This window comes from Varroa jacobsoni, unplaced genomic scaffold (genome assembly GCF_002532875.2).
Source record: "Varroa jacobsoni isolate VJ856 unplaced genomic scaffold, vjacob_1.0 scaffold_773, whole genome shotgun sequence".
Lineage (NCBI taxonomy): Eukaryota > Metazoa > Arthropoda > Arachnida > Mesostigmata > Varroidae > Varroa > Varroa jacobsoni.
The window spans coordinates 23,484-95,572 of NW_019213675.1; the positions used below are offsets into that span (position 1 = coordinate 23,484).

Here is a 72,089-nt window from a genome sequence, read left to right on the forward strand (position 1 = left end):
TTCCAATAATATACGTATTTGACGTGCCGGTCAATCAATCAAACCTAATCGGGTTCCCTAAAATTAACACGGAGTCATAAGACATTTCTCATTTATAGCTGACGACTAAAAAAATATAAATGTTACGCTCAACATTTCGACTAATCATAAACCTACAACAGCCTGCTACAGTAGCTCCTAAGGTTGATATACGAATAATCAAAGCTACGCTTTCAGCAGACTGTTTTTTGCTCAAATTCTGTGTCAGGCTGCAGGTTCGTACAAATTTCCTTCGTCTGTATTTTTAGCTTGCCGTCCTCTTGTAAGCCTGTGAAGTTATTTGGTTACTGGAGAAGTTGTTGCAGGAGTTCCTGTCAACTTATTTACGGCGCAAGCTGATCTCAACTGGGTGTTGCAGTAAGCAATAGAAACAGCTCCATAAACTGTTACGTGTTTAGAGGTTATCATCGCGTCAAGGTAGCGACCGTAATCTCAGCTTACGTCATCTTACATAGATTGTTGTCTTCTCAGACAGGATATCACAGTTTCGCAATAGTACATAGGGCTGAATCGCTATGAGCCTTCTTGGCTGGCCAGCCATCAGTCGGCCAAACTATTCGTCCTCGAAGCAACTGCCCCGTTCCCATTGCAGTCGCTATTAATATTACTGCAACAACTGTAGTCGTAGTATCGTTTGATCTCTATCTTTCACCAGCCGACTCTTGTTCACACGCGTCAACGTGGACGCTTCCATCCACGCGTTAGTCTGGCTACTTTACGTTTTTCCCAGAACTTTTATGTATTATGTTACGTCTTGACGCCAACCTTTAATGCATAGGAATTTGAGAAACGATCGGCGAAATGACGAAACCCCATCGACATAATGCTAACCACTTTTACATAGAATTATCTCGTTAGATAATGACTAGGTTTATCGTGAATATTTTTATGTGCGCTTGCATGAACAGCACAACGTTATCCGTAAACTACTGTCACCGCGTGCAGCAATACGTCGCGCGGCGGATGACCGCTAGGTGGACGTTTCCTATATTTACTTACGACGACCTGTTGTGATAAGAATTATTGAGTAAGCTCATCATCTACTGTTTTTTCTGCTCTTTTCCAGCATCCATGTATATACCACACTGTCCGGCTTCGGTTCCTGCTTCTTTCGAACAAACTGGATATTACATTATTTTTCTTCTATATCCACCTCATATCGTTTGCTGTAATATTCAGTATATTTTTGTATGAATCTGAAGAAAGTCCTGCCCTTGTTAGGCTTGACAAAAGCCACTATGACTAAAACGGGACTTGAATCAAACCTTACATAGGTAGTATCGATTCGAGCACGCTCGTCAACTTCTGCGTCCGTTAGAAATGACCATCCAGATCATTCCTCTCTCCTTGGCACGTTTGTGTTTCTTTCTGCTTTATCAGAATCGTCTTCGTACTCCGAGGCTAGCAACGACGTTCATCGCCGGGGCTTGTCTGACGCAAAGTGACTAGCTGATGCTCACCGTCATTTCGAATACGAACCACCCGTATCCATGCACCTTGCTGAGTCTGCGGTTGAGTTCCACGACGAGCTGTTTCCCAGATGACAAAGGTAGCATATGATTACGGACTCACTACCTAAGACAATGCGCCAGTGTTCGTGCTAGTACATATATTTAACCTAAATGCAACTCATTAGGCATTATTTTTATAGATAATGTAAATCTAGGAAACCTTAAAAATATGTTGAGTTATCTAGAGCTATTGAGCGAGTTAAAAAATTTGAATAGCTTTCAAACCATATGTTGGACTTACTCCCCTTTATCGTCTGAACGTGAACTCCAGCGCTCTGCGAATTTCTCAATAGATTCTCAGCATTTATAATTTGCATTATCATACCTACTCTCGCCATCGATGGTTTGTTTGAGAGAATAAATGGTAGCGTACGCTGCGTAAAATACGGAAGCCATTGAAATCTCACGAAACTAAATCTGAAGGCTATGGCAATGCAGTTTTATCGCTTGACACTTCTTTGACAGGCGACACAGACTGATCTACTTCTCATCTTCGATTATGGTGTGCCCCAGACGAATTTTTTTGTGAGTAACAGTTGAACAGACTGTCCCTAGGTTATATCCGACGTTTTTAGAGATAGCCAGAGAGAGGCCTTAGGTAAATGTGTACTGAATTTGATTCGCTGCTTGTGTGTAGCCTAAAACGTTATTACTGCTAAATAGTTCCGGAAATAGAGTGTAATGTTTAAGGTGTAACCTTGAAAATTAGCCAGGATGGACTCTAATCATTTTCAGCAGGTCAGCCTGGCCTGACGCAACGACTGGGTCTTGTGACCCTTACGCGAAGCAATATTTTCACGTTTAGCGATACAAAAGACTATAAAGATCTAGCTAAATTTGTCATCATTTCGAATTTGTTCGGATACTAATAATGGCAGCCATACACTTGATGACGAGAGTTATGATTTTATGACATGACAATTTTTATGGTTATGCTTATCACTCGTATTATTAACATTACAATGTGGATGGTGAAAGTATGATATAGAATACTCGCTTCCAATTAAAACCGCTTTACAAGAGGAATCCTCGTTTGAATCTAATTGGCCAGTGGACTTTATGCTTCGTACAGTATGAGATACTAGTGTTTCTATATATGTGACATTTAACCACGACAAATGACACACCGCTACATAGAACTTCAACGGCGATTGTTGACGTCTCGCGAACGGAGTCGCCGCGCCAATAACGCCTAATCTATCTGTTCGAAGGAGATCCGCGAAATTCGTGGAAGCCCGCTAGCGTCATCCGTTCTAGCGTTTTCGGCGAACGGTCGTATCGGTCGACCGGTCTTTTAGTCTTTTGATCCAAAAGGGTAGCGTGTTGCTAAGGGCCGTTAGCCTGAACGTCTACGCCACTAACCTTCTGGTCCTGTGAACTGCGGCTAAAATGGTCATGACAATCATAGCGGGTCGGGCACGACTTTGCGCTTCGATGCGGAATTTCCACCGGATATGCTATAGCAGCGAGCTGAGTACGGCCCCATCCGCGACCAGCAGGATGGTAAGTACACAAGAATAAGGGCATGCTGCCCTTGTGGTTAATGACCGAATCAGTACTATTAATTTATTATTGATAATTAACATTCTTGAATAAGAAGCGTTTCTTCGCACGGCTGGTTTTGTTGACGTCTTACCATAAAAAAAGAATATATATTTACGTGCGCTGGAAACTAAATAGTTATCTTAACGGATACGGCAGCATATCAGTGAGTCGCGCAGAACGAATGCGCGGAAGATAGAAATATCTGTAATATGGAGCGCGTTCTGCTTTTCAGCTGCTTCAATGTACTCGCTTCTCCTGATTAAAAGGAACTATGCATCCCTTGGCAGTAAGCTCCAAGCGGTCAACGGACGACTGCACATAGATCCAGTGCCTCTCCACAAGTTGACGATAGGTAGAATGCAATCATTCAAGATAAAGTACAATTGCTGCACAAGCAATCTGTTGCAAATGGCTCTATCCACATTTGTTTACGTAGTGTAAAAAATAGTAAAGTTTGACGGATTGAAATGCCACCGTACTATTCTACCTGTTGAGGAGAGTTAGGGGTTCGATTACCTACAAGTTAAAATGTCCCGTATCGTCATGAGATATATTTCTGAATACACTTATAGAAGAGGTACAGCTGCAAGTTCAGAGCTCTATTGGATCTCGTATGTAAAACAAAAACTAGGCTAACCTGAGTTTAGTAGAAAGGAAAAGTCGACCTAATGATCTTGAGGGATTGTCACAGATTTATGTTCTGCAAAGCCTTGTGTGAACCCGAGGGGTGGCAACCGTGATCTCGGACACAAGCAAATCAACAGATGAGCTAGAGCGAGAGAAGCGACGCCTACAATAATGACCTTTATCATACCGATAGACCCATCTCCTCTACGTGAAATGGGGACTGTGCTTGCATAGGCGAACGTCACCCGGACGGAAAAACGTAAGAATTGGAGGAGGAAGAGAAAGGGAGGAGATTCATGTTATTGTAAGGCGAAGCTTTCAAATTTGTTCTGTATGTTATCGTGGAACCTACGATTGCACCATCCACAACCTATTAGGTAATCTACCTGTTTACAAAATAGAGCGTAACTAGAACTACTCTTCTAGGTTAACGTCACTAGTACGGATCAGCTGGCCCTTGTTGCTCTAAGTATTATCGTTTGATCCGCCGAACGATTTTCACTCGGAAAAGTAACATCCACTTTTCTCAGGCTCTTCAACGTGGCTTTAAAGTCTATTCTGTGATTAAGACTTCGCCATTGGTATTTCAGATGATAGCGTCGGACATTTAACACTGTAGTAAAGATAGTAAATATAATAGTTAGCATTGACTGAGGTCTGCTATATATATTTACATATAACGAATGTATGGTCGAACATGGCTGCAGCTGTAGTTAGGTGCAATGGCACCTGTAGACCGGTGGATAGTAGGATCGGGATGCCACGAAAAACACGGCATTTCAGAGCTCTCAGAATGGCGCTCATGACTCAAGTACGATTGATGGAGATCTTCATTAATCGTACTTGCTGACCAGAAGGTGACGCCAGGCCACCGTGGAAAGTTAGGGCAAGTTAGACAGGTTCAAATAGAACCCATCATGCGTTTTATTTTTCGTTCGATAGATGCATATTCGAACACTGGTGTGTACTTAAACATAAAAACGAAGCGAAGTAATACAGAAAAATATATCGTTTGGTTAAAATTTGGATGATTGGTGCAATGACAATAGAATCTTGACGTCCATCTAAAATCGTCCCTTCTCGATTTTTTTCCTTTTTTCATACTCCTTACGGACCCAAGGAATAAAATGAAAAATAGAAACACACTTATCTTTCAAACCATCAAACTCTATTCTCCGTAGGCCGAATAGTTCAAAATCCAAAGAAGATTGTTGCGATGTAATACTGATAAACGGCAGGAAACATCATCACCTTTTATGTTGTGTCCTTATCAGCATGTGCATAAAGTTTTAATCGTAACATTTTGTATGTATTAGGCTGTCTGTAAAGGGTGTCGCAATAATAATAGCTGCTTAAGGACGACCTGAATAATATTGGTTCCGAAGTACGCCACATTTAAATAATAATGTATTTGTGAACTTCGTCTATTTCCAATAACTGTTCTAAAAACTCTTCTGCGACTTTATCATAGTAACTTGTTATTATATTTTAAACATCTTAAGGTTGAGATACGCTTTTACCTGTTGAAAATATCACTGAATACATGGAAACATTTATCTAAAACGAATACAATATGTGTAAAGACTTGAGACATGTTAAAATAAATCGAAACGCATTGGGAGAAGGGGTTCGATGTGTCGTAAAGAACACATCTTGAATAGCCTGATGCTTAATCCGGTATTTCCTAGAGGCCTAATTATAGGCGCGCCGCTCGCCACACACTCCCCTCATGACAGTCTTATATAAGCGTGATCCGGCAGTTCGTCTGTCATTATGCTAGCAGTTAAAATTACGGCGACGAACGGCTCAAGATCACATCGGTTGATACACAGACACCCCTAGGCAACGATGCATATATGGTCCATCGCTTCACGCCGTCTCTGATAGCAAACTTAAGCTTACCTATTGCCATTATTGAACCTATAGAAAAATCTGTTGGGTATCTCAAGGTATTATTCAACCTCGACCTAAAGTCGAGCTAAACACAGACGCATACGGACGTTTTCTTCTCGGTTTAGAAAACAGAAACCGCTGTGCGTATTGCTAATTTTTCTTTCTAGACCTGTTGATTAAGGCGTTGATGATTCTTAAACGACAATCTAGGTCTGCTGACATCGGCACCCTGTCTGATCCTGTGCCAGCTTGTCCGTCCTGCCCAGCTGTTCGCGTTTTCCGTTGCAACAGAGTTAAAAGGTATGAGAAACTCCCTAGATTCGCCAATCTGAACGCGTGAGCGGCAAATAGTCATAGGAAAGAGCTACGGACACAAAGCGGAGAGAAAGTGTGTGGTGCGGCCAAGAGCAGTAACGAAGGTGGACCTGACCGCGTAATGGTGGAACCTCCAAGCAACAAAATGAGTCCAAGGACTCCAGCTCCACTGAGGCCAGAATGTAACAAGTGTTATGGACGAGAGCGACAACAGCATCAGCTGTCGCTCCTGCAGATATTTGAGCTCGGATGGCTTGCACAGATTAACCACAACGACGATGACAGCATCAATGACTGTCCGCTGTTACCTACATAGAATAGAAAAGCCATAACTGCCAATATCACTGTAGTTTCTACTGAGCAAACCTGATTCGGGAGTCGCCGAGTATCGTCATTAAATAGCCTATCTCGAACAAGAGCTATCGTTGCCATAAATATCTGTAGTCAGGCGGCTTTAAAATATTTAGCGAAAGCTAGAGCCTTTAGTATAATGGACGTATACCGCTTATTGAACCTAGTCAATACTATTTCGTAGCAGCTGGAGGTTTACCGATAGGACTACCAATAGGACTTAGATGATAATCAATAGTGTTGATGGCCGACAGATTATTGATTCACTGCGTGTATGTAATGTAGGTTATAAACGACAGAACGAAGCCTGAAGCAACGAGTCTGATGTACCGCACTTCTATTCAACACTAGCAAACGAAATACAGCGTGTCTTGTAGCGTTTATAAGACAACAGCAGATTCACATAAAACTAGCATATACTTGTCATTAATAGGTATTCGAGAGTATATATTATACTTCATCTTCGCACCGGGCAGGCAATGCACGAGGTGTTAAATCTTCAATTCCGATGATTAACTCGCTAGGATTTCCATTCCACACCACCCTGTTGTTGTTGTTGTTGTTATCGTTGTTTAATATCAATGGCATTGCTTCTACCTTCGAAGCAAAAAGTTGTACCAAAGACAACAATCTTAACAACAACGGCTGTGTTTATTGAAACTTATGAAAACATCGGATATACGGGAATATTGAATTTCTCCAAGTGATGACCTTAACTCGGCCTCTTAAGCTCTAGACGCTTCTAAACGGGGCCATTTGCAATGTACTCTGAGTAAAGCCACTCGGCCTTATCGCACGACGCCCGATGATGGCGATAGATCAAATGGGGATACTCTGATGCCGTACCCGACATTGTTCAGAGTCGGTAGACGCGGTCAAGGTAATATAAATGTCACTATCGATCGTCAGCTAGGGATGAGTTGTAGTTACTAAGCAAATAACTGCTAGCCATACAAGGCTATTTGCTTACGGAATACTTCGTAGAAAGGTTCGTTTCTTTCTTCCCTAATCGATAAGTAGGGTAAGCTTATGGGCACCGTCTCTTGCCACGTTTCTATACAGTTAAACCATGATTAGATACGCGAGCGTGTTTCTAGACAAGTAGTTTTTTTTGGCTTTCATTGGGTCGATCCTGTAGAGTATGATTCGGATCCTTTGTGGAGGCGCAAGCTAGATTGACACACAGTTCGTACAACAATCGTGACTGACTTATTGAACTGGGCTACATCATCTCATTATCTACCTTACATTAAAGCCAGCATTTTTGGGTTCCTCGGAATATAATAATCATTTGAAAAGGGCTAGATAATTTCGCTTTTATGGATGTATAAACATAAGCGGCACCAAAGTTGTTCAGCGTATTTTTGCTCGTCAATGGCTAAGTCCGATGAAAAAAATTGTTTCTCATTTCAGAGAATGAACTGTCTGCTCCGTCCCACCAGCTATATCTATGCTATGTAAGTTCAATAGTTAGCTAAATATCGGTTCATCGTCAAGCCATGTTGTCGGACGCATATGACTAGGGGATCGTAGATTGAAACAGACAATTTTAAGCCACTGTAAATTATTTATTCATGTTCAGTGTTCAATGCAATTAGCGCTAAAAGGTTGAGTCTGTCTGGGCCTAGTTTCAGGCTTCATTGACTGTTATCTCTCTAGATGAGACTGTGTTGCATTCAAAATGGCAGCTAGATTGTATCTGTTTGTGTAGGCCTTGGAGCGATGGTCTACTTCGGTGTAAATTCCGTATATCCACTTCGGCTTCAACGGCGAAATCCGAATATTAGAGCTGAAACGCGAAAATAATACTCGATTTTGTGACGTTGATCGTTTTTTTCTTTACCAAAAATAATTTCCCCATAATTGAGCCACCTATAAAGTCAGAATGTAATATTTTGACAAGCGAAAGTATAAATCATATATGTCTTGCTATCTTTATTTGTCCTTAACGAGAACATGTCGTAAGGGCAAAAATACGACGTTCGAGAGCGCACTCTTCAAGAGCGTCGCAAGTACTATTACTACGACATGAAATCAACAGATCTTCATCACCGAACAACAGTTTAGCATTTCGTCGGACCAGCAGTAAGGGGCAGATGGTGGGCAAACCCTTTGTACTCTCTTTTAATGAATCATTTGGAAAGACCTCATTTACGTGTTTACAGGATTATACACTTCGATTCCTGTTAGGCCAACCGCGCCTTGCATCTTCTACAACTGCGGGATTTTCTACTATGCGTTATCATGAGTATATCGTACATATACGAACGGTCGTTTAACGCCTATTTACCTTTACATGCTTGCGAGGAATATGCGCCAAATCTCTAATCCAGTTATCTTTATGAAACTAGATTCAATATAACGTAAGTTATCTCATAGTCAAAGTAACTAACATGTTTAATTCTTAATTACTTTCGTCCTGTATTACTCTGTAACTGATGGTCTTATTTGTTGTGTGTGTGTGTGTGTGTGTGTGTGTGTGTAATGTTTTTATTAACTTTGCTTGTAAATTGTATCCAGTGGCACAAGACGCTACAACTGAGCTCATCAGCAACCTACGCCTGCCGAATTTCCTCAGATAATTCTAATACTAGAGCAATGTCAGCTTGTTTATATTCCCTCTTTTTATCCGGTATCCTAATTGTTTCCATTTTTTTATTAATTAAATCGCAGATTTTTTAGCTTAATACCGGAGTAGGTAAAGTGACAGAATCTGTAGCATAGCAGGCGTACATCGACGACTTTTTCTCACTGTGTGAGTGAGTATAAGTATCGATTACACACGTTTTTACAAATACAGCTTCAATTTGTGTGCCTTCAATTGTGCTGCAAGGTGATCGAGATGACGATGGTGAGCTGCTGTACACGATGACTTACGAAATGCTATTGTTGCATAGGTAAACAAACGATACTTTTGATGAGTAGTCTAATTAATTTGATGATAATCTAGTTTTGAAACTTGTCCTTGCTGACTATGGTAAAAAGCTCGGTCCTAAACACAACGACCTGATATCTGGACAGTGAAATCTATCTGAACAGACTGGTTGAAGACAGAAGAAAGACAAAACAAAAGGAATCGTCGTATACCGTCAAACAACTATTCTCTGTGTATATTTATTTACCTGTATTCGGAGGTGAGGAAAAGGCTTAGGAAATCAAACATTGGTAAAGGCCACTTATAGTTGATAACCGAAAAATTGAACTGACGTTAATGAATAATTAAACGTTTGCCGTGTATGACACACGGTTGTTAATGAAACATAAGGGCTGGGACCGCAGATCTTCCCCCTACAATTTGCGACAAAAGTCCTACAAACTCTTCCGTGAGCTGCAGAGCTTTTTAACGTCGGGCCTTATACGTAAGTTAGGTATATGGACTGCCAGACAGTTCGATTTAAACAAATAGAATACGGCTACCAGCGCCTGAGCTTCCTTAAAAAACTTGCGTTATCCTTCAAGTGTGCCTTTGATACGCGTATGGTCATATGGTCACCAGATAACAGGAAATGTAAGAATTTAGCTCTTAATATCTACTTAATGTGTACCACGCTTGGTACATAACACGACTGAAATGCTATGCTTTTATCAAGCTTAATTATTTTTCTGTTTGTCGTAACGAGCTGACGACCTTGCGACATCGTTCTTCCTCATCCGTTCAGAAGCTTTCTTTTCAACGTCATGGCGCCGTAGTAAACATAATACTTAATGAAGTTTTTTGCAGGATGAGATGATTATAAAGGTGACTATTATTGATTTTATTTTTATTATTCCTATTTGTTTATAACAAACTTATGTTGTCGTTCATACATATACAGTACATACGTTGTCGTTTCGTAACGACAACATATGTACTGTTGTATGCTTCGACAACGATAAAACTAGGACCTAAGGCAAACGCGCACGTGTCCTTCGTTTTTTTCAGGTGCTTTTTTCAGGCCTTCAGCGTGTTCCTTCACTGGCTTGTTGCCTTGTCGTGTGCGTAGTTTCATTATCGCTGATTACTGTCAGTTTGGGTGCAAGGCGGCTTATCACAGACTTTTTTCCTCCTTTCCTTTTATAGTTCGCTTATAAATCAAGACATTTTTGCAAAGTTGCCTACCCATTGCGACTGAGGAAATCATTTTAAATAGTTGGCACCCAGGTTTGTGCTACAGAAGAAAACAACAACAACAACAACAACAAGGGAAGCCAATTTTTCGACTCTCGACAATGCGTTTACTTTTTTTTTTACTTGTTTCAACGCCCTTAGCTATCCTCATTGTGTGAACGGGTCTGTAAGATCATTCCCCTGCAACAGCGTCCCTTGCCAAAATTTCTAACCGGGCGGGTTTTGCTGGACCTATGTATGGGGGGCTTTCTTTGAAGAAATTATGAAACTATATGGTAACTACCAGTCCTAGTAACCATTACCCAACGTTAAACTTTGAACCAACGATAGCCGCATGTTTATGGCGCTCAACGCACTTCACAGTCAGATTTGTATAGGACTGATCGAATGCTGCAATGAGGAATCTCTTACGAACTTTGAAAATGAGTGCATTCTCCATGATTGGTTTTCCATTCTTCTTCGTGCCGTCCTTCTGACTGCAGCCTGCCTAACGATTCTGATGATTTTTCGTTTCCTTTGTCGTCGTCACCGACTTATTATTATCTATATAATATATTATCACTGTATCTATGTTCCTCATCATTTATTCACTGCATATAGTGGCACGATATTGTCACCGAATTGACACCCACCCTTTAAGTGCAATAACCGTTGTAGCTTAACCGTAACGAAGAATAGTGATTCGATGGTAGTTTCCCTAGCAGAGCTATGTATCTATATCTCTGTGTGTCTCTATGAGAACACAACGTTGCCCGCCCGTTGGTCGGCCCGTCAAATGAGCTGATACTGGGTTCACGCAAGGCAGAACCGTCTCTGTCGAAAACGGTCTGCGTGGACATAGTCCGACGGACAGATGGCACCGTCGAACGAACAAACTCGTAGGCTAAGCGACAAACAGGTTAAGAGTTACTGGCAGAGCGTAGGCACAATAAGAGGGAGAGTAATACCGACGGTGAGAAAGCCATGATAACCTTGACTGAGCGGACCACTGCCGCTGCTGCTGTAGTTACAGTCGCTGTGGAAGGAAACAGCGAGCGAACGCGACGGCAGTGGCACTTCGGCAACCTCGACGGTTGCAACGACTACCGTGAAGCGGCTCCCGCCCCGAATAACGCCAAGGCCACAGGACGCTGTTTCCGCCGCTATCGCTGCTGATGCCGCAACAACGGCGGTAGTACCCTCGTACGTACTTAAGAGCAGTGATTACGACTAACAACAGTTTAGCATCGACCTGCACCGCGCCAGTCACTAAGCGTTATCATCATTTGAACTCACGTTCGCGTGCACACAATAGCCCCTTATGAAACTGTCTCCTCCAGCTTTCACGACAACTATTTCATTCGACTTTTCCTGAAAACGGGAGATCGCTTCCCCCTTCGATCAAATATAACGCTGTAAATGCGACAGCAGTGAGCGTGCTCCAGGCAGCCTTAAAAGCATGCTCCATGAGGAACATTCTGATCATCACAATAGCTTTCATCGTCATGCTATTGCTGGAAGAACACATACTATGCAAGAATACGTAATACATGACGATGCAAACTATGCAGATAACGGCTTTTAACGGTATGTCTTGACCTGATACAGGCAGTTGAAATAGTATTGATGTCTTCACCAAGCAGTCGGCCAGCGCCCATGGGTTTGTGGGGGTCAAGTGAAAGGGGGTCGTCAAGATTAAGCTAATGAAGTTGCGATCAGCTGGATCGTTCGTACGACAACAGTGCCTTCCATCCTGTTCGAAATCGCACCGCCAGCATCGATCATCCGACACAGGAATTTTTGTTTTTATTACGAACGAATTTTTACCCCATAAACCAAGTCACCTCCCGGAGGACATAATTAATAATTTATCGTAACTAATCAAATGTCTGTTTAATACGTATTATGTGCTACCTATGCGGTCACCGTCAACTTCCCCTTGATATGGTTTAGGTTGTGAGAAACACTGCGGTTCTCGCTTTCTAATTTTTCATAATCGGAATGTAACACAAATAACCGACAACGCTGCTACTGCTAACGCGTCACGCACCTACTCGTGACTAATCGACCAACGTCTATTGGTGCGTAGGAAAAAGAAATAGCTGTTATGATCCAACTTTGCCCCGCCTACCCCAACGGCAGATACCCTCTCACTTCCAGCATTCTCTGTGCCCGGAAAGGTAGAACTCCGTTCTTTGAGAATATGTATATATATATATATAGTGAACTCGATAGGAGTTGATAATACGCAAAGTATGCAGAAATAATGCACCATTTACAGGACTGCTGCCTAACCGGCGGTCTATGCCTCTTGATATTTTTTAGCATTCATAATAATACGCCCCAAAAAAAATAACAACCCTCAAGTGACTAGCACAAACATGGGACTATGTTCCCAAAAACATAGTAATTATAACATTTGTTTTATAGCTTATTCGTTCATCAATGCCAGTATTGTCGTCAATGGATACTGATGGCTAGCGGCAAGAGATCACAACAAACAGCCATCTTAAATTTTCGAAAAGATATTCGCCATAGGTAACCCAATTTACGTTGTGACTGAAACGAAGATATATATACAGCTTTTCAAGTACTTACAAACAACGACGGGGGACAGAGAGAACATACGCTGCTATATGAGACGGCTAACGAGAACGTGAAGAACTGACATGCCGTATGCGCGTGTACACAACGTATAAACGTTCCACCGTATTTTTCTAAATCACCCGGCAATAACTATCTTCACTAATCAATATTCAACTTGTGCCTATTCATCAGGTAATATATCAACTGGACTTGATATCGGCCGACGCGTCGTTGGTTAGCACGTAACAATGCCTCATCAACACCGGAAGATACATGTGTGTATAGGGTGGTTACATACACTGAACGCTAATAGGTTCTATATAACCGTGATTCGGTTTGATAATCCGATGACCGGCATACGGAGATGAGCTTGATTGTACCAACTCGACCTTTCGCCGAACCGAGCGATTAATGGTCAGAGTCTGTAATTCAGTAAACTGACGACAAAAGTGTCGTCTAGATTTCGTCAAGGGTACATAGATGTATGTACTCACGTACGTCAGTAAATATATCCCGATTGCAACTTTGCTATTATGAACCCGTACATCAAATATCGTCTTTGTCCACTCTACATACGTATGTCATTTGTTCGAAGGACTCCTTTCGGATTTTTACAAGCGGCTAGGGAAGTGGCATGCGACGAAAGCAGCTTACGGAACTTATCGGTAAGAAGCGCTATGGCCACGAACTGCTATATACTAACAGCCGATTATTATGACCATGATTAGCGGTAATAGCTGAAGTGAAAGTAGTTCTACCAGTGAGCTGGCTATACGCTCGTTGCCTACGCAAGGTCGAGCTAGATTCTGTTTGAAGGCGGCGCAAAAGGTGGTCCGTTACCACAGTTGGCGACAGACACGGTAGCAACGGCAGTGGCAGCCAGATGTCATGCAACTTGTGGGTTACAGCGATTCGCGAAAGGGAAATGATGGGAAGGATCCAAGGTCGGGTACGTTTTTCCGCTGCTATTCTATGTGCCTGACATTGATCGGTGACGGCAACAACGATGACAACAGCAAATGCTAGTTAAAAAGATGTGAACGAGCAAGATCAAAGGGGTGAACGAGCAATCAATTGGGACTCGTCTAAGGTATGGCGATCTGCAACTGATTGAAGCGACGAGAACTACCGCTATCACCTGAAGCAGCGGACACGGAATAGAATAATCGGACATGTATTCTACCTACATGGCCATCTAGCGAAAAGGATACCAATCAGCAAAACAATTGTTCAAGTTACCACAAAATACTAACAATCGTCTGGTCAAAGATCTCCCTAGCGTCTGCCTACGGCTAAGAAGGTACAGGATTCACAGAATATCAGCTACCGCCGCAACAATACTGATAAGGCAATAGAACAGCAGCAGCGAGAGACCGACGCGTCAAACGTTGGGGAGTGAATGACGTTAATTGAAATAAGCTGTTACATGAAACACACGTAATTATCAGAGAGAGCAGCTTGCATTGAAGAGCTTTACAGCTGTTGAAAGGGTGGCGATCGGAAGCGTGGCTACCTTAACGGGTGACCCAGTAATCAACAGAAAAGTACACACACAAGTTCAAGTTCAGAATTTTTGTTACACTTTATTTCTACGCAATGAACTTTAATAAAGACAGCACAGTTAACTCTAGCCTTAGCGCATAGATTTACATTCGTATACATGGAGTGATAGGCTTTATGCGAGAATTTTTCGACTGGTCGTAAGCGGTGTCGCGAATACGAATTTATGCGAAATCGCTACTGGCAAAAGGATGTAGATAAGTTGAGGCGACGATGACAAAAAAGAGCGTGCTTTTATCGGAAATATTAGCCCTAATCTCATTTTTTCACGCGTGGGGAACTTTCCTTGTGCAACTCAAAACGACGGTCTACGTTACTGCAAGTTCCAATAAAATTCCGAAGGATGCGTCGACGTTTTAACGAGGTTTAGATTCAAAGGGCTCCAGACGCTTTATCTGTTGGAACTTGGTTGCACATTTTGAATTTGAACTGCTATCAGCCCAAAAAAATGGCTGCGTTGCTTTCCGCATGTCTGAGCGATACTTCAGCGAGGCCAGTATCGCCTGGGTCATGGTCAGTATTAAAAAAGTGTTAGCGAACTCAAGAAGAATTATTTTTAGGGTGAGCAGTAAGCAGCTCAGGCTCAAGATGTATTGAAGATGAATAGAAGTTATTTTTGTAGGCATGGTAGACACTCTCTTCGTACGTTTAACATGCGCAAAAAGTTTTTATCGAGACATTTGTTTTTGTCTAGACACAGTCTTAGAAAGATCAAAAACACTTTTAGATAGATAGATAGAGTGTGAACGTAAACGTAATGGCTCGTATATCGTTACGTAACACTTAACGACACACTAATTATAATCATAAAATAGGACGTATATGAAATTACCTATAGGACCATCTTCCTTACCCAGCAGTGCAGTATGCAGCATCCTTCCAACTCCATAAATAGTGACGATTAAACGTACGTCGCATCACGAGCGCTAGAAATAAATGTCTATATTTGTTTACCAGCTTTGTAGGACAAATATACTTGTAATAATGATCAAGTTACTTCTGGAGGCATCGAACTTTACAGAACTAAATACAGTCGAAGTGAAGACCGTTCTTATGAAAACATTGTAACTATGATGCCAGCTTTAAAAATCATGCAATTTAACTAACAGACTTTAAAATTGTAACGTTGTAACGCTACAAACAAGGCCAATAAACAATGAGTCTAGTGCAATGCTATTGGCGTAGCTAGAGATGTCATGGTTAAATCTTGTTGGCATTTGAAACACTGTTTGAGGTAATGTTTGAGGTAATTTAGGCTACGCGGGTCATGGACCTCGACCGTACGATTTCCTTTAGTTCTCGTTTGACTCACCAGCAAACGTTCTAAAAGCAATGCTCGAACCAATCACATCAGGGCGCAGTCGAAGCTTGACATCGATGTAGAAGTTAGATGTAGTAAATTTTGTATTGTCTAGGCACTCAGGCATAAACTTCTCGGATCATAATATGTCATGCGCAGGGTCCACTAGGTCCTTCTGTTGATGTACCCTTAAGTGAATCTACATAATATCAAAGTAATGATACACGCATCGAAATGAGATTCGAGGACTGCTTGAAAATGTTCTCCTCAACATCTTTTACTCGAATTAAGCCATATGCCTATTAAAGGCCTGAGCATTCATTCGCTCGTAACAAAGGCTCCAAAAAAAACTCAGAGAACGAATTATTACTTGCACAGTATTGTCAAATAAAAAAGCATCGATCATCACGCTTCTTACTTTTAGTTTGACTCTGCTTTCGTACTTGTTTGACATTTTCTATTCGTCTCTATTATATATTATTCTCTAGTAACTAGTTGCAGACTTGTTAGTCCAATAATTTTTCAATTATAATGGAAATTAAATTTTCACGGCGCCATATAACTTCGGAGAATAATCTATGAGCCAGAACAATATGGAAGGAGAAGCCGTGCAGAGCGCGTGTTTTCAAAGTAGATCCTCTGCTGGCATCCGGTACAATGGTTTAACCCAAATACGATTCACCGATCACTCATTGATTATTCATGGCTATGAGAAAAGGGGCTGTTCGATATTGAATTGCCCCTGAACCTGACACCGAGCTTTGTCATTGTTGTAGCCGACAATGCGACAAACCCTCCAAGCAAATGACCACTGAAATTGCTATAGCCGCCTCTAGGCTGAAGGTATACGTTTTAAGGAAGACGAGGTAACAAGCCTACCCATAGGATCTGCGGGGAGAAGCGTCGAAGAAAAACACATTTCTCGATGTCGGACTTGCGTCGTCAGAAGACAGCCCGAAATCTAAGGTGTTATATATATAGATTATAAGCTGGCAGCCCACTTCTATCGTAATAAAAATCCAGATTTTTTTTTCATTTCAAATAACTAACTAAGTTTATAGTAACACACTACATTTATTTAGACGAAGTGTGCAATAGCCTTAGACAGCTTAATGTGTCACGGATATAACACAACTGATCAATTCCTATGCAGTACTAATGCTATCAAAGTTAAAAGAAAACTTGAAAATACCCTAGTCGTTCTATAATAGCCGTAGATACGATCTGGTTTCCAGCAACTGCCTGTTTAATAAGGCCGGTTTAACCAATAATAAAGATTCTACCGCTATATCGCACTGCAACAAACCTTAAACGCAAATGCGCTCCCATATCGCAATTTCTTATATTAAATAAACCAACGAATGACGCTGAAAAGGTTCACAGAAACTTCTACAGGGGGCGTAAAATGTAGCTACGAAAATGGGACATTTATCCAAGCTTTACGCCCTAAAATGAGCCCTAGTACTCTTCTGACAAAGAAACAATACTAGTGAATAAACTGAACTAGATGAACAATTTTTATAAAAGATGAACAGTTATAGCCAAACGTCGGACGTAGGTCGTAGAAGACAAAGCTAGTCTAAGAAAAAAATTAATGATATGAGCAATGTTTACGGGACAAAACCTAACTTGTAGCCGACTGGCTGAGCCAACAGACAAAAACCTTGTCAGGAGTTGTGTGTGTGTGTGTGTTTGTCTTATTATAGGATTATAGGATCTGCAAAAGGTTCGTCGGCTAATTCGAATAAAGACGGTTTTCACACTGCCTTTAAATCTTCTTTGTGTTTATTTCTTCTACGGATCAAATCATATCTTTCCCAAGCTATACATTCAAGTTTCGACTACATTCATTTTGTCCTGTTATTTCTATACGTTCTTGATGCAGGTAGTCGTTCGGCAATGGTCCAATGCAATTACACAGCTTTTGCATGCGGAATGTGCAACGAAGTTTTACTTCGTATTTCTATCAACGCACACGTATTTGTTCGTCCTTATTTCTGTCTTCGTTGAAGCCGTCGTCTTGCTGTTGCCATTTCTAGTAGCCCTCCCTTTCCCCTCGACTGTTTGTCAACATGTTTCGATACGTAGAAACATCGCTGAGGAAATTGTTGACACACAACTCTCAACAAAAGGGGGGTGATGCGAGAGCTTGCGACGGTGGAGGCAGCAGCGTCTGTCGTCTTGTCTGCCAAGGTCATATTGACAAAGGTAAGCTCCTATGTACTTTAGCGGAAGACGCAGGCTGCCGTCAAATAGAGCCATTTTAAAGCCATCGCGTGGACAGACGCTTTTGGCCACCCCTCTCTTCCGACGGCCGCTTGCCACGTTTCAGCAAACGCTGTACCCCAACCGGAATCCGTCTCACCCTATTTCTTTCTGTCCGAGCGTACCCTATTTCTTTCTGCCCGAGCGTTTCCTATTTCGCTTTCTCCTCAGTATGCCCTGATAGCTGTATCCAAGACCCGCACGGCGCCGCAGGCAACGCACACGTCAAGGTCGTCCAAGGTCACCCCTCCCTCTCAAAACCGAGGGAAGTCTCCGACGCTTCCAGACTTCCAGACGGTAAATTTGCTATACTCCACCATCGCCGTTGCTGCCGGTAAGGGCGAAGGCAGTCAAACTAGCGGTCGTTCCATTATGACCGTCACATTAAAACCACCGGTCCTTCGGGAGTCCTGCACTTCTGAACTCTGGTGACAAAAGCAGTGCTAATGTACTCGTTGCGTCTTTCCAGTGCGTTGATACGGTATTTACCACACTTGTCGTCTATGTTCCGCCACTGCTTACGTCGCCGCGTTCCTACAATGCGTGCATGAAATCGAGGCGCTTCAGGCAATGGCAACCAAAACTGGGTCGTCAGCGAAAGTCGGGACAGTAGCAAGGTATAATTATCTTTAGTGCAAACAGTCGAGTCTATGCCAGCTGATTTCTCGTGGCACGCTAACTGCAAGCAAAATTAATCATATACGACAATACGCAATGAATTAGTAGTTGTTAGCTATCGCCTTGTCGAAATATATGTTGACAACGGTGTTATCTATAACATGCAATCAATTAGGGACATCTTGCAGTGATACTTAGGATTTCATTTTACTGAAGAAACAAATAAGCATTGCACCCACGTTATTCACAAAACGGTTTGGCGTAACGTTTTTCCGCTTCGCAGAACATTGAACATAGCAAATAAATAAAGTATATGAGCAAACTGTATATACAGCAGCCTGTAAGTGGAACGTAAAAACACAAATAAACGCGTCTGAAACTGATCTATTCAGTCCAAAACTTGCCGGTAAATCAACCATTATTCTTGCTGATAACAACGTTTTGTGTTTACTAAACTACATGTAGAGAATTTTCGCTTCTGTATCTACTACGACCTTACAATGTTTCTACAACATATTGCAATCTGCACGTACCCTAAATTCACCGTCGCGTCCAGCAGTTAAGCTGAGCTCTATTTAAATAATTAGATTGAGTTTGACATGTTTTCAAAATATGCGCGATATTACAATTTGCAAATACAAGTTACTGCTTAACAACATTTATTATAAGATAATTCCGATGGCGTATAATTACCATTGCCTTCGCTCTATCGGCTGGGGCTGCTAGGGCTTAGAACTCAGGTCAATATTTCTTTGACGAAAACACAGACGACACATATATGAACGTAAACGAGGCGCAGAAGAGAGAGAAGTCTATATCTTATTCTGTTAGAAGAAAGAAAGGCGTGTCCTAGTTTTACTGCCGGTGTATCAGAGCGATGCAGGCTGTATGTCTAATCTGTTCATTTAAAGCAGTATGCCTAAATGAACATTGCTTAATAGGTTATTACGGGTGACCTAGGAAGAAACGCAGTTTCTCATGCCCGTGTCTGTGTGCACAGATGTATAAAACTTGACGAATCGGCCGTGCCGGTTGGGTTCCTAAATGTTAATGCACATACTATGCCACTGACGAAGGTTGTCGCATCCTGCAAGAGCTTTATTGAAGCCAACATTTAATTTCCGTCGACGATGAAGAAAAGGACTTTGATCGGTATCAAGGGATGAATCTCGTGTGACTCTAGAATAAGCTCCAAAGTAGAGCTACTATTATCTTGTAATTGCCGCCAACAAAAATGGTATCCATAGCGGTTTTAATAAAAAAACATGTGTTGCGGTAAAGAATTTGCCACTTTGTTTATATCGTACAATGTCAGATTTGAAGATATTTTGTTGTCTCCCATCTGCAAAAGTGACGAAATTATATTCGCTATTGAAACTATTTACAAAGGCACCTCTGAATCACAAATTATGAAACTGCAAGCAGGAGTTATATGGGTTGTGAAATTTTAGCTTAACTGAAAGTTATTAATTGAAATTAGTGAAAGCAGGCTTTTCTGTAAGCTGTATTTGTCTAACATGACGAAGTAGTTGAAGCGTTCATTCTAGCAAGAGAACATTAGGATCTCGATACCGCATGGAACGATCTCTCAAGTGAGTTACATACATTCATGTTGACATTATATTATATTATCATGTTATTGATCACAAATCAACACGGCAGACTTTGAAATTGAATGACTGTCTGAACTGTGATAAAAAGATAAAATTTCTCTAGTAAATACAACAGGCAACTTGTGAATGATAACCGGTTGAATTTGGTCACCTTTTTTTTTTTCCTCGAACGCCACAGCGCTGCGGATATTCATCAGGACAAGGCCTCGAGCGAAAGCATAATACGTGAATGGTGCAAATCTTATGAGAAGGGAGCTCGAAGTGTAAGAAAAATGAAGAGTCGACCAGATATCAGGATTCGAAAAGCAGGAACGCATCAAGGGACATTTCTACTAATAAAAATTCTACTAAACTAAAGCTCAAAGTTCCATAGGACAAAATTGCCATTTTACATATAGCGCCTCATAGAATCATAACCTAAATAGTGAAAATGCGCAGACTGAATATATAGAAATAGGTTTTTCGTATGATGTATTCGGTATGCAATTTACAAAACTTCAGCCTGGAGCATACGCTTACCTTGGGCGAGACATTGTGTAATTTCTGCCGCCAACCGGAAACAAATCACACTGCGAAAAATCGATTTCGGTAGCAACGTCGAGCAGGTTCGGACGTAAGGGAACGGTAGCAGCTGCTATGGACATTACAAGCACCTGCTACTATGAAATACTCATAGAAAAAGCCTTCTCCGTCGGCTCAAGGACCGTTGTCACGGAAGTACAGTCTGGTTACCTACTGACAATGCTAGATTTCATCCCTGTGCCTCTCTAACTTCCTGAATCGGGCCAAGGTGCGTCCAGCATTAGCTTCAACCAGCCTATTTATCTGATCCGAGTTCGTGTGATCGGACAACTTTCAACAGCTAAAAAAGGTCGACTTGACAGCAAACATAGCCCGCAAACGAAACCCCGCAAAAGCCATAGAGAAATTCCACCTAACTGTTACAGATTATAATTACACTGTGGCTATCTGTGTGTTTGGATGAGCGTGGCCGTCTTTGGTCATATTTAATATTGACAGCAACGTAACGCTAGATGTGAGACGGGCGGAAAGATGCAGGCAGAAACAGTAGCTGCAAGGAGATGAACTCTGCGACCTCAAATTGTTTGACATCCTCCCGCTGCCCCTATTTGCTGCCCAAGCTTCTGTGTATCTTCTATTTGGTTTCCGGTTTCTGCGGTCGATCCTTGGGCAGCCTGACTAATCTGCAACGTAAATAGATCCGTTTGCAGGAGCTTGTCGATGAGCGTACCCACGTATGTGAATGAGTCGAAAGGAAGAGAACGGTCAGATCGAAACGAGACAATGAGAGCTGTAAAAGAGGACAGCATAGCCTTTTAACGAATTTCTTGCGAAACTTTTTGGTGCTTGGCCGTCTGTTAGCTTCGAGATACGATTACATTTTCCTATATACGTAGCTAAATATGCGTGAACGGACAGCCGTACACGCAACACGAAAGCGGCGCACAGTTAGATACATACTGATAGCGAATACGCCTTCTCTCTATGAGCCTCTATCTATGTTATGTAGACTTTTCCAATAATAGAAATGTTTTTTCTAGTCAGTTCCTCTGAAACCGTCGCCTACCGCCACGCAAAAAAGCCCTGTTTGGCTTCAAAATCTAAGGCTAAATCTGGATGATATGTAATCTTTGTTTAGCTCGGCTCCATTCAGTATCGGCCAATCCTAGATACTCCCTTATTTCTGCGCTGTTGAATAGATAAACGAGATAATGGTAGCTGACGAACGAAGAAGCCAGCAGGTAGGAATGGCTCTGTAATTTAGCTGATGATCGTGTTGGTTGTAAAATGAAAGTTTACAATGGTAAACCGCTTGATTTAAGTGTTATCTTGTATCCCGTTATGAACCTGTAATTAAAATTTTTTGGTGATCGCGATTTCTCTAGACAAGCAATAAATGTACTCTATTCCTGTAATAAAGGAACGCTCAATCAACTCTTCCAGTTCGGTGAGCCTGTCTTAACGATAAAGGACCCTCTAGACAAACTAACCGACTTAAAGAAGTATGAACAATAACGGTTTGCAAAGCGCATTTAACCTAACCTTCATTTAACAACTATTCGTTAACACTGTGCACTAAGGCGCCCCTTTTCAATAACTTCAATGTCTGTCCTGCCGGAGCGGCCAGTGGTGAACGTCAGCGATATTTCAAACCTGAATTCTGGTACCACGAAACTCTAGACGCATTACAAACTATATACAGATCAACAGAAACGTTGACCAAACGAGTACGACATCTTTGTTTTTCCAGGTTCGCCAAATACTGATTGTAACATTTCGGCAGTTCGGACGAAGTTTTCCATTGAGCCGGACCACATAAAGTGCTAATTTCCGTTCTGAAATTTTTGCCTCATTTACAGTGTATTTGTGGATGAAGTACCACCTATAGATTTGTGTTAAATTCAAGTTTAAGTTTTCATGCGCGTATAGAATACAGAAATAACCTGATTCCAATATGTCGAACTATGATTTTATCAGTACTAATGGCGGTCAACTGTGATATGATGCTTGCTGCTCCCTGCCAGTGCTACAACTGGCGAAAGTTTTCCCTGCCACACCAGATACATGCAGAGTTTTACGTCCGGCATCAGATGGCTGGCTCCCGGCACGAAACGGAGTCCGTCTGTCTGTGCCCGGGTTTGAACCTAGATTACAATGTGCCCCTAAGATTAGAAGCAGCCGCAAGGGACCCATAAATGTATGTATACTAATCAAACACGAAAACTATCGATGGTCGAACAGCGTATGGCAGCCAGTTAGTATTTCTAAAGTATCAGTATCGAAGAAACATGGTTTTACGTTTATACGAAATAAAATTTATTTGGTTTGAAATCTCTTGAGGCTCTTTAGCTCAACCGACATTTATTATGTATTGAATCATGAAAAATTTCTTTCTTTCCTGACTAAACATAAACACCATGTTGAAATAAATGCTCGTAAAGAAGCAAATGGGTAGTTGACGCAATGAATGCCTTAATCGTAAATATGTACATAGCAAAATCTGGTAATCTCTCAAGTGCACTTGAAATTTCGAACGAGCTTGGTTCTAGCTTCAGAAATGTTCGCATGGCCTTTTTTTTATTGCCTAATAACAAGGGGCGCAAAACAAGCCTATGTTGAGGACAAACTATTACCGAGGGCCTAGACTATTATGCAGTAAAAGCCAGTCGAGCAGACAAAGAAATTTAATTAAGTAAGATTTTATTTCATAAATGATACTGCTAGACGTGCAGGGTAGTCGTGGCGCATATCTAGCATTAAAGTAAGCTAAGTAAATTAGGAATTGGCCAAATTCAGTGTGAACTTAATTAGAAAGATCTTTCTTTTGGAGAGTATAGGAAGCACGTTCTATGGCACAGGTGTGTAAATCCAGAATTTTCCTTTTAGATTCTCATTCGTTACCCTCTATGTATAGAGTGAACTTTAATACCCTGAAACAGTCCAAAGGATGTGTATGTGCCTTGAAAAGATTTTTATTCAAAATTTAAAATCTGTTTGTGAAAAGAACGAAGTAAAACCGTGCGATGTGACCAGCTGCTATGCTTCAACTGTGAACGCAACAGCTGGATCGGGTGGGCTCTTTATCCAAAAAGCTTGGCAACCTGCTTCAAATGGGAAACAGCAGTACTGACAGAAGGCCATATTCCGTCTTGGTTTTCCGCAGCTGCAGCTGAAAACATATATCAATTATACAACGAGCTGCTTACATCAGCTAAGGGACCAACCTTAGGCTGAACAGAAAATACAGATACCCTAACTGAAACTATGGACGGCTACTTGGGAGTAAACGGTAGAGTTTGAGATTCGATCGCGGCTCAATAACCATTTCTATCCTGGTGAATTGAAAGAATCAACCGACTGTGACAAACTTATTGGTTTCGGCACTAATTTATTCTGTGACAACATTAACGAAACTAAGGATTTTTACTTCTTCCTTGCAGGTGAACTTCGTTGTATTTAACCTAGGACACCTAAAACTGGGTTTCAATAGGCTACCTTCTCGGCAAATACTTTAAGAGATATCTAAACAGTCCTACCTTTTTGCCCGTGCCGTTACTGGCCCTCAGACAGAATAAGCGTTATGCCTTAGCAGTAGCTGTCTGCCTGACGGCGGTACAGCGAGCAAAACTCGAGGCATTTTATTTTTTCATTAATAATAGCTGTTTATGATAGCGGGCATGCGACCATCTACCATTCTAGAAATAGAACAACAAAGCCGTCGGTTACGGGAAAGGCGTTTTTTAACCCCCGCAAATATAAACTATTCTTATTACGCCTTTTCGTCGTCGACCCACCTATATTTCGATGAACTCATACTAAGGCCAAAAGCTTTTTCCACCCAAAATTGACAAATTACGTTACTGCCAGATTTCATACAGCCCTAAAAAACACCAAAAAATAGTTATTTTGGAAAAATTTTGGTTTGAAAGTGCGTGAGAGGCATTTGTTACCGACCAAATTTTATTTTTACTTAGATACATATATGCATGACACACTGAGACCATTTACCATGACACATATGTGTAAATATGTAATATATAAAATTAAAAAAAAAGCATACGGACCATCAATGCTCAAATCTTACGTCACATTTGTTTTTCTCCATTTTTATTGCTGTATGTGGGACATAACCAAAATCGCAACGGAACAGCAAGGAGACCACCTAAGCTAACAGTGAGTTAACGATGCTATAATAATAAACTATTATGCAAATGAAGATTACGAAAATAACGTTTTTGACAATGTAGGTAGCCTTTTAAAGGTTCACAATCAGGAGAACCTAAACTACTGAACAAATGAGCTAAATAAAAAAAAGAACAAAAAAACTAAATAAAAGAAGTGAAAAATATATGGTTACGAAAGTTGTTAAGAAAAGAAAGACAAGTGTTCTAGGATTTGCTAAACTCTTTGCGAGAAACCAAGTGCACAGCTCATAGACATAACGCCAAGTGTTTTCACTAGTTCCAGGCCTGTCGGCCATTGTACCAAATATTGGGTAAATCTAGAAAAGCGACAAAAGCGGCCACGGTTTGCAGTCTTACATAAAAATAAACTTCGGGATTTTTGGTCGTACAGATACATAGAAGCGCGAATTGGATTATTAAGGACCTATGAAGCCACGTAATAGAAGCTTATTGTATATACATGCACCAGTCGCTTTAAAAGGAGGTTAAAGGTCAAAATTTCCAAACGTCTGCAGACCGGCTTGTTCGAACAAAGCCTACAGACACTGAAATGAAAAAACCATTCTCCGTATCCGTTCCACGATCGCGCTCCTGCAGCTCCTCTCCGATTTCTATCGAATCACAAGGTCATAATCTGCTATGCGAAGAACGTGTTCTCCTTCCTGTTGCCTTCTACACATCGTATACATCAGGCCAGAATGTGTAACAGAATTGTGCGTCCATGAGACACTGATCATTAGAGGATCCCAATCAATATTTCCACATTCGCTAAGCTTTACTATTATAACATGGCTCTGCGACTATAATTTTTGTTGTATTTGTCTTTTGCTTGTAGACACTTGTTTTTGCATACTCCAGGATGCATTCTCTTCTATTCGGCACTCTCCTGTGCCTCTGCTTTTAGTCGGACACCTTCCTAGCGATCGCACGCTGTAGCCATAGTCTTCCAGCAATCATGTCGGCTCGCATTGTCGTCTGTTTTCCCAGTACGTACTCGGCGCCTCCCTTGGTCGAGTTTCGATGGCCAGGATTTGGGGGTCTCGTCGGGCGTAATGTATTATTTATTCTTTAAGAAGATCCTCTACTCGTACTCTTACTGCTTTAAAAAATTAGACATGGCCACGTTATTTTTCATCATTCTCTGAAATGACTCCTCGGTAGACTTCTATTTCCTCCTCTAAATGCAGATCAAGGGAGCATTCAGGCGACTGTTTGTTGCCACCTATACGCTAGATATTACGGTAACAAATCGTGGTATATAGATGAAAGAGAGGCTCGTATTGTATGGCCGAAACTTCCTCAGCGCTACTATTGAAAACAACCGACGACACGGGACCCAGTGTAGTAAATATTCGCTTATCATGGTGTGAGCCTATTTAGCTCACTATTATTAGAGCAATTAGATTACATCTATGTCGTTGGCCCATAAACGGGGGCTTATATGGGCCACTGATTTCATGCAAAGAATTTATTCATAAAAATAGCTGTAATTATGGCTAGAAATGACGCTTTGTAATTATTTACTACCTTTAGACAGGCTAAGGGTCATTCGCCTACTATAGGTCTGCATCAATTTCTTTCTTAAGTTACTCAAGTTCTGACGCGTTCAAACGTTACAGTTTATATGAGCGATGAGCGGACCAGTAACACGGTTCTCCAAAGCGAACTTTATCACGTCGCGTAACTGGTTCTGATATAAACAATCATAAATTACTCTATTCCTCGAAAACACGGTGCGTGTGTCGACCATATTGCTTATTTGTCTCATTGAACCGAACGGATTTCCCAAATTTATTTCGAAAGCAACCACATTTGGTGCAGTGAGCACGAACGTACGATGCCTTGTATACATATATTTATCGTATTTAATTATTTTATTTATTTTTTTCAGTAAAATTAGCTTTTCCGGTTTTACTATCTTCGAAATGCAGTGGGCCACATAGCCCTAACTTTTGTATTTTGGTCGAAAGGTAGCAAATTTCTACCTCATGTGTATTTTAAATTTGTAGCTTTAATAATATTAATTTTTTTTTTTACGCAAAAATCCCCCTAGTAGAAATAGTAGAACGCTCTAGATGAGCTTACCCTCTTTTATGGTCGTATAATATGAGCGCACTATGGCATGATCTCAGTACTTCAGTATTCCGCTCTAAGCTGTTTACGTATAAGATGCATCTTTTTGAGATAGTCGCATAGCAATATTCGTGGAACAGCTGAGCTGGTAAGGCTATCTTCTTGTTTGAATAACAATCCGCTTAATTGAACCTACGCGACGGAAGCGCGCTTGCCAAGTCTATTTTGAGCTATTTAATTATTCAGCATGTGCAAGCTGGCATAACGTTGTCACGTGGTAAATGTCACAGTTTTGTAATCAAGGTCTCAAGCGTCTTTACAGTCTTCCGGATCCCCAACTTAAACACTGAAGAAGTCCCCTCAAATAAAGGCTTCATGAATCGTAATCAGAAAGGAAGCTATGGGTTTCGCTGCAACATGGATTTCCACCACAATATGGCACAAAAAAAGCTTGGAAAGAGTCTTCCGAGATAAATAACATAAACGTATTTACTGTGCTTAACTTTGTTCTTCCGCTAAACGGCAGAGGAAATCGATCTACACAGGTGTCGTGTGTGTCGACGACTGACATCCTCCGATGGTTCATCATTTGTTAGAACGTCACATCAACTGCTTGAGAAAGGCTAACGCTACCGCGTCAGCTGCTCTACTCCATTGTCTTTGATTTACTCCGTGACCTCATTTAAGGCTCCTGACCCAGTTCTTCCAGGAAGGCGCTCGCCTACTGGCCACTTCCTTGACTCCCTGTAGTTCGCAGTCATAGTACTGATAGTTAAGCGGGTCAACCAGGGGGACCGCTGGTCCAGCAGCCCTGCGTCCCAGGACCAGCGTTCGAATCGAGGTCGCCCGTCCGTCAGTGGTTCAAAAATCTTATATGCGGATGTCTATCTGTGTCTGTATTTTATGTTAGAGGCCATAGAAAGCGGAACTATATCCTACTGCTGGGGACTCGTGCTTTTCAGCACACAGAATATATGCTATACTATACACCAAACGTAGAGTAGAGTCGAGTCGACTTCTGCATTTGGCGGTGCGGGGAAAAGTCGCTCTAGCGGGTTAATCACAGCAGTGGTTGACAGCTGAAATAGCTACGGCCACGCGTAAAAATGGCCAAACGAAGAGGACCTCCTGATCCGCTTACTACTGTAATAGGTAGCTTTTCAGTTATTAGACGAGAAAGTTAGAAGACTTAATAACATTATATTTAAATCCATTAAGCGCGTACTTCTGTAAGCAGATGTAAGAGAAAGGACTATTTAGATTTCTAACGACAAGTGAGGAGATTATTAAAATCAATACCAGCCGACCCTATTCCCGTTGCAACATGTGTTAAAACATCCTAGCTGTTAGACATGTTCCGATTAACGTATCTGGGACCTTAGGTAAACAAGCTAGTGACATATACAGATATTCCTTAAAAAGGAACTATCTTTCGTGAAGTGGTTGAATAGTTGTTTCATCTTGGTGTTTAGAACTTACCTATGAAAGTTCGATAATCTAGAACCTACTATCTACGCTAAAAGTATACCGCTTTTATTAACAAAAGCAAGATATTAAGGAATGCTACTACTTACTTGTTTATTCTATTTCATTGGCAGCTTTACTGAAAAGCATTTTTTCAGTAACATCAAGTGTGCCATTATTTAATTAGTATTGCCATCTGTTTATGTAGGATTTCTCTAGTAAGTGATAATTGGTTACAGCTTCAGACATCGCTATGTAGTTAATTGTTAGTTAATAGTTAACCTATACTGCTCAAAACAGATTGCTTCCACCTGCTGCATGTGATGCTCTTTGTTTGTTAACTCAAAAGGGATTTTATTTACGGAAGAATTCTCCATATAGCGTACAATGTGAGTAGCTTTTTGTGACGACGCTCGCGTGGTCACCCACTTTGTGCGACCCACTTTTACTATACCGGTGACCGCTGACGGGGGGCGAATATAGAATAATTCCGCCAAGTGGTCTTCCCCGACCCTCGACCTCGACCCCACGCTGCTTACTCAGCGGGAATCGACACTCATATTGCTGAGGCAACGTGCACAGTCACCGTACTCCAAGGTCATTTGCCTGCTTTGTTTGAAGTCATGGAACGATATTTAAGGCTTGTCACAGCAAGATTCATGCGAGCAGGACTTCACCGACCTGTTGCATGGTAGCAAGGGTTGTCGAAGCGTACAGACGAAACAACTCACCACTGTAGCCCTCACCATATGCCTATGCATATACACTGCGGGTTCGAACAAATCGCTGACAACTAGATCGGCGGTTTCCGAGGATCCGTTATGTCATGCAATCCCGGCAAAAATACTGTTTATAAACAAGCGCCAAAAGGTGTCGGAATGCCCGCAGGCCGGCGGCTCGGCAGGATTCATGCACGGCCTCACTTTAGAGAGGCAATGGCAACCTCCATGTTTTCCGAGCAGCGGCCACGATTTCGATATCACAAAAGTTCTTGTCGTCCGCTTTCGTGAGGACCGCCTACGGCATGATAATGCTATAGAGGCACTCAGAGAGGAACTTGCCTTAAAATCGCATAAGGAATTTTTTTTTCAATTAGGATCTCTGGCAAGTGCAATCTTACGCGCTGCTGTATTAAGAAAGACGAAGCAAGCCTTTTATCGTCTAGTTCCTTTAAAATAAGATGCAGAGGCTAATGCTAATATAGGTACCGTCCATGTGGCGCCACCAACGTACCATTGTGTCGGTCCGTGTCAGCGGAAATCATTCGCAGAAAACGGCGATCTGGCTCCTGAGCTGTCCATCCAGTAACGAACGATTCGTATATAAAAGGGCACATGGAATATAACCAGAAATCGGCGAAGCGGTCTCTTTAGCCGTTCTACCGCTTTCAAACCGCTTGGTTGTCCTTTTCTTGTTTCTTAGCTTTGTTGTACGATTGCATTGTCTCTCTTCAGTCGATTTCGTTATCATCGCCCAGTGCTCGATGGTGGAGTTGATGTGGCTGCTCATTGTGATTGTCGTTGTCCCTACGACCGCAGCAGCAAAGCCCTTGAAGCTTCTCCAAAATTAACTCGACAAGTTAATGCGGCCGGCATGCGAACTGCCATAAGGCTTTCCGGCTGCTTAGTGAAATTTTTGAGATAAACGGTCTCCATCAAGGTCGCTTATTGGCCGAGGTCTGTTTGGCCTAGCGCAGTCAAGCCTACGTTGTTCGGCGTCTGAGCTACGTTTTCATCATTTTAAAAGGTCGTGCTGTTTCACCCTGTTCCTGGGCGGCTTGTCGCTAAGAAATGGCAATACTTAGGAAGCCTGGGGCGGGGCTAACTAAACGCTGCACAGCCGCTTAATCGACGACCCTTCTATCTACATACTAGAACACATAAAAAGCAAACCGGCCATATGAGTAGTAACACCATCAGCACCAGTGCTAGCAATAACAGTCATAAGATGCGTCCAGCGCAACCAACCGTTTCTCTCTAGGGGTTGCCTTTTTGTCGGCTCGAGCTCAAAGTCCAGCAAAGAATCACGACCATTGTCCTGCAAAGGTAAAAAATAGACGGGGAAGCAAACTGGGGATCGCTATGCCACAACCAGGTTATCATTACGTTCAGTATAGGCCAGACATCTGTGGTGCGGGTCGTTCAATGCATGACGATGCCTTAAAAATAGATGCCTTGACCGTCCAATGGTGGAGGATAAATGGGAAATCCTGGTCCTGCCTGTCCAACATTATATTCTTTCATAATAACTAATATCTATTTGACCGTAACTAAACGGGTAACAAATTTAATAACAATGCTAAATACATATATGTGTTTGTTTACGCGCTAGCAGCTCATCTAGTTAGAATCTATCAATAATAAGCGATCTGCAAACTATAGATGCAATCTAAATCGCGGTGAGGTGCATATTGCTATAGACAAGAAGACTTCATTGAGTACACCAAAAGAGAATAGAGCATTGACAGAGCTCTGATTCGAGAAACTCCTCTAAGCTATTTAAAGCATTTTAAAGGTTATTACTATTAACATACGGCGACTAGCTTTGTCCTATTTTCCTCCGACATCATGGCCAACTTCCATATGTCTATACTGGAACAGGCGAGCTATTGGTGATTTATGTCGCAATGGCTCCCTTCGGTCTGCCGCTTGTCGACTAAATCGCCATTTTATTTGTTAGTGTTTCATCAGTCATTATGGATTTAGCCGTGTTTGTTATTACCATCGCTAGCCATAGTGGATATATGTGACGCACTACTCTATCGACAGACACCAAGTCGCGGTGCGATCGTTATACACGATTTAAAAACAAGTTGAAAAATGAACATGTTGAAATGTTCACTTACATTGTTGAATAATTATTCCGTCTCTGCGTTTCTAAAGGCACCTTCCCATAGAAACAACGATCTTTATATTGAATCTGATCTATTGTGACATTACCTTCATCGAGTCGTATGGAACGTTTTTCCATCTTTCATTATGATATCTAGTAAGCCAAATAAATACATTGTAAATAGTCATATAGATAAAGGTAATGCATACGTAGTTACGTATGATATATTTACAATAGCAAAACAGACAAGCTATACATGAATCTGCTCACTTGTTGGACGATTATACCCAAAATGGCTTACAATACTGATTGACCTTATTTTGCCTGTGCGACCTGATAGCTGTTATCAACAGTAAGGCCTTTATACTGAATCGTACTGGTTTGTATTCAAGTGATATCCTAACAATTGAAGGGAATTCTGAAGTCAATTAAAGAGAATTCCTAAATTATGAAGGACACTACATCCAATTTCGAATGTGCTTTGTGCAAATCTTTTGCCAGATCGTATGTATATCATTTATGACTCTACACGGGTATAATAGAATTTGGGAAATAAAGCTCTGGTATTCCATTCGTCTTCAGCTCTTCTGCTTTGTTCTACTCTAAACCTATATAAGAGTAAAACTGTTAGTGACTAATAACAACTATAATAAAAAGGTCATCGAAAGTATTTTTTAGAAGGGAGTTAAACAGAGTAGTACATTTTTTTTACCGACTTTGGCGCACCTGCAACCCTATGGGCCACGTATTTTCTTAGGTGTCCCTTTTCGTTATTCTTTTGTCGGAACGAACCTTTCTGTATCCAGAACTTCTCGATAATGGGGAGATGAACCTGTGACTTCAGCTTTTCGCGGAATAGATTAAGGACGGTTGTTGATTTGGCCTTGTCTGTATAGCATATACTACCTATATACAGGCATGTGCAAGAATAGATGTTATTTATATACTAAAATGCGGAAGTAATTTCCTAAATCATGAACTGCATATATAATCGACCGTTGCGTTGCTTCTATTTCCTAACAGAGGCAAGTTAATAGAAAGAATGCGCTAAACTTGTTAATGGAATATTTTCAGATGTTTTGCCCACCAGATTACTCCAGGGCAAAGAACTTCGAACATATGGCGCTAGATATTGAAGTAAGTTTTTTGTCGTTCATGTTTTTCCCTAGATATAAAGAACAGGTCCAAGCCCATCTGATTATACGTTATAAATATATATATATATATATAAAAAAAAAAAAATCAACATACACGATCGGTTGTTTTAAATTTTGTATAGCAACGAATAACACGGAATTTAAGGCAACCGCGATACAAGTCGACGTAGTTGTCTACCTGTCGATTTATCTACGTGAGATGAAGTACAGATAAGAGGAAACCAATTAGGTTAGCATAAACGATAAAGCACTTCACGACTAAACATACGCTTCAATCCCGGTAGGCACATAATTAGCATTCGTTTTAGTATCCCGTTGCTGACATGATCAAGTATCTTTCTATCGAGATTTTGCATAAGTATATAGACTGCGTTGCCCGTCACTGCGTTCCGTAATCTGGATCAAGGCGTCGCGGCTACCCGTGAACACGCCAGCATCCGTGATACCCTAGCGGCCAACGTAGTTGTACGTTGCTCTTGGGGGCGCGTTGTTGTCTAGGTTCGAGCCCGGCCATAGACAGACGTGGTTTCTCTTTAGGAGCCATCCGTCTACAATTCGAAACCTAGAGGAGGTGAAAAATGGAAAGCCATTGATGTTACTGGCGCATAAATTCCACAGAGGCCAATGCAGCCGCTAGAAATTGCAAATACGGTTACAGAGGGCGGTGAGCACATAGTACAGCAGTAGATGTCACAGTAGCAACGTCACGGCGCTCTTTCCTTCTAAATGCAAATTTGTCACCCCCAGTCGTAGCTCAAGTATGCCGAAGTATGTGTAATCTTACGAAAAAAAATCACTCACCACGTAACTTGTCCGCTTTAAGTAAGCAAAAGCGTGTGTGCGCACTCTTAATCCCTTCGAATACGTTACAGTTATCTGAAGATTTACCACAACCGCAATGTACGAACAATTCTATGAGCTGAGATCGGGGCACATGGTGAGACTTCAAACGTGTCAAAAGTTTTGACAGCTACTTTGGAAACACTTTGTATTAAAAACTTTACGTTTTAACTATGACACGATCGATTTCAAGCTACATGTTCAATACTGGACAATTTTTCTCTACTTAGTCTTTCGAAATCCATTTGTTTCCTGCTTCCACCGTTTCAGATTTACGACAGTGTTTAACGGCAGCACAAAATGCCCAATTTGAAAAAAAATTAGATTACCCAAGCATCATCTAAAGGTGTAGATGATACGATCTTAAGTTGTACAGCCGACGAATTCGCGCACTTACTTTGCTCAAATTAAACTTGAGTAGATGTTTCGTCATACCTGTACAGGTTTCCAAAGGAGTTTACCACCTTCCCTACTGTTATAATTAACCGAAGGAGGTTCCTATTAATGACTTGGTACATCTTGTTTCTTCAGCAAGAAAAAATGGCTGAAGAGTGAGGCTTTTCACAATAACAAGCCTTCGTTGAGTATAATATAGATAGTATTATTTGTCATCTGTCACAATACTAATAACGTATTCCCAATAAAAAAAAAAAGTAACCAATCCGTTTTCTGTAAAAAGTTTCAACGCGTTGCGATTAGCGTCACTAAATTTAACTATAAGGTCTTATGGTACAACTGGGCCACTCTCTTTTTTGTATGAAATTGGTAAACGGATTGTTGCTACGGGATCTTAGAATTAGTTCCATTTCAGCCTCGCTGCCTTGGTTGTTTTGCTAGTCAACCTTGGACTACCTAAGTTGTGATACTCTGTCGTATCATTCAGGTTGTCGTAAAATTTCGAGATTTAGATAAATCGAAACAGAAGACCGAGGCCTCTTTATACCGAAACGCTTCACACACATCATAACATGTATGCGGTATTCCCACATAAAGCCGTTGGACTACTGATATAATTAGGACAAAGTACAACATAATCCTTGATCACAGAAATTCATATACTATTATTATAGAACGATTATCGTTGGCCGATTACATAGCAGTAGTGACCGTAGACATATTCACCTCACTGACGGCAACGTAATCTCTTATCTACACATCCGTGAAGGTTGTAAAAGTCCTTTTAGTTTGCCGCCTTGACTATTATTCGGTGCATCTCTAGTCTTTGTCCAGTGTCCTTGAGTCATCTTGCCTTTTTCATTTTCCTCTTACGTTAGCTATGACACGTGCGGGCGGACGGCCTGCGAGTGAGTAGTGACAGAAATAGCTAAATCCAGAGTTTATTCGGCCTAGGTTATAAGGTGCTAGACACCTTCGGACATAGCGCTCTAATAATCAGCCTATGGATTTTACTCGTTTTATCAGCTTGTTTTAAATCATCAGCTCTAGTTGATGATATCTGGACTCTGAAACTCACAATATAGTCCATTTTTTGCTAGTTGAACAGGAATATAACATACTTCGGACGATCGATTTTGAAAAGATCGTTTCAATATAAATGTACGTATAGACAGAGATATGTGTTGATACCAGTTATATAGAAACATTTTCCCAAAATTATCCTTTATGTTTATCACCAGCTTTGTTTAAAATTGTTGTTTTAAAGGCCCATTGACGAAGTACGCAATAGTTTAATTGTAAGCCTTTTATTATGTTTTCTAGTACGCCGTCTTACTCGACAAAAACTACTAGTTAATGTAAGTTAACTAAAAAAAGAGGCCTTTTGTTGTAAGCAGTCGCTTGTGTCCGTTATATATATATATATATATATATATATATATATATATATATATATATAGATAAAGAGACACATTGCGTACCTCTCGCGATCATTTAGTATTGAAATAAGTGAAGCGTTCAGTCTGTCTAACTTTGAACGTTGATATAATATGAGATAAGTAGGTTCACTGGCCAAGGAACATATTACGAGCCCTGTTTACAACCTGAAATGTTTTCTTACGCAGTAAAGCACGATCTAAACAAACAGGACATCTACCTTACATTAATTTTTCTTCGTAACATATTCGTGCGTAACTAACCTTGCTTTAAAAACAGACGGATAACCAATCGACACTGCTGCTAGCTTTACTGCAGCTTACAGGGTCGACAAGTTAGGTCTGTTCAGGCAAGTGGCGCTATAAGTCAGAGCAGAGCGCTCTTTTATCGAGCGCCTTTAATAAGAGTGTGTCAAGGCTACCCCGAGGCCACTAGCAGCAGGTCTAGTTTCACTAATGAGGCTTCACAGCTTTATTGAGGACATACAACTACTAATGTACGCATAACTATTACCAAACACGTACAAGTAACTATAATCAATCACCTCATTCGTAGATTTTTTACCACTGTCAATTTGGAAACAATCTGAATAATAATTTTGCTATAGATGTATAACAAAGTCAAATGAATTTTTAGGACATTTTAGATATCTCTGACCGTCCGAATTGAGTTTTCTTTTTTTTTTTTATTAATTTCAGACTTGTTTGAATGCTCACCTATTTTACCCGGCAGATACGTTTAGCCGTTGACGGTTTGACGTTTGCTACGGACTCATTTACAGCTCATTCAAATTGCCTTCGGGAGAATCTGTCCTTTAGAAAACTTTGATGCGTACGTCCTCTGAGTTGTGCACTATTCTTCTAATAATCTGTAAACTATATGGTGTACCTAACGTCAAGTAAACGTCTGTTTTTATACTGTCTCATAGATCAGTTGGAGAAACCCTAGGCAAGTCCACCTAAGCCACCTCTGCTAGACCTTCTAGTAAAAATTACACTGATTAGGTGTAATTCGATGATCCCGAAAATTTGTTTGCACAATAGAAATAATCAAGAATGTTAGAAAAAAAAAAAATTCATATCTCTACCACATTGGAATGGACATTTTACGGTTATAACGGTCGCTGTCACCAAATCTCCCACCGCTATGACTGGCTTCCAGACTAGATATTCTTAAGGCTTTTTGGAGCTCTTTCACAGCATCGCTGTGTACATAGCAGAAATAATAACAAAATCAACATTGGCTTGTGGCCGTGTAGCTTCAGCGTCGGCTAGGAGCCATGCAGAACCAGAAAGGACGGTTAGTGGAGGACGTTCGAGCCTAGGTCAACAGCCACCACAGAAGGAGACCCAATCTGTTTAGATCTATGCCTATTGCATATGTTTTTAGGTGTGATTGATTTCAGCAACGTGCGCCAAATGTTAGGTGAGTCTGGTACGTTATGAATCATGCACATCACACGTACAGCTCGTGCTACACACATATATATATATAAGGGTAGCTTAGTCTAATTCAGTTCCTATAGAAAAAAGTTGAAGTTGATGAAGTTAATCAAAGGGTGGGATGGTTTTTTAGCTGTGAGGGTAAAGATCGACTTGAACGGGTTGCATCAACAAAGGTAAAAATATGTATTATGCTAACACGTCATCCACGGAATTGTGTTATTTCTCAAGTCTGTTGCAATATTGGCCACGCAGTAGTTTCAGCTTTCGGCAAGTGATGTTTAACTTCATAAAGGAAGTCTACCAACGACTATCGGTTACCGAACTGTGTATATCCTTTGAACAATTTGCCGCATCCTTTGTAAACGACTGCACGTAGAACAATACGGATCAATAAAAATAAGCACCATTTTATTCATTCATTGCTAATTATATGCGTGTCCCTAATTTTAGGCATCGATTCGTCGTCCTATCCGGAAAAATTGAAATATATTATTAAATTTTAAATAATTTAAAATACACCTAAAGCGTATTATGTCCAATACAATACCGCGGAAATTTGCGTTGTACTATAAGATGTATGCGTTAGGGCAGTCATAAGTCCGGCTATAATAGAAAATCGTAAAAATCATCTTTAGAAGACGAAAACTTAACTTCCATAGGTCGCCGTTAAATTGTTTGTGTTAATATAAGTTACACTATCGGTCGCAAATCAGTGTCGCAAAAGACCAATAACGCACTATATACTCAAAGTACTGCTGTATATTGTTATATACTAAGATTTTATAGAAGATGACGTGACACTTGTGACGACGTTGCAACACATTGTGCATTGGTGTTGCCGATTTTCCGATCGTTATTTTTATTAGAAAAACTCCGCCTGCTCCATCGTCCATAGGACACAGACCTCTGTACCTCTACTGACAGCGAGATCGGCGCATTTTAATGCTAAAATGACGTTTCCAGCCTAGGAACGGCTGGTCCTGGACCCTGACACCCATTTGGTCTGTAAATTTCAGGATTATAAACTTATTGTCAAAACGACTTTATAATGTAAAATATTGGGCAACCTAGCCTAAGCTTCAGGTGAGTAAAAGCTATCTCTATAAACGCTACAAGCTGAGTCTCTCTCACATATTGACAGCGTTCCCGAAGCGTATGTATGTCGCGCGTTACGCAACAAATTGCTAACCTGTTACGCCATGATAGCTAATGAGAACCGTCTGTGCTCAAATAGGTGCCTAGCTATGCCTTAAATAAGGCTGTAGAGAGAAACGGAAACATGTACTGTATTCTGAAAAGTACCACCGATAAATATGATTAGACATCGCCTCGTTCCCCACCTTCGTTGTGACACTCATGGCGAGAGAAACTTTTCATCGTGAAGACCTTGGAACGATACTTCAGACAGAGAACAAAGATCGGCTTGGTAAATAGATCTTAATACGACATCGATTTAAAACTGTCTCATTGACGCGATCTGTACGCTTGTCTAAAAGACTGCTATTGCCGAATTTGGGTAGAAATCAAATTTTCTCCTGAAATCGGAAACGGTAAATATCGACCCTTAGCTGTAGATAACGGAGCCGCGCATGCAATGCTCAATCTGCGTAACAGTTACCCTAGTTAGTTTGACGAGCGAGCACACTGCTGCTTCTTTCTTCTCCGCACGCTCTTCATCACTGTGATAATTTCGTGCGAGAATGATAACTGCAGCAAAGGGTTCTTCTAGGACGATGCGTATAGCTATTAGCAAATCACACTAGTAACACCCTATCGTCTACGTGGGTATTATTTAATCCAATTTGGATCATAGATGTAAACATTTACTAGATATAGCGCCGTAATCGTACTGTTGGTACTACAAAAAGCTAATCTTGTATAGTAATTTTTATGGCTACATTTTAGGTAGACAAAAAATTCCAAATAGGTCAGCGCAACCTTAACAAACTGCGTGCTCTGCACAATTGGAGAACTTTGACGTATACGCTTTGTAAACTGTCCTCGAAATAATGTAGTATAAAACCAAAAGTATAGAAGATCGTAGTGACAAAAAAAGCAGCTCTTTAAAGAGTATCCCGCTGATACGCGACCTAGGCCAAATCGTATGAATAGCTAGGACAGTCTCAATGCACTGGCGTCAGCGGCTTATCAACCATAGTGGCCTTTAATAAACGACATTATTCAACGAATATAAAATGCCCCGATTGCTTGTAAACTACATGGAATACTATTTTTCAATTTGCTCTCATCAACGATGCACGATTAAGGTAAATTTCTCTCTAAAAAGTAACTGCTGATTACTAAGAAATATATACAGGTCGACTTTAGATACGAACGTTTCGATTATTTGCAAGGCAAACAGGGCAACCATTTTCCAAGGAGACAAAACACCTACCATTAGGCTATAGAGATGGCCAAAATCGTTAGCTTTTTTCTCACATGATGCAGGATTGGCTGAGCATAATACACACAATACTATAGGTGTCTACTTTACGCTGATTCTAGACGCCTTGACAAACAAAGATCTTGCCGAATTTCCCTGAGCTTTTCATTCATATACGAAAACAGCAGACAGGACCCAGAAGTCCGTGGGTCAGGTTAGATAAATCGAAACCGAAAGCATTTGCATTAGGCCACACGAAATGAATTGGCTTAACGTAACTTATCGATCAGTCACAATAGGTTAATACTAATGTTAAAAGATGCGAACTGTTTTATTTTTTGGTTAGTTGATTTAGTAGAAACATAAGAAACAAAGGTCATTTTTCAGTAGCTTAGGGTAAAGGTTTGCTTCGTTTAGAAGGACTAATAGCCACCGAAAACTGTATTTTTTACAATTGAAATTATTCATTGCAGGTGACAGAGTTTGCCACATAAGCGCCATAAGATCGACATAAGTCTAGATCTCTTCAGACTATGCAGAAACAGTGTTTCCAAACGTCATCTTTTTTAAAAAGGAAACTTTACTGTCGTAAAAATGTCGACGGCGAACCCAAGAAGCAGAAGAATATTTTTGCTTTCGCGGACACCACGACTCTGTGCCCATTGTATGCCTTTACCGCTTGCTTCATCGCTAAATAAGGTGATGATTATGGAAAATATAATCCGACATGGCAAGCCATACAAATGAAATTGGAGATGCGATGGGTTTCGAAAGACACCTTGTTTTGTTTGATAGGACAAGTAAACGGCATCAATGCGCTTGAAAATAAAAGACGTCATACAGCCTGTTCGATAACTTATGCCCAAGATGTCCTTTACCTTCAACACTTCGACTAATGACTCGTTTGTTGAAAGCAAGTATTATCTTCTACCATTATGTCTGAAGGCCTTATGAGATATTCTCATAAGCAGAACTAGATCGTTCGCTTTATTTGGGTAGAACTTGAGTTCTAAGGTAGCCGCCGATATTCCGCTTAAGCCTGCCTGAGTAGCACGATTCGCTTTGAGTATCTCAAGATGGGAGGTGTATAATAAACTCGCCGATTTCTCTACGAGCCTAGGCTCTAAATAACCTTGCAACAATATGATATAAGTCGCATTTAGAGGTAAACTTCGGTGTGGATGTATTGCCTTCGTTTATAGAGACGTAATAAATGATTAGAAGCACAGTTTCATTACTGAATATCATTGTTCTGCGCGACCCGCTAACCAGGATCGTGGGGGTGATTAAAATTTCTGTGGGTTTTGGGGGAATAAAAAAGATCATACGCAAGGCACGTATTAGTGTATACTAGCGAAAAGAATTTCTAAGCCATGATAGCCCTCTTTGCTGCTACGTCTAACCGCCACGTGAATTATAGACGCTTTGACTTTTCCTTTCCTTTCCTTTCTCAGGCGCTTGTGTCAGAACAGCTACCTCGTATCGATCAACTTCAACTAGGACATCCGCTTCGCTTGCAGATAACATCATGATCATCGTCATCTTTATTTACCATCTTTATCTACTGAGGCTTACGTCAGTGCTGTGCTTCTTTCTCAACGTGTCTCCCAGTCAGAGCCACCTTCCACCGAGTCCCATTCTGATGTTGCTCCTGCTGCTACGATGGCCGCTTAAGAGGCGTTTGTGATCCGTTTTCGAACCTTTGAAAAATGTCTATGTTTGTTGGGTTACCTGTCGTGAAATAGGTTCGAGCTGCAATGGCCGCCTCTTCGGCTCCACTTCGCTTGGTCCTCCATCTATTGCGGAACTCTGTTGTAGGCTCTCGCCCTTTTGTAGGGCCCTCACCCATATTCGCTTTTCTCTATCCGCTGGCGGCTTCGTCCTAAGAATTCTAGGGGACCTACCCATGAACTCGGATGGCCTTGACGCCAAGGTCGATGCTCTGACGTACTTCCCGCCTATTCTTCGAAACGTTCCTCACTCCCGGCGCCCTTAGGCAAGCAAACGAACCAGTGGGCTCCTACCGCCCCAGGCCCCGCCCGCCGCTGGTAACAGTAGCGGCGGCTGACTTCTTGACAACAAGCTGGCGGATTTCAAGGACGCCGGCCGTCGGAGGTTGACTATTGTTGCTGCATTAGCTCTTCCAGCCGCCTTCCTGGGTCGATCCCCGACTGTCTTTCCTAACCCGTTCCCCCACTTACTCGATGGACCGCAACTACATCTGACTACCATCTAGAGAACGAAGTCGCGGCCAAGTCAGTGAGGTGCGGACACTCTTCGAAATTGCGACCTAGAGTATAGGAAACCAGAACTAAGGGACTATATATTTGAAAAAAAAAATTAGAAAATAGCACATGTTAGAATAATTTTATTCAGAGGTAGAACAACTCGACTGATTAGCCCAGGAAAAAGTGGGAGTAGTGCTAAATAACTCAAGAACCTTTTACATCATGCACCCACGGTTCCCAGCACAAATCTGGCTGATGTCAACATGCGAACTTCGATCTTCAAAGTCGCATCCGGCAAATGCTTATAGAATGCTCCAGAACGTTTGCAAAATAAGCATATATACTGAAAAAAAAGGTGACTTCGTAATTGTTACTGTAAGATAATTAAATAACTGATACATACGATATTTTATTGATGCTACACAATCTTTGCGAACCTTATGCTTATAACTATAGAACTATCCTATTGAAAAACGAATCCATATCGATTATAATGTTTCACAAATGAAAAACGTCAGCAAGTCTTTGCAAAAAAAATTGTTCTAAGAAAATGATGGCTACCTTTGTTTTAATGTACTCACAAGTAGGGGGGGGGGGGGGGGGGGCTTCCGATATATAGCCGAGATCAAATAAATATTTATATTTAACATTTATTTAATAATCACGATGCTTGTCTACCATATTCTTAAGAAGAATATCAAAGAATCTTCTCACGAACGATTAACGATATCTTCTCTCAGAAAAGACGTTAATAAAATGCCGTCAATTTGGAAACTGTGAAGTGTATAATCTGCAATATGTGCTCGTGCAAAGTGCTCAATGAGAATTTGCATCTTATTTTGATGCAATGAACGCAACGCTTAGCATGTATGTTTCGACAAGGGTTTTCCTACAATTCTTCCTTACATTTTAAAGCTCCAGGTTCAGCATTTTTATATACTTCAATGGCCCCTTTTGGGCTAACGCTCACATAGAATTGCCCCTAGTTTGTATTACAAATGATAAATATTTATAAACAAGACTCTAATAGTTGGATAGGTACACAGCTCACCCATGGTATTGGTCTTTTCCACCGTTGGGTACCTGGCTTTCTGCAAAAAAGGTCAAAATCATTAAATTTTCGCGTACTCTTTTGCCCTGCGTTTCCATGATGACTTCCGACGTAGTACGACCTTCTGGCATTGCCGCTCACGCCGCCGCTGCCACTCCTACAGTTGACACCATCATATTATACGTTAGCTATTATAGCCTAAATTTGACGACTGATTGATATTTACTGATGCGTTTCCTTATCCATTTTATAAATATGTATGCATAACTGAGTGCCCGTTAAGCTGTTTGAATATTTCCAGCTGTCGTTTCGTTAGGACGACGGCCACGTTCTTTTCAGTTTCTGCCTGAATGTCATAAAGAAAGTGCATTTGCCTTTTGAATTTTTCCGCCAGGCCGAGCACCCCTGTATTATTATCCATAGACCATGGTCGGGCCTTGATCTATTTCAGGAAGGTCGTGGGTGGGCAGAGCAGATATGACATGTAGCAGGAAGGCGGCCTCTGGCATTCCCAGTCTTGGCCCCGTTTTTGCTGCTATTCTTAGAATACGACTCGCAGGGATACAGCCATGCTTTGAAGCGCTGAGGTTCCCTTCGGCTACATGCTGCTTGCAGTGTCTTGTCTGTCCCTGATAATGGCCGTTCCAAGAATAATTTTGCCGGCGAAAGGAGCACATCGTTACGTGGAAGGGTGCGTTGTGTCCGCTATTATAGTATTATACATCGACTACACAAGTACTCAATAAGTTGACTTGCTCCGTTCCCCTTTAAAATTTACAGATCCTGATTAATGACCTTACGCAAGACAACCCACTGAACTAACCCTTATAGAATAGATCGCGACAGGCACTGATAGCCTGCCCCACGCGCCAACAAGCTTCTTATCATTATCAAGATAGCAAAAAATGCTAGTGCATGTAAAGACTGAGAGTAGCGATGAGTCATTTTAAAATTGTACTACTATTAATCAATACCCATTTAGTAATTGAAATAATTAGTCATCGATAAAAGGAGTAGTAAGAAAGCGTAACTTATAGCCGTGGTTATTTTTATAGCGTAAAAACTTGGATTCAAATATCCTTTTCCACTAGTATTTAGACACGAATGTTTACCTCGTCGTTATACGTTACAGCCAGTTGAAAATAACGAGATATTTTTCTATTCAAAACAACACCTTTGGCCTATTGTTTGCTTATATATATATTGCCAGTTTGTATTATGATCCTGCGGAAATCTTACCACACTACACTTCTTAAACACAATGCTAATGATGTTTTACTTTAAGATACCGAGTTTATTCGCCAATTGACTGAAGCAGAAGAAGAAGAAGAATAGCTTATTCTAGAAATTGCGAAAGCCACAACGCTTTGAAAAACTGGGTTAGACCTATATGGAAGGTCAAATTTGCCACCATATGGTCAGCACCAATGTATCGCATGTTGTGATACAATAAAAGCTATTTTATTTAGAACTGTTCCTAGGACTATAGCTTTCTGCAATAAAAAAATATAGGACCGCTTGGAGAAAATATTCTCCGTACGTTTTGTAAATGTTACACTTTACCATACCATTTCCAGTTGAACTCCTTAAAAGGCAGACGCCTCTGGCTGCCCGATAAGATTAAGCACAGCGTAGATCCTATAAAAAAAAAAATACATGGCTAAGTGGATCCAAGGCCGCATGGATATCCCTGAGATATAATGGCTATAATATGTATATAAAAAGTTACTTGAAGTTTAACTATAACATGTAAACAATACATCTACGTCCTAAATTAACCATGTACTAATACGTTACTCACGATTAAAGGGACACATTCGAGCGCTGCGGAATTGTCTGTGCTCGCAGCGGCCAACCTGAATGGAAAACTTAGAGTAGATTTATATACATGAATATTATGATTTAAATACACTTTTATGATGTCAAATGGGAACTTGCAATGTTAAGGACATAAGGGAGTGGAGGAAGCCATCCGATCTGTTTAGTAACGAACAATAGCACATTTAATACACCCGCTGATTTTCATTCCGCCTGTGAGTAGCCTAGTTCGTACCTTTTTTGCACGTGATCTGTAAAGACACTAGCCACCACTGTGTGTGGTTACTTTTCTGAGCCTGAACCCCAATGCAAGTTCAAAGTTACTCGGCCCAAATATGAGTTCTGAATTCAAGCTCGTTATAGTTATTCGATTACCATATTGCACTTTTCCCGTTACTCCTTTGCAATTCACTTGTCGTGGTTTGCCCACAGCCCTGTCTCAGTTGCACTGTCCAAATCTTCATTCCGTTACCCTACGCTTTCACGGGATGCATTCAAATGAGTCAATGCAAAGAAATAAGACGCTTATCTTCTCCTCACGGAGAACAACGAGGAAATCCTTCAATGGGCTGATGTCCTAACATAAGGATTTGCCTTTGAATCGTACCGCCACAGCACGTGCCACTCCATCTTGCTTTCAAAACGAAACTTTTTTTTTCTCACTGAATAACGGTTGAATCGACTCTTGGACAGAAAACGAGCCATTCGTGTACAGAGAAGTCCGTCTACCAAGTGAAAATTCCTGGCCACGGCAGCCATGTAGGATGACGGAGTTTTTGCACGTTAGCTTCTCCAGCTTTACGCTACTGCATAGCTCTTCTTTGAGTCGCAACAGCATAAAGAATTCTAAATCCAGGCACTCAGAATGGTTAAAGTTTTTTTAGAAGATGTGCCGTAAGGCGTTCCCGGCCGATCTGTCTGTCAGCTCATACAACCTGGTACCGGCGTGGTCGGAATCCAGGACTACGCGCACCGTCTTTCTAGTAGCCCAAGCCAAATGAAGTTTGCGGGAGAAATATATATGTATGGCATTCTTTTTTTTGGCAGCAGAGTTCTGGAGTCGCAAAAAATAATTGCATTCAGGTTGCTGGACGTCAGAGTACCAACGTCAATAAGGAAACGTCGAGCCCCGTTAGCTAGATACCCAAAACAGAGAAAGGGAAGGATTACTGGCAAACGCAACGCACTTCAGTGGTGCTCTACCTCCACTGTGCCCTCCTGGGGAAAAATGCTGTTGTTACCAAAATACATTGAGCTCAGCTTGTGCAGCGACCACGAGTCCACAGTGAGGTTAAGTCTCGCGTTCTGTCCGCACTTGCGCTTCCGGTCTTTCGGGAACTCCCTAACCACCTATAGGGGCGGTATTGTAAATCAACATTTTAATTGGGGCATAAAACCTCTGAGCACTCAAAGCTCTGAAAGACTCTGCCTATAACAGAGCTTTCATAGGTCATCTCCAAAAGTTAAATTGTGAAAGGCAGATCCTTCTGTAAAACATACGTTGTTCAGGCGACATCGAGAAGGCACTGCCAAGCTAACAGCGCTCGCTGTTCGCCTGAAGGTCTCATCCGACTTAGCTTATATACGCTATATATATAATACGCATATGAAATAACCACAGAGAGTTATTTTGATATGTCACGCCTCATTTAGTTAATGAATGTAATATTAAAAAATTCATTTCAAGGTTTCTTCGATATTTTTAGCGTAGGACATAATACTCTGCTCGTCTGAAGAACACTATTGACGGCGTCTCCTAAAACTATGAATATACGGCGAAACTCATAGTCGTATCAATGGACATGTGTCACCGAACTACCTAGCAAGCGTATAAGACGTCATATAATAGATGAATGGATAGTTGTGTTAACCTTTATAATAATCCTTTTTATGTCAATGACGATTAATTCCAATTTCGTCTTTTCCTTTAGGCTCAGCAGCATTTTCTATGGATGGATGGATGGATGGATGGCTGCACGTGCAGCATATGATGGATATAGTGGACCCTAGGTATAGTTCGCCAATTTGCCTAATCTTTCTTTGCATTTCCTCCTTACATACCTGCTACGATCCTTATCGTATTATATATCATGTGATTATTAACAGTAGGTGTTCATAGATGCTTATTCTAGAGATTTCAAATCCTACTTATTATATTTAAAAGTATTTTACTTCTGCTACAAATGCGTTCGGTCACATAACAGTCAACTTTATAATAGCGTATTATTTTCGCTGCTTCACGGGAGGCCACGCAGACGACAACTCGCCGAAAAAAAAGAAAGGTAGGTCCTTCTACTGAAATTTCATCTGTTGCTATGCGTACCAATAATAGAGATTAAAAAATACGTTATAACCCGTAGATTTCGTGTAGGAAATATGCATGTAAACCTCTAAATTAACCTAACCTAATAAATTAGCTTACGAATAAAGCTCTTCTTCCTATGAACAAGGTATTCAAAGTTTCTTCTCGACGAAAGCTAGCAGTCCGGTTGCCTGAGGTTTATTCGGATAGGTATAATGTCGGTTTTGGCGTAGCCGGTAAAATTTTCGGTCCATTTTCCCTACCCTCTCCTTCGCTCAGTCCCCAAGTCGGCGTAGGATTCGGCTTCTTCCTCCCTTTCTCATTTTCCTTCTACCCGCCATTCGTGCGTCCTGTCTGTTGAAGGTCCATGAAGCATGCAACTGCAATAGGATCACCCACCCGTTCCTCTGCTAAGTTTTTTTTATAAACCCTCCACACCATTTTCAGATCCACGTCGAACTCACGACCTTGGATTTGAGGTAGCTTATCGAAAGTCATACGTCGGTACGCTGTCACGGCAACAGTCCCAAATAGCAGAATAATTTGAAAACCGTTTTTCGTTCTGGGTAGGAGGAAACCAGGGTGTAAGAATCTGAGTCACTATAGAACGAAGTTTGTTCTTTTTTCGATTTCGATATCGGATTTCGTTGCTTGTCAGCTTGTTTTAGATTAATCGTGGATAATGTTTTAGATAGATTAATTAACACCAGCAATTGACCATTCATTACTGCGCCTTCCTTTTGGTCTTATACCACCGTTCTACTCTTAAAGTAGCGCAGCCTACGTAGATCAGATAGCTGAATACGTACGTAAACAAACAGCAGTAACTACGCACGTTATTGCGGACGGTTTGCAGGATCGCATCGCGGCTGAGGCTTGTATGTGATCACTTGTAATGCTGATATTTTTGTTTGCAATGTATAACATGATAAGGGCACAGGCATTTTTGTTCTTCAGCTCCAGCCTGAATTGGACCCGTCACTTGAACCACAATCGTTCTATAAATCATGCGTAGCAATCTGACCTTTCACGACGGCGACTTTGCTGATAGGACAATGGCAGCTCGATGGCAGGCAAGGAAGTCGTTCTGGTGTAGTAATTTAGGCTTTTTCTCTGAGTGTAATAGAGACCATGTAAGGTGTCTTCACCAGACGGAGACTACATAAGGCGAAAGTATTAAAACTTCAGCGCCGATGGTTCCAACCACTCGATATGCTTCTCTCTAATAAACTTCGCAGACGGTACGACCATCTTGAGACACAGTGAACACCTTAAAAAAAAACACGTTAAAAAAACACCTCGTGAATGGACACGAAACTAAACTACGCACTTATACGAAATTGGACTATTGTTAATAGAGTGCTTAAGGTAAATTTTTTAGAGCAGAACGATTCTAGAGCAATTTTCTTTCTAATGTAATTATTTTATCGTTTAGAACATGCATTAGAGAGAAAGTTAGGACCCTTTCTGAGATGAAAGTGTCCCACTTCAAAATCGAATCCAAATAGTAGTAAGGTAAAACGGCGAAATATATTGTAACCGAGCACACGAATTTGCTTAATGATTATTAAATTATATCAAACGAACGCAAATGCTCGCACTATTTATTGTATAGGATCCGAGAATTGATACCTATAGTTCCTTGCAGTTTGCCAACGACTGGTGTGTGCTGTATCTCCCAAACTGCCAGTCTAGTTCAAGTCAGTCAGCCAACAGCCATTTGGCTGCCCTTGACCCTTTCAGATGATGATAGGACTAAGGGTAGGGGAGCTGCTTCCAAATAGGAAAACCTGACCGACCAAGCAAACGACTAGCGAGCGGCCGGGCAATGTACCCTCGGCCTCTCAACTAGCTAACTAACCAGCCTTCTCTCCCTCTCCGTTTCGGTCTGCGCCTAAGGAACGCACCAAGGCGCATTGGCGCTGCTGCCGCAACCCATGCTAGAGCTGACAAGGACTTTCGTTCTTATACTGCTGAACCAAGCCCCATTCGCAATGCTGCAATGCTTCACCCGATTTTTGCCCAATTCGAGAGAACTTCGTCTATTTCGCCGTCATGGAACACCATCGAAAGAGCGCGAGAGGGGAACGCCCCTCACCGTCCCCCTTTTTACTACGGCAACACAGCAGCAGTTTTTACCAGCAACAGCAACCTCTGCTCGTTGTTGTAGTACCTGTGTTTCGACTGTTCGGTTCGGCCTCGCCATTTCGCCCTCGAAAAAGTCCCTGGAACAACAAACTGTGAATGAGAGAGGCACATAAGAAGAAATGGAGGGAAATCGGGAAAGGGCGTTCCGTTCCTCCTCTTCCTAGCGATCTGGAACGAACTCGGTCAACAGAAGGACTGAACTACTACGCATGCTATCGCCTGGGTAACGCGCAGCTCATGCTGCTTGCCCAGGACGGGTAGAAGAGGAGAAGATCTGAAGCACAGCTTGGAATCCGGGACAAGGCTAGGAAACTGGGACACACTGGGTGGAAGGCGGCAGCAACTGGGTCGCCAACCGGGAACGGGCAAGGCCAAGGACACTTAGGGCCAGGAAGAATCCTGCCGGGAGGCGGGACGGGGTACGACGACTGGTGAAAGCTCTACGCTGCTCTGACTCTAAAATACGGCCTGGGCAAGAGCAACTCAGGACCTGGCACACCGTCACGACTGCCAGTCGCCACGCGAAGTAGAACGTGCTTGCAAGGGGACGATGTAGAGCGAAGTTACCGGGGGCGGCGGCAGGAGCAGCGGCGGCAGAAGCAGCGGCGGCATGTTAGAAAGCGGAGCACTAAAGCAAGCAAGCTGGTAGATAGTCAGGCAGGCCAGCACTCAGCTCCTGGGACGCTGTCAAGGCCGCCTAAAGTCATGAAAGAGACGAGCGTGGGGAGCTGGCTTGGTAGGAAAGGCAGCACCGCTGGTAAAGTGACGGAACAGCAAGAAACGTTTTGGAGAGGGTGTTCAGAATAGGCCGCTGCAGGGCAAATTCTTAAGCGTACGATTGAACAAGTTAGAAAAACTAAAACGTCCAATAATGGCTGTAAGCACCAATGCTTTGAACGAATAATTGAGGTCCAGCATTTTCTTGCAATAAATATTTATTTTAAATGTATGCACGGGTAGTTATTTACAGGCGCTATCTATTTTAAGTAGAGTGGGAGTAGTGGCTTTAGTAAGTGTGGATCGAAACATTTGAAAATCATTAAATGCACATTGATATCATAACGTCTAGCACGATCTCGACGTTCTTCCTAGCATACATGTCTACGTAGAACCCTGAGAATTGTATAAGAAAAATAATATATATATATATATATTTGAGCGTTGGCTTTCACGTTTTATTAGCCTGTTCTTAGGTCAAAGGAGACTGATTCTGTGATTCAGGCTTAACAAAAATGAGTGATTTTAAATAGTCGATCCATGCACAAATACGGATCTCACTAATTGACACCATGATTATTGTGATTAATTAGACATTCTCGCGTGACCTTGGCTAATTTCGAATCGCTAAAGTTGACCACCAACATATCATATTTAAATTATTGAACTTTAGAAAAGCGTAACAAGCCATATACAGGACTATCAGCTCTATTTCACATTGTTCGTGTGCGGCCATCGCCCTTAGCTAATCATGCAACATCGTCGTTGGTAAAAGCCAGTCTAAAATAAAAGCTTAACGGATCCTAAGGCTGAATTAAGCCGCCATCGTAAATCCATCTGCTCGACAGATCTCGTTAATGGCATGTTTTTGTCTGTGTAGTGGAATTATCTTTGCCAACCAGCAGTATACTGTAGAATGCTCCCTCCTTAAAAGTCCTTGTCCTGGGCTTTACGAGTGCAGTCCATATTCTTAATAGGATATCCTGCAGGAAATTGAGAATTTAGGTACATATTTGAAAAGTCCTACAAGCCTCATTCAAAAAAACTTTGTCGTGATTGCACCTCGATGACGCAGGCTATCCGAAATCATCTCAACTCTCGCCTATATTTTCTTCCTCAAATTTCCCGGAGTTCGAGTAAGCGGCCTAGATGATCACAGGTGGCCTGAATAGTAAATAAGTTGGCTTCATAAAATTTCCAACTTTACTCAGTTCTCATCTGGCCCGAAGCTATATTCAATCTTGACCCCATGGGGTATGCCGTACGTGCAACCGATATAAAGCCAGCCGTGTCGAGGTTGACCCATGCATCGGCCAAATGAATTGCTAGGTCGAAGTGTTTAATAGAAAGATAAATATCTGTGGATGCATCTAATTAAGACCGTCTAGAGATATGCAATTACATAGATCCAGAGTGCAAATTAACTAGCGATAATTTAATTGTCGGTTAAATTACTATAGAATAAGAAAACAGGTTAATTAATGACTATTATAGCTGAACATGAACATTATAATAATATATGCCCCATACAAGCCAACCACCAAGCGATGACGTCCTTGACTTTGTCCTATGTCCTATCCTACAATTTATTTCCGGCCCACTGCTATGTCTGTTTATGTTAAATAAGAAAAACACAAAACAAAGTCCGTTTTTTATTGAACGAGGAACTAATGGTAACACAGGAGAGCAATAGCTCTGCAAGAAAGCGCTATAAACAAAGCTTTCTTAGGGGTCGAAGATTAACTTGCTTTATAATACGACTTGATCCTCTAAGCGAGAAGCAAGTGTATCGGAATACATAAAAGGAGGAACTATAACGAAGTATCTATTAGAAATGTAACGTGACCGATTTTCAAACCTCCATTATGCCTGTTCATGTAAGGCGGGGCATTATCGTATAGGCCAGGGAACATCAAAATTATGTTGTCTAGCTAAGAAACACGTCCTTTGACCGTCAGAATCTTAGGACAGGTCGTTTTTAACTCGATTTTCTTCACTCATTGAACAATAGCGCTCGATCGAACGTGGCGCCAGCAGTCGACTAATTGAATCTTTACTTTGAATTCGCAGTAGTAGCTACGCTTAGACTGAAATGGTGTTCGAACTACGTATGAAATAGTCGTAGTGAGGAAAGCTGTTCCATGCAAGTAATTGATTAGTTTTTATTAACGACTCGAGGTTAGGTTTGATAACCTAAACCTCTCTTGGAAGGAGGGTGCCTTTGCAAATCTGGGCAAGCTTCTGAAAACACACCGTAACCGTTTTAGCTACGTGGCTATGATAAATTGGATTATTCGTCAGTGTTGAAGCATTCAACAGATTGCTTGAGTTAAGGCTTATGCTAATACTATAGTACAATTATAATGTTGCCTAAAAAGAAGGTCAGTCGTGTTACAGGAGCGGTCGAAAGGATCCATCCGCCATCGTCAGTGAAAGTGTTTCGATCTATACGTTTAACCATGCAATTTTCAGCGTTTGCTAATGTACACCAAAAGCGACGATTCCAATTATAAGTCAGCGGAAAACAGCATTTACTTCTCTAAACGGGCAGCAAAACTTTTTTTGACCAACGAAAAATATTACTTACGTCAACTTGACATGATTTTCCAGTTGAACACTTGAGACGTTCATGATAAGGTCGATCTTTCGTACGAGCGATACGTGATCAACTTAACCAAAGGTCTCCCTCTAATTAAAACGTATACAGGGGATGCATTTGTGTTTGTTGCAATTGAAACGAGCTACTTTCTAGGCCGAGAGGTTTATTTCCGATCTGAAAAAATATGCACAAGTATGACAGCTTCCCAAAACTGAATAATAGTTTCCTAGACAGTTTTCTATCGTTTCCCCTAAGTACGCACTGCAATAATAACGATGACAATTTCGTCTGCTGGGAGCAATCATCCCTCTCGTTCTGTTTTAGAACATTGCGGCCGTACTTCTACATTCGTATCACTATTCTATTCTGTAACGAACAGGTGTGGATGTTTGCAAATGAGAAGCCTGATAGGTACCGCAGGCCATCATGCTGGAGTACTGCTTTATTATGGCACCAAAAAATTACCCTGCTACAGCAGCGAAAGCAGAAGTCAATTTACAAGCCCTGATATCTGTATCAAGGGCTTAGGTATATAGTACGTCTGAGTGTAGCTGGCCAACGATTAACAAAAGTCCGAATGCTTTTTACATAACGGCAGTCGGTCCCAGCTGTACTAATCTAGGATACATATGTATATATCAGACGACGATATATATGTATATATCAGAGATGTGTTTCTGCCAGATCTAATCTACGTTGAACATGTTAATACTCGTAGTTTAGACGATTGTAATTTGATTATAAGGGCCGGCTAGTCGCGTTCAGCGAACGAGTTTTTAACGAGGCAGTTTTTCAATTGTGCCGCCGCCGCCGCCGTTAATGCCGCTGGTACTGCCTCTGATAGAAACAGTAGTGAGAACCGTCAATTATTCTGCGCGATCCCCCACTGGACAAAAAAAAAGACTAAGCAGAGCCTTATTCCAGCATCTGAGATTCTTAGCTCCTGCTCTTGAGCTCCTAAAGCTGTAGAGCCTTAGACGGATTCCTCAAATTGCCTTAATCAATATCAATGGAACTACGTTTGTTAGATAAAACCATATGGAAATTGGAGCGAGTAAGCCAAAATACAGTAACGTCGATATTGTAGTAATAAAATAAGAGTACGTTTTAAGAAAAAACAAAATATTTGAGAGTCCCACTTCGGTTGTTAACGATCGATGTTTTTCCGCGGGTCATTGTTTATTTACCATAGCTGATATATCAACTCTCCCGCGGAGCAGGCTCTCATTTATGAACATAGATCATTAAGTTAAAGTTCGAGTTCACGCCAGAACTGGATCGGATTAAACCCTAGGAAGTGTGCATAATTTAAAGAAATAATGTATGTAGTTTACGAATTTTTTTTTTTTTCAATTGTTATTTTGTTTACATACCTAATTACTGTACGAGGCATCTTTATTTTTTTTTGTCGTAGTTGTCCGATGTTCATCTCATCATTGAGACTGTAAGGCTGGAAGGTTGAAGCTTTTCGCAAACGTCCTTATTTTCCTCTGTTTTCTTAGTTGAAGCTTTAATCAGTTGAATGCCAATCGAAAGGCTTTCCTAGTATTCCACCTACAACACCGTTCGATATCTTTTTTTCAATAGACTGTTGCTGAAAGCGAAAGAAACTTTAAAGCTGTCAGCTGTCACGACCCCCGAACGCGTTCTGTTCACCCTCGACACGCTATGTATAAGAGCACGTAAGTTTTCTCTCATTTTTAACCCAACAAGAAATTAGATCCATTCTTAGTTTAAGCCTATAGCTATTATCTGGACCAATCTCTGCAACGATCAGTTTGTTATTTCTCATCTGGGATCAGAGCAAAATTGCATGTGGAAACATTGTTTCATCTAGCGAAAGTTACTACTATGACATTTAACTCATTTAACAGATCTTTTAAAGTACTAGTACTTCATGTATGGCAGTATTTCTCCTAATTACTAGAGCATCACAAAAAATCAACTATGACGACGACCTTAAGCATTTCGCGCATAACTAGCCTCATAGCATGACAGTTCACCCGTCTATACCCGCTACGCGTCAAGGGAAACAGCTGTTGGCTGACTGTTATTTGCTGCACTCTGATAGCTGGTACTGTTCGAACTCAAACTTGTCGAACTGCCGAACCTATGAGAGGCTGTCGAGGATTTCTGCGATGCATGAGCCATGACCCTGTATCTACTTAGACTAGTTGTTCGCGGCTACGACACAGTGGGGTGTATAGAATAGGCAGCAAAAGAATCCCCAGAATAACGTGCCACGTGGCTGTGTCGAGTGAAAGGAAGACTTAAGCCTGAATGCCGGCAAAAAAACGGCTTTCGAAAGTTAAAGTCCTCCAATATCCACTACCCCCACTACCCCCCCCCCCCCAACCATACCTCACACCCCGTTCTGTCGCCAAAAAGCAAGGCCGATGGCATTCATAGAAGTTTCAAGGACGAGTGGGGGAGTGTGCACTGTTCAAGGTCTGATTGTATGTTCTGCGCTTCAGTCTCTGCCTCACTCTATCAGAGGATAACTGTATGGCCCGCTTACCTCAATGCCATCCACACACTCTAATCGTTCGTTGGCGGCCACGTTTCGTACAAATAGACAGTGGGCAGTGATCGGAGTGCTGCTAGTCGTGGCAGAAATAGTAGAAGTGATAGTACTGCTGCTGCTGCTGCTGCTAGTAGTAGTAGAAAACACACGTTCACCGTTCCACTCATGAGCGCATGTCTTTGTTGAGGGTGGCTGACTGGAGAAAATAGCTCTTATTCCGAGCAACGACGAGCTCTGAGGGATTTTGGTAGGAACAAAGTAATCCTAAAACGTGCCGTTCGGCCTTGATATATATATATATATGTATATATATATATATATACATTACGAACGAAAGATGCTCTGGTTCGACGACGAAATAAAATATTGAACGGGTTTTTTTTTGTATCAAAACTAGCACTAATAAAAAGTGCCATTCTATTGTTTTCGAATCATGATTTTGCGATTAAGTTCATTTTCAAGTTCACTTCGTGCTCAGCTTCATTCATCTGTAAATGGTGCACAAAGCGAAAAGTATAACTAGAATTCTTTAAGACTATATATAGTAACGCGTAGAAGTTGTCTTCGGAAATCTTATTGAGCTTTGCCTATTTCAGTTCTTAAAATAGATGTACATCTTTCCTGGCCCGAAGCAAGATTAACATAGCATTTAAAATAATAAACGCTAGTGACCAAACGCGTTTTTACATGGATATAACTCGTCAGCCAGCCTATGCGACACTTGCTTTTGTCACGCTGCTAATCGACATTAGCACGGTAACCACCGAGCGCTCAATGGCTTCCATGTACCAGCTGATTTACATCTATCCACTTGACAAGTACATGTCTTCGCTAGCGCGCGTCTCGTTCAACCTGAATCGACCCTTCACGCTCGGTATCCTTTTTCTCCCGGAAGAACAGTGTCGAACATAGAACCGATTCTTAGGGGCAAAGTTTGATTTTCGCCCTGGAACGGAACGTTCATTTGGCTAGTCGTAAATCGACCGAAAATCTTTTCGTATTTGAAAACAACACCACAGCAAGTCACGAGAGCGTTTGTCATACGCATGAGCGGGCGTACCGTTAAATGTATGCTTCGGTAGAAATGGTGTTACGCCAACCAGTGTGTTCAGCCTTAGGAGACAGCAGGCCCCTGTTTAACGTTACCTCTATCATGAATATAGCTAGAGTTTTACCTCTGCACGATCCTAATAGAACGTGCCTAATAGCAAAACTGATTCGGTCGAAGCCCATCAGTGACGCTTTTAGAGTCATTACGGTTTAGGTCAGAGCGGGCATGAAAAGTAAGAGCAGATGCTTGCGAAGCTTCGTACAGGCGCGCCTTACTTCAATCTTGCCTTAACTGCCTCATTCTCCCTGTGGATTGATCGATTGGCCAGTGTTACCCACTCGAACGCCACGCACGTGTTGCCTCGTCCTGTCTCGTTCAGATTTGCTCAGTTGACAATTAACATGTGTCAACGTGACGTTACAATGGAACAGAACAAAACTTTTTGCTCTATATCAATGGACCTGCTTGAGGTCGCCTAAGATGAATTCAGATCGAGCGACTATGAAGAACTCTGGCGGCTATTCAGCGTATGACTGCAGATACAAACGACACGTGTAAGATACACTCCTATCTGTAAGTAAATAAACAAAATGGTCTTTGGCATCGAGCTGCTGAACCGAATATCTAAACCTAGATTAAATCTTTAATCATTGAGAAAATAAGCGTTGGACGCGATTCCTCATATCGTTTCGGTGAAATAAGTTTCATGTAATAAAATTATCGTATCATTTAGCCAGTAGATGTTTTCTGAGCGAGTTCCATGGCTGTTTACATGATGCTATCTTCAATAAGTCCAAATTTTAGGACTTGTCTTTAAGCTACGGGCCACACCGATCCTCACAAGATAGCTTAAATAATTTAATGGACTCATGGTAGTCCAGGTGTTTTGTTTAAATGGAAACCATTTTTCCTCTATTCCGAGATGTGGTCTGCCTCTATGCACTAATCAAATGGATCCACCTTTATGAACGCTACAGGTTAGAGTTCCTTACTTAACGTTATATAACGGTGGCGCTAATAACACTGTTACGGCAAACCGCGCCTGACGCTACCCCGTTCGTATCCGATAGGGGAACACTTGACCAATAAAAGGTAATCTTCTTATTTGAATAGTTTGTCTGGCCGTCTACTGATCGAGAATATGTTATTTCAAGAAACTTGCATAGGAGTGTTAGCGGAGAAACATAATAGTAGAAAAGGGATATGGAAGCAATATATGCGGCCGCCTGGGTCAGTCACTTTTTTTGCTAGCTTGGCCAATTGGCCGATTTATCCTGGCTGCGTACCGCTATAAGATCGACTGAGCTGCTAGCGCGTGACAAGCGTGTCTCGGTCAATGCAGCAGCTTCTCGACGGGGTCACCGTACCCTTAGCTGTCGTCCAGAGAGGGCACGAAAGGCGACGAGACAGGCGCAAGTGAATCGGTCGATGGAAAACATCTCTGCGTATGAGCAGCAAGCTCACTGCAGTTTTCCATGTGGCTGTTAGATTGTGGGATTTACCAGTACCAACTCTTACTTGTAAAACTTTAATTCCTTGGTTACTTAGTCGAATGTGCTGTAGTGGTTCTCTCTCTCCGGAAATCCTTTCTATAGTCTCTTCAAAAGCAATATCAAAATGGATTTAATTAACTAATTGTAATTCTTCATTTCTGTATAGCGTCTTGTAATTTTTCTCTTTTCACCAGCCTCTTTGAGCTCAATACTTGTCTTCAGCTTTTTTGGCTTATCCAAAATCCTTTTTACTGCTCGTTCTGCGTTGTACTTAGTAAAAATAACTAGATAGATTCAAGATTGGCAGATTCTAATATCCTATGTCGTTCTGATACTCCGTTAATAGCTAATTCAGGCATCTAGGTCATGGAAGCCATGAAAAGAGATCAAGCTGTACCATCTATGGGCCAAGTTTGTGAAGGTCCAGGCCGACTCCGTTAGCCTGCCAGCCAATCAGCCGGCAAAGCCGCACGACGATCGCGGCTAGCAACTGGACTAAGCTCGAATTGCATAACAACGCCTGCCGCTACGGTCATTCGTATATGTGTGACCGGGAGGAACAATGCTGTGGACCATGACAGGGTTACGGCGGCTCCACCGGTCGAAGCCACACAGATGACCTTCAATTAATAACACCTCCAAAACTATCGGATTTGTTTACATTCAACGCTCCCTGTTTCTTGCATGCTCCACGTTGCGCAAAGCGAGTATATAGTTAATTTTTACGAAGTGGATCCGGTTGGCGGGATTGACTGTGATGGCTGAATTTCAATCGTTAGATCAAACCGCAACGTCCTACATGACTAGGCATACCCATTCGATTGCTTGAACAAAACAGCTACCGAAAATGACGTTATGCTAAGGCCATGCGTACTGTACAGCGCATGATAAATGTGCGGAGAGGACGAGATCACACTGAGGTATAAAATCAACAGGTATTACAGCAGAGTATACACTTTTTATGTATAATCATATGTAAAGTAATAAAAAACGGGTTGTACCGGTCTTGATACAAAGTGCCGCAAACCCGTAGAGCTCACTATTGTCATGAGAAATCAAAATGGCGTTTACCAAATGAAATGATTGGTATTTGCGCCGCTGCGTGGAAGTTTTTCAGTTGAAAGTACATTGAAATTGAGCGGATGAAAGAAATTGAGTGCAAACTGCTTCCGATTTCATAAGTAAGTTATACATATATACCACAATGACATTAGCAGGTTCCATTAACTATTATATATGCATATATTGAAAAACACACCGTTGATGGGGCAAAATTACACGGCCTCGCTTAAGTACACCTTGTGAATATAAAGAAATTTCTCTTTATATATATTTATATGTAATATAAAGAAACAACTGCCAGCTCGGATGGATTAACATAAACCACCGGAAATCTGGAAGTTTCATTTATGACATTGAAAAGTATAATGGAAACCCATGAGAAGCCGGCGTGGTGGAATACGGCCACAAAATGTCCCGAAGTTTGTATAATCCCCATGGATCACACACGGCAAAGGTAACCTAAACATTTTTGGGACATTTAGTTGTTCTTCAAAGTACGATTCTTGTGTTTGAAATTCCGTGAATAAAATTGATGGCTTCTACGTAGTAGCAAAACGAGACGATCTACCCAAACATTTATATGCACACATTCATACACGTATCATCTCGTGCCAAATACATAAATATTATAATAGAAAAATACTTTGAAAAACCATCATCGAGTACGTTGCGTAACCATTAGAGGATCAATACTGTCATCTATGATTTGTGGTGACGTAAATCAGTAATACGTTTCTAGTAAGTGGAGTTCAAATGTGACCCAAATAAAATATCGCCTAGTACTGTTATTATGACTAAAGTCTTTGTCGATATTTAGCCATAATTTGTTTTTATGCTAATAAAGGATTCTACTTTGAATTGTTTTTTTTTTTTCTTATTTTTAAGTTTATTTCAGCCTGTTTCGTTAAGACGATGTTAACTTGTATATTATAATATAGTCAAAGATTATTCAGAAAAAAACTTTCGCAAGACGCGGTGTTGATTATATTTTGTTAAGGTTCCAGATCTGTTCGCGGTAAGTATGTAACGGTGAGTAGTTGTTGCTATTACTTTCTGGCTACACAGAAGCGAGAATCATGTAAACTTGTTTTTCTATTGCCTTTTATGCCACAGTTGTAAGCCAATCGGATTATTCTCTGGGGTTGGGGGGGAAGTGAAAGGGCGTATAATCCGGTTAGCCACCCCATTTGTGCATCTGTCATCGTCGTATTATTATCAATCTACTATATTCTCTTCGAGCCAGCACGTAAATGAATTTTTACGCGTCGTTGATTGTATTAATTAAAAACTGAAAATTTTCAACACTAGATGCTATAAGATAGTGAACAGCACTTTGCTTAATCTTAAGCTTTCAAAGTAGGTGCTTACCGTAAAATAAAGATCAAAAAGGTCGCTTTGATTCAGCCTTTGCTAGATCTAACGGTACACCTTTATGATAGAATAGTTGGCATCAATTAGATAAGAAGTTGTAGAATAATAGAAGCAGAATTTAATAAATATGCGATTTTTTTGCTCAACAAAAGCAGTCCTAGCAAAAAGTAGCCTAGGCTAATGCACGTTAGCAGCACGTTGCGTGCATGACTTCCACCCTGTAAAATGCAGCCAAATACAGGTTCGGCAGAGGCAGGCTGATTTTATAACGGTATGTTTTCTTTATCCTGGTCCTGAACGTTGCACTGCTGTTGGATTCAACCCGTGTAAATTCCAGGCTACTGCCATCTGTCATTCGTGGTCGAAAATTTCACGGCCGCATCTACAGTGCGTAGCAATGATTGATCCTGGTTATACGACCGCCTTATTCCCTCTCCAGCCCTATCCGCTTTTAGAATTGTACACGATCCGTCTTATAAAACCATTCCAAGGACGAAAGACATAATTACGATAGAGTTACTTTAGATAGAATGATTTTGGTTTCAAGTGACTATAATGAAAAACGGCTACCCAAGCTGATCAAAGTGACTAAAGGATAAGAACGTGTCGTTTTCGAAAGAAATTTAAAAATTCTATCCGTTAGAGTTATCCTTTATCCTTAGAGCTATTATGTGTACCTGCTTTACAATCACATGTATGCACAGTCAGCAATGAATAGCGGAGATCCAATCACACTTATTTTTTTCTATATCTGTCCAAGGTATACGTTATCCTTGTTTTGTCCACCCGTCGTTGGTGATGCTGTTAAAATCATGATAGCTGAAGAAGAACGGACGAATAATTGAAACAGTTTACTGATCGTACGGGTATGAATTGATGTCAATATAATACAATAATAAGGGAAGCTGTGTGTTGTGGGTTGCGAGACGGCGCTGCGGCTATTTCCATCCGCCCTCTACAAATGGTGCCGTTGTCTACGGCCGTCGTGCCTATTTGAGCCAGTTCTGCTTTACCCACACATCCGGCCGCCTAGCAAGCTTGCCAGTAACGTTTCGTGAACGTTGTCACTTCGTGTAGCGTCCGCGCGCGTGACGGTTACGCCGATGAGTCCGTTATCGAGGACACGTCTGATCGCAGTGACGTCACCGATAACGGGCGGCAGAACGTCTCATTGACGTCATGCTGGCCTTGGCCTTCGCCTTCGAAGGTCGAGGTTACCTTAAAACTGCGACAAGCGGCAAGCGGACGAGTAGAACAAACGAACGGGCGGTGCTCGAGTGCAGCTAATACTGCAGCTCTATGCGAGACTGTGCGCGTATATATGTGTCGACTATGCTGGCTCCACCACACGATCAGACGATACCCACTTTCTGGGAATCGTAAATAGATAGGTGGGCAGGTAGGTAAGCAAAGAGAAGGAGAGAGCAGCGGTCGCGCGGCCTCGTGTATATAGCACGGACAAACGTGTATCATCATGATTACCAGTGCGCAATCGCAAACGATTAATCGTACCTACTTATCGCCCCACGACGATTTCGGGGGCGAGAGAAAGAAGGGGAAACTAAGAGGGTAAATGCACGATCTGATTGCATTTCTGCGATAATCTCGGTAAGGTCAAAACATAATCGTTAACCATTTTAGTCTTGATCTCTTTGTCTGTCTAAAGCACTTCGGGTCTTATAACAGCTCGCTGAGAATACTTGACAATTACTGCAATAAGAAGTACGGCTCACAGATCGAACAACTTTTGAAGATCGTTGTATTGATTTGATTGGAGTCACTCGCGGTAGCCAACCATTTTCTGCTCCACTCCAAAAAACTATGTGGTGGTTTTGAGCTCGAGACTTGCATTTTTTGAGACACCTGGAAAATCATAATCACTATACATTTTCAGGCAGATGGGTTCTCTTAAGTAAAATGTTCTTGGATTCCTACGTGCTACGCTTTCAAATAGGCAGGTTTCTACGCACCTGTAGCGAAAGCAATGTAAACTTGTTCGTTGTTTATTGTTGTTAAAATTAGTTATTAGGAATATGCTATTGTAAAACTTTCGCCGCCTTGCCCCGGGTGAGGATCGAACTCACGACCTTCAGATTATGAGACTGACGCGCTGCCTACTGCGCTACCGAGGCGGTCGTGTCAGCCAGTGTTATACAAACTAATAGAAGTAGCATCCTTTATGCGCTGTGGGTCATCACGGTTACGAATTATGACTAATTATATTAGTTATTACATTAATAATAATATTATAAATATAATTACTAATAATAATTAGCTAATTACGACTGCACCACTCGTCAGTGTGCCACCCATTCAATTACTAAAATATGCACTTTGTAATTATAGTATAAATAAAGGAGGCTGCACGCATAATGCGGATAATAGATACACTGCTACCACTGGGCTTTCCTACTTGATTTCGTGCCCAAACACCTCATGACTCGACTGTTACTGGCACCAGATATGCTGCAGTTCAAGAGCACGTGATGAACAATAGAAGAAAAATCCGTATTAGCAGTCCTAGTTAGTATATTGTTTATTGAGTAATATTCAGTTCTGTGTTACTATCCTCTGGCAGAAAATATCAGATACTTAACGTAGACATGGTAATAGGCCTGTCCTCTGCTCTCGGTGTCGTCTGCTAAATCTAGCACGTAGAATCGAGCCGCTTCTATCGCCGGCCGATTTAAAGCTGACGAGAGAAAACTGAAAGGAAGCAGCAGCGGTTATAGTGAACTGATCAAAAGGACAGATAAGTAATAGACGTTCCTTGTACAACTTAAGGCTAAGCTGGATCTAACAAACAGAGATCAGCATAACAAGTGTTTTGTAACGGTTAGAAAAATGCCGCCTTGCACGTGATAATTACTATAGCATGCAAATTTCCAACATCACTTCGCAAGCAACAGATTTACTTAAATTAAATTGTTGAACTGAACTTTTGTCTATATATCGATGTTTTTTGCCTAGAGTAAGTTAAATTCTATGCACTAAATAACTGGCACTTTACGGCAGTATACAAACAGTAACTAATGTGTTAGTCATATCATTGTTGCTTTAATGGCGTATCTATTATATCATCGTAGCTATAATGATTATATTACTGATGACTAACTCCGGACTGACATAATCAGTCAGGTCGGTCGTCTCCAATCATCTCAAAACGACAAAGTAGGACAGAATTTAGAAATTGCAGATCCATTATAAATATGCTCTCAACAATTTCAAACCCAAGCCTTCATAAAGACTAACCCATTTGCTGTTACATCGTCTTTTATCTTAGCGAATGCTTTTTACCTGGTATAACGTAAAAAAATTAGACTGCAGAGAAAAAATGACACCCGTGACACGGTGTATAACGACACTTTTTGCGACTTTTGTTGCTACAGAAATCGATCGGCTCTCGGCGCTATCCTTGGCATGCCTCTGGTCGATTTCATGGTCATTTACGCCGCATCAATCCACTCGTTACGTGGTGGAATCCCTCAACCATCGAAACAGCCCAGATTGAGGGACACATCGTTCACGCCACTAGGGCATCACGTTGCTAGTGTCAACTAAGAAACGAAAAGCAGTGTTCCGCGTTTCCGACACGACGCCATACTTCGGAGCCAGTAAAAAAAACTACTAGTAATTATTTGTTACTATTATTATTATTATTATTGGGATTTACGCCGCAAAATGGTTGTAGAATCCTACGTGACCGAGCAGAGGAAACAAAATAGAAGCATCACACTTGCACCTATTCGTTGTCCGTTGCACGAGGCAGAACGCATCGTACTTATGCTGTGTACGCTCTGAAGCTGCTTCATTAATGTGTCTTCTGGAGTGCTGTGCGTGCTATCGCAATGACTTGCTTGACGCTCTCATCTAATGAGGGATATTGACGCATAAAGCCGATTTCCTGAGTAGCCGATTTCCCTGAATGAGATACAACCCCGTAATGTTATGGCGTGGACTGATTTCATCAAGCAATTCATATGAGAATATCTCCAATCAGCTAATTTATTTATTTAATTATGCTGAACCACTTCCTATCCGCTGACAATAATCGTTTCCGTAATGGCAGGATAGTCTAATTGGATGACGGTTTGGCTGAAGGAAACAAGAGGCTGTCGGTGCAAATACCGAGCGACAAATAGGATTATATAGAGAAACAAGGAACCGTGATCCCTGCTGAAGTCGAACGCAGTGAGAGAATATATAGGTAAACTAAAATAAACGTAATACTGCATTTGCATATTTCGCTGCGTGTATAAATAGTATTCTTTTTTATTTAGCTTCTATTAAGTTAACCGTCGTTGAATGAAAACGGATCATAAAAGCAGCAAATGTTAGCATTTTGAGATAAAATCATAGATTAGATATACATATCGATGTTTTAAGTTGTATTCAACGGACAACAGCACGTCGTCATACGCTGACGTAAATAAGTTATGCTCAGCTGCTCTCGTCCCCCGTAGTACCAAATTAAGCTTGAGCTAAAACTTTAGTTATAGAAAACTTGTAGGAAGGCAATAATGATCTATGGATTGAAGCTAAAAAAAAGCAGTGATGAATTGCTTTTATGTTCGACGCTCTGTCAACGGCCTTCGAGATGTGATCAAAAGCGAAATTTTTTCCGCTTTCGACCACATCTCGAATTTGACAAATAAAAAACATTAGCATAGGTTAATTCTTTACAATATTTTCGTGCATGAAGGTCAAATTGAACAGCAGCTCTTTGAGCGAATGTTTCATTTACATGACTCAGATACACGATCTTTGATTACACCTATTCGGAGACAAGGCTGGAAAGTATTTGAATCAAAGGGTCTCCTTGTGAAGAAATTTTATTCACCTAGAAGTTACCAAATTCATCGCACTTTATTTATGTGTGTAGTAGCCCAGTAGTTAGTTGATTTAAATGGAGTCATCTAGGGCAACCTTGACGCGAAGAAGCTGCTCCTTTAGTTGTTCTATACAAACGTATATTATAGATGGTCTTCGGCTCTCCGGTCTCGCCGGCATTGACCGTCCAGACCGATAGATCCGAGTTGAAGCGCAACAGGCCGAGGAGACTCGCGACGCGCCCCTCGGTATTCGAAGGTGTTCAAGGCTGAGAATGATGTGGCGAGGAAGAGAAGCATGAGGAAGCCAAGAAGATTTTGCTTCGTGTTAATACCTGTGCTGCTGCTGCTGCTGCTGCTGTTGTTTATGCAAAAGACGAAGGATACCGCATGAATAATACTACCGCTTCAATTTAAAAGCGAGAGAAACTGTATCACGAGAAAAGTCCTCCATGGAATGTTTGCTGTAATGAGAGCTGTTGTTGTTTTTTTTACAGAGCGATCATGTCGGAGCTGTACAACACGTTGTGTAGAAAACGGTCAAACGTTGAGAAAATTTAGTTGTTCATTACGCTCAAGACTGCGCTCTCCAGCGCAAAGTTCAACTCGATTTACTAGACTTTCGTGCCACGTAACTCCTACATAATATTACGCGTTACAAATAATTAAATCTAGAGATACTCCTCTCATATAAACGCCAAGGGCAAAAAACATTAAATCTAAAACGTAATAAATTACAGTTATTTAAATCTTTCAAGAAAAATAGCTAAACGTAATGAACATCGAGAGCTCCTGCTTGCATAGTGGTAAGTCCTATAATATATTCGATAATTGGATTATACATTTATATCACAGCGAATCCTTGCATAACAAAACACCAAGCAGAATTTCATTTATCATATTCAAAAGGAGATTATTACCGTAATTACGGCACGTTCAAAAGATGACGCAGCCCGACTAGAGACTCACCTGATATTTGCGTTGTTGCCAAAAGCTTTCCATGCAATTCGTGTTTGTGTAAACTCGACCCTAGAGTGTTATGGTTTAAGATAAAAACGGGGGGGGAAATACACACAAAACAGTTTTCTCAAAGTATGATCTTAAAACTTGCAGTTTCATGAGCTAACCTTTTATAGACTTTTTTCACTGAACTCTAAAAATCAGCGCAACATAAAAAAAAAGAAGTAGGATAGAGCATTGTGTCAAAATTAGGTTTCATAAACCTAAAAATTTGGATAGTTAGCCCCGTGTATATTAGTAGATGTAATATTAATTAATTTTATCAAAAATGAGTCGAAGGTTTCTATGAACAGTTTGATAACCAGTTTAAACTGGTATTTGATTTAAAGATATTAGCGAGTTGCGTAATTTCCTCGCATCAAGCTCGCTTGATTTTTTAACCGAGATGATTTTTTATTTCTTGGTACAGGCTTTACGGCAAAGCATGGCCTTGCGCCATTTCTTTTACACTGGCGCATTTTGACGATGACATAAGTTCATAAAAGGTCACTCACTAGTCACTACAGGACGGCCTCCTGGGTTGTCTGCAACGGGACAACTTCCTGAGAGGCCTCAATAACTACCGAAGCGAACTCTAGCTAGTGGACGAGGTTAGTGATCGTCCAAAAGCGATGGCCTCGATTCTCGGTGTCGGGGTGCCGTTGTCCGTCCCATGACCGGGAGTACACAGACAAAAAGTCAGACACAGAGATAGATAAAAATCGAGAGACGGCGCTGCACAGGTAGCGTAGTCCACCAAAGGACGAGTATTTACAACGACAGGTTGGTGCCAGGATTGACCCCAATTGCAGTGGTCCCTTTTTATTTTTGTTGATGCCCAAACCCCACTGGACATTCCTAACACTGCGCTACCGAGAGGCAGTGACCGCTGCTCTGATCAAACGTCTCATCGGTAGAAGTCTCGCTCGCCCCGGACGTTGATCGGAGAGAAAATTCTGCGATTAGGCAGCCAGCCAACCAAGGTCAATCCTCTCCTCCTTCTTGGTGAGAAATCTTGAAGATCCTCTCGCTGAAGTGTTCTTCTTTTGAAAACATCCTGCAGAAGGAGGAGGAGGAGGAGGATGAGATGGAATTTTATTCTAATGGTCTTATTAGAGCTGTTTCTTTTTTTTTGGTACTGATGATTCATAGTGTGATAAGCCGAACGAATAAGCAAGGTCACATCGAATGCTTGTACAACACATTATATTACCCTGGCGTGTAATACATACACGAATAAGTCTAATGGATAGCTCGTTTCAAAAGAATATTTCTATTAATTAAGAAAACAAGTTATGAGCTCTGAACTTATTTACTAACCATATCTATGAGCTCTATCTATCTATTTTAACCTTTTAATTCAGAATTTCTTATGGGCGTCTATCAAAATTAAGTAAGCTATGCCTTGATGAATTTTTGTTTGCTCAAATTGTTCTCCTTATCAATTGGTTTCCTTTTTTTTTGTATGCAGGTTGGTTACGAAGAGTCGTCGTCGGCGCTAGACGAAAGTAGTCGTTTCTGACCACTAGAATTGATGTTCATTTTGAAACAGCACCGCTCATAGACACAACGGCTATCATCATCGTCCACGCTAATATATCACCGAATGTATACATACTGTGTATGTACGCAAAACAGCCGTTTGCTTTTCATTCGCATTTTTATGTACAACGTTACCAATAAGCCTACAACAATAGCAAGTATCTTTTTACTAATTAAAACAATGGAATTTATATTTTTTAAAAACATCTATACAGGTCTCACATTTGAAATTAATGTATAGAATATTAAACTAGTGATCAAGTTGAACTATTTGCCCCAAAGCAGTGGTACCAACAGTATCCTGACAGCTCGTCGGATAAATTCTTTTCTACAATTTCGACATAATTACTACATGTTATCTTACATATATACGTCTTAAGAATAATATGATATAGTATAGTTGCGTGAAATCTATTTTAATTTATATAGAATCATACCTTTGTAGCGTTCCTTGATAGCTTGTTAGCGCGTTGAATCGTGTTAGCTTTTGAAGGGCGTATGTATTATATCTCAATTGTTACGTTTTAAACGAACCCTAACTAGTAATAAAGTTCTAAAAGCGCGTTTTATTAAAACCATAACATTGCAACCGAACGGGTAACATTGAATTGATAATCGATAGTGAAATCCTAAGGAGTAGAGTGGCTAGCGAACGCAATACTTGAGACAATGAGATGTCTTTGAAAGTATACAATCTAATGTTCAATGCATGAATTACAAAACAAAAGTTTGGAATACAATTCTATGCTTCCATTGGAAGTTTCATACACAGTGAAACTTAATAGGAGCAAGTTTCCTCATTGTGGAAATTTTTACAGGCATGGGTATCATGATAATTTCAATAAGGCACACTGATCCGGAGCCAACAAACCCTTCAACGAGCCCAACTAAATCGATATAAAGGCATACTTGTGTATCTCATAAGAACAAACTCGGAGCTGGTGTAGAGTGACAGTATCATTTTTTCGGTCTCGTAGGCAGAGTTTAAATACTCAGGTAACCAGAAAAAAGTCTGAAAGTGGGTTTACATAGAATTGAAAAATCGAATTGCCCGTGTGCTGGTCGGGCCAACAAAATCCGATATAAATTACAAAAATGTGACATTTCTGTAATTTATTATGGAAAGAACACATATGCAACAAATATTTTCGGACCAATATATAAATAATGCATTCATTAAGCAAGGTTACTATTTTACAACATTCATTGGCGGGAAAGTTTGAACATTCTGCTCTTCCAATCTTGGCTTGACCGGAAGTAGACCTTATGTCGTCATCAAAGTGAATGAATGACATTGAGTCAACTCGTCGTTTAGAGCCCCCTTATGGTGTAGCAGGTCACCCACCGGCCGAGGACAACCGCAAATCGGTGGCAGTAATTCCACCGAAAAGGCCTTGGCTGCTCAACGCTATCTGAAATACTATGAAAAGCTCTAGGATCCCATCAGCATACTATGCATATCCTCGTAACTGACCCACCGTTGCGGTTCTGCTAACTTAATGCACTGCAGTTAACTATGCGCATAGTGGTTCGTAGGCTCATCTTAGTTATATGCACTCTCTTGTTTGATTCTAGCGTACGACGATTCGTAATAAAGAAAGGTAATATTTTTCACTTCCGATGCTTGTTTTGGGTGAAGATACGGCTCCTTCTATCGGGAGGCTCCAAGCAGTATTGATGAGCGCAGTCAGTACACTGTAGCCAGCGTGCTATCGATTGATCGGCGGTGCGGCCAGCGAATGGTCAGTTACGCTGAGCTCCAATGAGAAACTAACCCAAGCGGAAAATAGTCTTGCAGAGGCTTGGCGGGTTTCTCTCTCCGTCTGTCGCTTCTCAGTCTGTCTTTCAATAGAGGCTATGTCCTTTATTTCGTCCCGGGCCGAACTTCGAAGGACACTCCGATATCGCACTTTGAAAAAGCCGAAATCTGACGGGATACTTTACTACAAGCGCCTCGCTTCGATTGGTATCCTAAACCAAAGCCCCCACTAGTGACGAATTTAAATATAGTACATTATCACTTACACGGCGCGTATTCGCTGGTGTATTTTTATGTGCGCGTTTTTTTCTTGCCTTTTAGCTGTGTTTTTATCGGATAAATATGTTGCATATATTAGACATAATAGCATTTATTAACTGAGGGAGTCGCTTTTTGTGTCAGCTCGAAACAATGCGCAGGGCCACTTTCATGAATCGTTTGTAGGCAACATTGACACTAGGGAATGAACTAACAGTAGACAAGTGGCTCGCACATGCGGAAGTGTGATGGAACATATTCGATGACCTGCACGATGGAAGAAAGGCTATTTCCGTGCATGATCGATACAAAAAATTCTGGCTCAAGAAAGAATAAAATGCGGGAAGTGCTCCGCACTGGTATTTCAGTGGCTTTAGATGATGCCTCAGTAGGCATAGAAAGGGGCTTCTCAGTAAGTTCCTTTAATGAAGTCAGACGCTCTATTAACTGGAAAGTTGGCTCAGCTCAAGAAACTGACTTTAGAAATTGGTGAACAAAGACCCTAAACGGGCGATGGAAGGCGTTGGGCAATGTCATTGCGTGTCTCCAGAAGCCCTGCGCACAATGAATAGGGAACTCCATTGAGCCATGTCAATAGCCTGAGTTACCATGCATAACAGGAACGTTAGCAAGTAAAAATATAAATATATGAAATTATATAGAATAATAATTCTATATAATATAAAAAATATGACTTCTAAAAATGAGTCTCTACATAAATCTTCTTCAAAGTCGGGCTTGGCTTCATTCAAAAGTGAAGAGCGTTCAGAATGAACAAATAGAATGAATGACCTTTTGTAAGAGCAATTTCATATGTATTTGCTTAGCATAAGGTATCTCCAAAATAATACTTTAGATAGGTGTTGTAAGGGCTAAAACCGCTTACACGTTTCTGCGCGCGGCTTTTTAATGAAGGCGTACTTCACATAATATTGGTTTCAGCAACTGAAGAAAAAACAGCCGGCAGGAATTTTCTGCATTAATTTAAGAGACTAATGCAGAGAAAAGGAAAAACATTTTTCATTATAGGCTTTTAACAATACAGGGCAATAATAACAATCCTGATATTGAGATATCTCAATTAGTCATGTATGCAATTAGATGCATTGAAACATTACTTTATTATATGCGAAAAGTGAATATATACGATAATTACTATATTGGGGGTTGCTCATTAAGTTCTTGCACTTAAAATTGAATAAACCGAAGTAAACGACAGTCGACACTCGATTTTCAGCAATATAGTTGTGTGGTTATGTTGCCTCTCTAACTAGCAGCTGCATATGCCTCATATTTGAAGAACCTAATAATAGAATTTTAAGTAACTTGAAAATATGCTATTAAATCCACCAAATTCTAATCGAATCTATAACAAATTTCACAAGATAATTTAAGCAGATATGAAGCTGTGCAGTTGTGTTGATTATAGAGTTTCGTGGTAACACTGACCAAGTCTTAGGGACAGGCTTGAACTAATGGACGACGATGTTAAACACCAATCGCAAAAACAATTTTTTTTTTTGTTGCACTTCGTATATGCAGGTGAATCGCTCAATATCTCAAGATGAGAGTAAGTGTTAAAGGTCATTAAAACATTTGGTTGGCGTAATATGGGTTATACGAGATTTATCAAACGAATTTAAGGGGTTTGTCAGATACCCTATAGACGGTATGAGGGCCAAACGAGCAGCGTGACATATATTACAGCTTCCCCCATATTTGAAGTACTTAACGCACCATCGTGGAAACCAAATTGCGATGGAATTGATGCATGACGATACGAGTGGCGATATGACAGTTTAGTCGGTTCGTCCCTTGCCACTCGTTGTTTTTCATCATACCCGAAACAAACAGATCCCCACCAGTTTCTCAGATTTTTTGCTCAGAGTTTTTAAGGTTGTTTCTAAAAGCCTCTGTTGCTAACAGCTCAGACCAACGACGTAGCAGCGGAGAGCCAGCTGGGGGATATGGGTCGATTGAGACGATTTGGGCGTTATACATTCCCGATGCTCTTTGGAGAAAGGAGGCTTCCACGCGGTTTAAGTGTGTAAGGCTCTCCACTGAGAGATCTTTACGAAGAAAGAATAATACGTTATTATCGGAGCTACCTTGGAGCCAAGCCAGCTGAGAGCCGCTGCGAAGGCCAAGCTACGAAGCGATTTGATCGCTCATGAGGCAACGTCGGGTTCTCGCACCTTTCGGTGATGAGCGCGGTAAAGCTACCGTCGCGGAGCAAAACAATTTTAAGTACAAGAACCGGTTATCATAGGCAAGAGGTGACCTCACAAGGTACAAGCTATTAGCGGCCACCTACTTCCCCTTGTAAACTTAATCCCCTCCGTCTCAGTCAGGTTCGCCATCAGCCCCAAACCTGTGGCTGCCGATGGGGCCGAGCCTGAACTTACAAGGTTATCTTACCAAAATTGAAACCAAAACTGGACATAGTTTTTTCTTTAAACCAGGCCACTTGTTTGTCTCAAAGGCGAAAGTTCGGCTATTTTGTTGTTATTATGGTGATTCTGTAGAATTACGGCACGAAGGTTGAGCACATTCATGGAATCACCCACTTCAACCAGCATGCGTATGAGTTTCTTCCTATGCCCGAATGGAATGTTAGCTTGAAGTTAACGAACACCGCGTACAGCGTATTGGTTGACGCAACCAATGCGTTCTTCACGTCTGCTATTAGAATTCTGCTCACCGTTTTTGTGGAGTACTTTTCCTGAACCCGTGTTGCTCTGTTGAGATGGCATGGACGCTTTCTGAGTAGCTGTTCATTGTTTTTGGTCAGCAAGCCGGAAAGTAGCTAATAGAAAACACTTTTCCTCGTTATTTTCTCTCATAATATCCGTCCGGTTGGGTCGCCCTTGCTTTTAAGGATCGCTAACAGGGTAGCATTTTTTCACCTAACTAAACGTGTAACACTATGTTGCCGATGGTACATTCAAGATACTCAATTCTAGAATCTATCTAGCTAGGCTGGCGGCTTTTTTGCAGCGTAGGCTCCCATGACCTTCTATAAGCTTCCGCACAACTTTTGTAGAAAGATATCACATTAAAACAACGTGAGATCTTCTATTCCCATGAAAACGGGCATCACATACGCTATCGTATTCATTAACGCAAGCATATCCGAGAAATGGTTTACGAGGGCGAAGATGCTAATCGGACAAGCCGCCAAGCTGTCGAGGTACGTCAACCACTCTTATAATTGTCATTGTGCATCGACAATCCAGCGGGTCTCCAGCCGTGCTAGATATCTACCGTAACGATGTTGCGGTGCGCTAATCACGAC

General features: G+C 41.2%; 1 protein-coding gene, 2 long non-coding RNA genes and 1 other non-coding gene across 9 annotated transcripts; 1 reads left to right on the forward strand and 3 right to left on the reverse strand.

The window, feature by feature from the left end:
• Positions 1 to 2,769: 2,769 nt before the first annotated feature.
• Positions 2,770 to 5,373, forward strand: LOC147753065 (uncharacterized). Its single transcript, XR_015312348.1, has 2 exons — positions 2,770 to 3,053; positions 3,328 to 5,373. It is a non-coding gene; the product is annotated as an uncharacterized LOC147753065 (long non-coding RNA).
• Positions 5,374 to 31,566: 26,193 nt separating this feature from the next.
• Positions 31,567 to 35,854, reverse strand: LOC147753066 (uncharacterized). Of its 2 annotated transcripts, none has more exons than XR_015312347.1 (2): positions 35,479 to 35,854; positions 31,567 to 33,104 (listed from the first exon to the last, which is right to left on the reverse strand). It is a non-coding gene; the product is annotated as an uncharacterized LOC147753066 (long non-coding RNA). The 2 variants fall into 2 exon arrangements; XR_015312346.1 differs by lacking the exon at positions 35,479 to 35,854 and adding an exon at positions 34,505 to 35,113.
• Positions 35,855 to 37,947: 2,093 nt separating this feature from the next.
• On the reverse strand, positions 37,948 to 44,806 carry LOC111263541 (uncharacterized). 5 transcript variants are annotated; one of them, XM_022838708.2, is made up of 5 exons: positions 44,516 to 44,806; positions 44,124 to 44,190; positions 43,891 to 43,960; positions 42,323 to 42,479; positions 37,948 to 38,195 (listed from the first exon to the last, which is right to left on the reverse strand). In XM_022838708.2, the coding sequence occupies exons 1-5, from the start codon at positions 44,516 to 44,518 to the stop codon at positions 38,184 to 38,186; spliced, it is 309 nt and encodes a 102-aa protein (XP_022694443.1). In that variant the 5' UTR covers positions 44,519 to 44,806; the 3' UTR covers positions 37,948 to 38,183. The 5 variants fall into 5 exon arrangements, with proteins under 5 accessions (XP_022694443.1, XP_022694442.1, XP_022694441.1 ...); XM_022838707.2 differs by lacking the exon at positions 37,948 to 38,195 and adding an exon at positions 40,558 to 41,333; XM_022838706.2 differs by lacking the exon at positions 37,948 to 38,195 and adding an exon at positions 40,560 to 41,614 and having other exon boundaries at positions 44,124 to 44,178.
• Positions 44,807 to 61,466: 16,660 nt separating this feature from the next.
• TRNAM-CAU (transfer RNA methionine (anticodon CAU)) lies at positions 61,467 to 61,539 on the reverse strand. Its single transcript has one exon. It is a non-coding gene; the product is annotated as a tRNA-Met (tRNA).
• Between the last annotated feature and the right edge of the window lie 10,550 nt (positions 61,540 to 72,089).

Bases quoted from the DNA above. Each gene is read 5' to 3' on its own strand.
- LOC111263541 (XM_022838705.2), bottom strand. The intron at 43,961-44,123 runs GTGAGTAACGTA...TTTTTTTTATAG, and splicing joins TCGAATGTGTCCCTTTAATC to GATCTACGCTGTGCTTAATC. The intron at 42,480-43,890 runs GTATGGTAAAGT...TGTCAACTGTAG, and splicing joins AAGGAGTTCAACTGGAAATG to GAGTGGCAGCGGCGGCGTGA.